Consider the following 60,948-nt stretch of genomic DNA (forward strand, 5'->3'; position numbering starts at 1 on the left):
CTTTTAAGAGCTCATCTCCTACAACCACTTAGGTCTTAGGTCTCTAGTGGGGATTTCATGTTTGTTTCTGCCAGCGTTTCTAGTTTCAGGCCATCTGTGTGTGTTGGGGTTGCTGTTATTTTTGTTAGTTTCTCAGGCGAGTTTTCCCCCTCCAGTCTGGACTCATGAGGCCGTTTGACTTTTCCGGGGTGACTCTCTTTCCTCTGTGGCTCAGGGTAGGCATCCTGCTTTTGCTCCACTTTCTAGGGTCAGTGGATAGAGTTTCCAGGCCCTTTTCATGGCCCAGTTGCCATTTCCCAGCTCTCAAGTTCTAGCTCCTTACCCCACACCACACGTCCTGTGCCCTCTATTCCCACTCCTGGTTTGCTGAGGCAGATGTGTGGGCTTCATCCTCTGCCCCCCACTCTGTCAGCTTGTTCCCTCTTCATTCCTGGCACCTGCAGTTTCCCCCTTTTCTGGCGTTTTAACTTGGCTGTGAATAATTTTCATTGTATTTTACCTGGCTTGCCTGTGTATTTGAGGGATGGTTTCTTGCTTCAGTTTGCCACGGTGAATGCAACTCTTGATAAATCCTTTAAGTTTGATTTTATTCTATGTGTTGATTGCCCATTTTCCTCCTCTGTAAAGCCCTTCTTCCAGTTTTAAGGTCTAAATATGAATTTGTTTATTTCCTTTTTTTTTGACCCTCAAAAGGTTTGAGCAACTAAGATGGATGAAGTCTATTTAACTCATTCCTAGCCACGATCGACAGCTCTTCACTTGTTCTCTTAAAGCCTTTCGAGGAATCACCTCCAAACTGAGTGCCTGTCCACTGGAAGCAGGAAGAAACAATTACCACTTCTTATATTTCTACATATGTATAGTGCATGCTAATATATATTTCTTAAATATATTTTTATTGATTCAGAGAGGGAAGGAGAGGGAGAGATAGAAACATCAATGATGAGAGAGACTCTTTGATTGGCTGCCTCCTGCATGCCCCCTACTGGGGATCGAGCTCGCAAACCGAGCATGTGCCCTTGACCGGAATCGAACCCAGGACCTTTTAGTTCGCAGGCCGACGCTCTATTCACTGAGCTAAGCCAGCTAGGGCCATGCTAATATTTTTTTTTACTAACGGAGAAAGTGATCAAAAAAGTTTGGAGATTTCGAGAACCTGGGCTACACTGGGCCACGCTGTTGATCCAGTCCAGTATGGTCCAATATTGGAGCAGTGGACTAGTTTAGTGGACTATAATTTTGTGGGTGGACACAAATGTACTATTTTCTAGAAAATTGTAGAAAAGGACTCTTTAGGCAGTTCTTTAAGAATAAGCATTCCATGCCAATTGTATTGTCAACCCCATGGCTAGGAGGCTGGAAGAGATCGTTAAGATCATCAACATAAAGTTCACAGATACCTACCCAGAGCGGAACAAATGTTTAAAATGCCTCTCGGTTCACTTTCTCACGCTTCAGATTTACCAGGAGATGGACAGCATTGCTGGAGACTTTCCTGACTTGGCGAGCAGGGTGAAGATTGGGCATTCGTTTGAAAACCGGCCACTGTATGTGCTGAAGGTAAGGCCCATGTTCTTTGAAGGGCCGAGCTAGACACGAGCTCCTGGTTCCTTGTGCCCAGGACCCAGCGATCAGGCCTCTGCCAGGGGCAGCTTCTTAGGACCTCCTTGACTTTAGGGAGGAGGGTGAGGTTAGAAGACATCTATCAGGGTTCAAATTTGGTCAGACAGGCAGTCTCCTACTTGCGCATTCTCATTCCAGGTTTTGGCTAAAAGGCAAGATTAAGGGGATGTCTTGGGGCGGGCGGAGGTTGTGGTGTGGGCGTGGGGCTGGAGGAGGTTAGTATTCTAGAAAGCTCTCACTACACACAGTCTTCTTCCTTCAGTCCCACCTTCTGTAAATAGCAAGACAAATTGGGATAGTTCTACAAATTCCATCCTGCTTCTAGGAGTACTTATTTGAAAAGCAATCTAGGAAGCTAATTTTAGGGCTGATGTAATTTTAAGCCCAGCCTCTGATCCTTGGCTGCACAAAGCCGAATTTCTAGGTATTTCCAACAGATTCAGGTCTATTTTGGCAGAGGAGGTAGATAATTTATGGCAGTAACATAAATTACACAAATAATCCAGCCAAATGAATAAAAAAGAATTTGGAGATGTGAACGACTGAGGATGCTAAGAATTTGTCAACCTCTAGCTACATATCAGCCCCGAAGAACCCAGCTTATAGCAATGGGTAAATTACCAGCAGGAGGAGACCTGCGCCGAGCTGTTTGCTAAAATAACCTTCACAAATTTAGAGTATTTGCCCATCTGATGGAGACCCTGGCTTCATTAGCACTGAGCTCTGTCAGGTAGGGAAGGGGGCATGAAAAGGCAAGACCCAGAATTCATTTAGTGCCATTTACAGAGAGCTAGAGTGAACCCCCTCTTCCTCTTTTTTAAAACTGAATTCATTTATTGCATCAACCAGAACGGGCTGGTTCAGGCACTCTTGTCTCTCTCTGTTGGGATACCATTTGAGGTTTTTCAGGAGACACAATATTATCTCTAATCATACCGGCATTAGTTCACAATAGCAATTGTTTCCCTTCCCCATTTGCTTCCAACCCTGGAGCTGCGGCTGGGCCCGCCAGCCAGCCAGCCAATTAAGTTCCCTAGTCACTGATCAACTGATAAATAAATGGTGACCTCAGGAACATTTGGTCTCTGAATTGTCTTAAATTGATTCAGTGACTGGGAGCGAGCTGGAGAGAGGCGAGGTGGGCTGAGAACGGGGTCAGGAGGGTCATTTTCTGGTCTCTTTTTCCTTCCACAGTTCAGCACTGGAAAAGGCAGTCAGCGGCCGGCCATTTGGCTGAACGCAGGCATTCATTCCCGGGAGTGGATCTCACAGGCCACGGCCATGTGGACTGCGAGGAAGGTCATGTCCCCTGGTATTAGGCGAGAATTCTGGTGGGCCCGGGGTGCCCCTGCAGCCTCCCATGAAGCTGTGCCCAGGGGATAAGGTGGGAAGGCACAGTAGGCCGGGGGGCCATTTCATTTCAGAGAAGCAAAAGGGCAGAGCCCCTTGGTCAAGACTCTGTGGCTAAAGAGTGCATTCGTGGCAGAGGGCAAGCTAATGAGCTGCAGAGGTGGCCCTGAGACACTGACCCATAGTCAGCCCCGCAGAAAGGGAGCAGGGCCTTGCCAGCAGCAGCACTCAGATGAGCTTTGCCTTTAGCCCTTTGCCAGCCCCCCAGGCCCTCAGGGACCTCACGCTGTCTCCATGCCCCACTGGGAAGCCCTCTTTGAGCCAGCACTGAGAGGAGGGGCGGGTGGGTGGGGAGGACCCATCTGCCCTACCCCTAGCATGGGGGCTCAGATTCCTAATAACTGTCATGATGTGTGGCTCTCTGCTCCCCTGTCCCACCCCCTGGAAAGAGGATAAACCAGGCAGCCCAGGACCCTGCAGGTGATGGCATCATGCAGCCAGGCTCCCCCGGGCTTTCAAGTGCTCTGAGAGCCATGTCTTCGATGGTGACAGGGAGGCTGCGGAGGGTGGATGGGTGTCTAGGGAAGATACAGCGGCTCAGACCTAACAATCCAGCCTTCGAGGGCCTCGCTGACACATTTATTATCTCTGCTTAGATTGTCTCTGATTACGGGAAGGATCCAGCCATCACCTCCATCTTGGAGAAAATGGATATTTTCTTGTTGCCTGTGGCCAATCCTGATGGATATGTACACACGCACACTGAAGTGAGTAATACCACGTGGGGTGCTTGGAGTTAAGACTTGTTTGCTGAATTCCTTGCTTTGCCACTAAATAGTTGTATGACCTTGGAGAAAACTTCCACCATGTGCATGTTATACGCTCCCTTGGGGTCTCATTTTCTAGTCATTCTCTGAGCTGAGACTCACCAGGGAATATTTTTTCTTAGAGAGAACAGTCTAATGAACTTCCTACATAGATCTTGAACAATTATCAACACCTTACCAATCTCTTTTTCATTTCTTTCCCTCCCACACATTTTTTTTCCTGCTGTATTTTAAAGCAAATCCTAGACATCAGGTTATTTCACCCAAAACTTCTTTAGTACACATCTCTAGCTAATGTGGTTAAAACAAAGAAAGCACACCTGCCACTATCACCTTTAAAAAAGTAATGGAGCCCTAGCCAGTTTGGCTCAGTGGATAGAGCGTCGGCCTGTGGACTGAAGGGTCTTGGGTTCGATTCCGGCCAAGGGCATGTACCTTGGTTGCGGGCATATCCCCAGTCGGGGGTGTGCAAGAGGCAGCTGATTGATGTTTCTCTCTCATCGATGTTTCTAGCTCTCTATCCCTCTCCCTTCCTCTCTGTAAAAAATCAATTAAAAAAATATATTAAAAAAAATAAAAATAAAAAAAAAGTAATGGAGCCCTAGCTGGTTTGGCTCAGTGGATAGAGCATCGGCCTGCGGACCCAAAGGTCCCGGGTTCGATTCCGGTCAAGAGCTCATACCTCGGTTGCAGACTCCTCCGCGGTTCAGGCTCTTGTCATGGCTCATGCAGGAGGCAACCAATCAATGTGTTTCTTTCACCTCGACATTTCTCTCTGTCTTTCCCTCTCGTCTGCTTTCCCTAAAAATCAATGGAAAAATATCCTTGGGTGAGGATTAACAACAACAACAAAAAAGTAATGGAAATTAAGCCAATTTGTTGCAATTAGGATATAAATGAGATTTGATCCTGCATTTAAAAAAATATATTTTTTATTGATTTCAAAGAGGAAGGGAGAGGAAAGAGAGATAGAAACATTAATGATGAGAGAGGATCATTGATTGGCTGCCTCCTACATGCTCCCTACTGGGGCTTGAGCCCACAAACCAGGCATGTGCCCTTGACCGGGAACCGAACCCGGGACCCTTCAGTGTGTAGGCTGATGCTCTATCCACTGAGCCAAACCAGCTAGGGCTGATCTTGTATTATAAAAAAAATTTTTTAAATTGAATTTTAGAGAGAGGGAGAGAGAGAGAGAGAGAGAGAGAGATACATCAAAGTGAGAACAACATCGATCTGCTGCTTCCTGCTCCTCACCTTCCTGCCCCCTGCTGGGGATGGAGCCTGCAGCCCTGCAGGAATCGGGAATTGAACTGGCAACCTTTTGGTGCATGGGATGATGCCCAACCAACTGAGCCACACTGGCCAAGGGCCTATACCTGCACTTGGTTGTTATGGCTCTGCAGACTTCTTAATTCCATAACAGGTAGCACTACTCCCCACCTTCCCACCCTGGCAACACACACATACTTATCTTTTAAAAAATATCATTAATTTTTAGAGAAACCAAGTAAATTGTCCGGTAGAATGTTTCACATTCTGAATCTGCCTGATGGCTTCTTGTGTGCCATTTAATTTGTTCTCTTATTTCCGCATTCCCTGTTTTCTGGTAGTCAGAGCTAGAGGCTTGGTTGGATGCAGATTAAGTTTTTTGGCAAGAATGCAATAGTTGTGCACTTCCTGTCATACTAGTGATCATTCAGGTGCATAATGTTCATTTGTCCCAGTTTTACCGCAGCCAAAAGTTATTCAGTGGGTTCAGGTGCTGTCAGCCTGGTTCTTGCATTATAAAATTCTCACGAGGGCATTTTGGGGGAGTCTTTCTCTCAGAACCAGAAGGGCTCAGCCTCCTCTTTTTGGGGTGAGAGGACGGGAGCCCTGATGATTCTCCAGAGAGAACTGTAAGCAGCTCGCCCCATCCATGGCGCCCATTTCCATCTTTGGTCCCCAAAGAAAACCTTCACCTTGCTTGTGCTCTGGCTTATCTCTGGATGTTTGTTCCTTCCTTGGTGGATTTTTCAGAACCGACTTTGGAGGAAGACACGATCCCTACATCCTGGAAGCCCCTGCATTGGTGTTGATCCAAATAGAAATTGGAACGCCAGCTTTGCCGGTAGGTTGGGGAGCTGGTGTTCAAATCCTGCTACCCCTGGGTAGCCTGGTCCACAGGGCTCCAAGCTGGCAGAGCGGGAGCCGGGTTCCAGGCTGGCTCCATTGCTGATTCACTGAGAGACGGGCCAATCCCTTCCGCCCTCCCCTCTGTGTCTCATTTTTCGGTTGTGTTTAAAAAGGAATTTTGTGTGTGTGTGATTTTGAAAGGCAACAACTTAGCAATTCCTGTCCTCCTGAGAGAACACTAATATCTAAAAACCATCACAGTCTGAGACATACACATCCATGCCTCTTCCTCATGCCCTGGCTGCCGCAGCTTGTCCTGGGCGAGTTCCTGGGTGGGTGGAGGGGTCTTGGAGGCGACTCAAAAGAGAGCAGTTAGCACTTTTATTTTGGGTTTTGCTTTGTTTTTTAATCCTCACCCGAGGATATGTTGTTTTTTAAAAATCAGTGTTACTGATTTTAGAGAGACAGAGAAACATGGATCGGTTGCCTCCCATATGGGTCTGACCAGGGATTGAACCAGAAACCTGGGATGTGCCCTGACCTGAGTCGAACCCGCCACCTTTCAGTGTGCGGGATGACCTCCAACCAGCTGAGCCACACTGACCAGGGCAAGCATGTTTCTGTAACAGACAAGATCTCTTTTTTTTTTTTTAAATATATTTTATTGATTTTTTACAGAGAGGAAGGGAGAGGGATAGAGAGTTAGAAACATCGATGAGAGAGAAGCATCGATCAGCTGCCTCCTGCACACCCCCCACTGGGGATGTGCCCACAACCCAGGTACATGCCCTTGGCCGGAATCGAACCCAGGACCCTCCAGTGCCCAGGCCGACGCTCTATCCAGTGAGCCAAACCAGCCAGGGCACAGACAAGATCTTGTGGTCTATCCTTAGATATATACATATGGGATGGAAAGAGAATAAGAATTAGGACACTTGGGTTGTAAGTTCCTACTGTTTAAAACCACTCTCACAATCTTGCAACTGTGTGTCACGTACTTTCCCCAAGATTATTTTATTTATAATTCTTCCGACCTAGTGAGTGAATTTTATTATCCGAAATGAGGTAGTGGACAATCTTAAGAGTTTATGGTTGAGTTAGGATCTAAACTCACCTTACAATTCCAAATCCAAATAGTTCTCTTTCACTCTTCCACAGATGTTTTGTTCTTAATATAGTTCTTTTACTTGCCTAGAAATACCACACCAACCAGTGGGGGGGGGGGGGGGGAGGGAAATAATGTGACTGGGAAAGGAGCCGATAAAAAGTTAGGTCAGATATTCCGCAGCTGGAGTGGTTTTACACACCGGATACCTCAGGGAACTATATTGTGAAGTAATGTTGAAGACAGTGTTTCTAACACCTGACAAATAATCAAGAGATTTTAGCCACAACAATAGATTATTTTGGCAGTGCGTTGCCATTAAGATCTGAACCAAGAGAACAAGTTGACACCAGAATAAATGGAGTCATTTTCATTATTAATTGGTATTCATATTAATTATCTAGAATACTTATTAATTACATCTCATTGTCAAGTGTGATATTAATTATTCATGACAATTGTTAATGATACAACACAAGGTCAACTACCCTTTTAAAGGAGCCCTGCCAGTTTTCATTCTCAGCTGTGGCAGACCTAACACCCCGACGGTCCACTCCTGCACCTCAGTATACACACACCATGGGCTAGGGGCATCTAACAGTGACCTGTCCATTGCCAATACCTTCCGTCCATCCTTTGGATTGTGGATCCTTCATCTCTGTCTTTTGGGCCTATGGGTTAATGTTTCTGCTTGGGCTGCCCCCAACAGGAAAGGGAGCCAGTGGCAATCCTTGCTCCGAAGTGTACCATGGACCCCACGCCAACTCAGAAGTAGAGGTGAAATCGGTGGTAGATTTCATTCAACAGCACGGGGATTTCAAATGCTTCATCGACCTGCACAGCTACTCGCAGCTGCTGATGTATCCGTATGCGTACACAGCCAAGGAGGCCCCGGACGCCGGTGAGCTGGTGAGTAAGGGGCTGCCTTCCGCCCAGCCCCAGGCCTGCTTTGCCTTCAGCTGCTGCCAGGGTGGTTGCGCTACCGCTTTATAGGGCAAGTCTGGGAGCCTGGGCTTAGTTCTTTAAGGGCCCAGGCTTCTTTCCCTGCCCACCACACCTACTGGGGATAGGAAGCAGATGGCGCCCTTATTTCTGTTTGCTGTGACTTCCAAGAACCACACCTGATCCTTGTCTTTCCTTCTCACTTGTTGTTCTGACCAAAACTTATGGCAGACCCACTGCTTGCCAAGAGCTGGGGTGGCATTGTGTTGGGCGAAGGGGAGGTGCTCCTCACTCCAGTTAAGGTGGAATTTAAGTAGGGTGTAGGCCACAGCGTAGGGGTGCTCTGTGTCTCATACAGTGACTCACCCTAGGATGTGAACAGGCACGGAGGGTGGACTGATGGAGCTGGGCTGGCATCTGCAGAGTGACTGCAGGCCTCTTCCCCTGTGCTGGTCGGCTTTCACATGCCCCTCTGCCCAGGCCATAGCTGGCCCATAAACCTCCCAGCAGACACAGGGCCCTGGCTTGGTGTGGGCAGATTCTGGTCTCAAGTAGGCACTCCGCATAGAACACATCGACACTGAGTGGCCAGATTATTATGACCACCCCATCAGTACAATGAAGTGAATTAGTTATGCAAATAATAATAATAATAATAATAATAATAAAACCTTGAGAGTATTTGCTTAGGAAGTTTTCAATATTCAGTATTTTTGGAAGTGTCAATGAAGTACTGATGGGGTGGTCATAATAATCTGGCCACTCAGTGTATATATGGCAGCCCCACCTCTACCTTCAATCTGGAATACCCAACTCTTAGAAGGTTTTCTCTTGAACATACTTGGCCTCACCTCATGTTCATGAACTTGACATTCCCTTCCCTTAGGATAGGTGAAGATGGTGGTGCCTGTAACTAGATTCCCAATGGGCTGGTGAGCAGCCCTCCAGGTCTTTGGAGAGCTGGAGGGTATAATACACATGCCTTCAGAATGCATATGCGTCTTTTTTCACCTCCTTCTTTACCCCCGCCCCCAAACTAGTAGTAAAGAACTGGGGTGTGATGGGAGATGGAATTCCCCTCATTTTGTAATCAGCCTTATCTTGAGTTGATTGGGAAAGAAGAGGAGACCAGAAGGGAAAATTGGGGGAGCAACTGAGAATCTTCCAAACCATTACAGTGCAGAATAGCTGAGGAATGTCAGACTGCGGGATCCACTCTTTCTCACTCCGCTGACTCCCCTTCCTAGGACGAGGTGGCGAGGCGTGCGGCTGAAGCTCTGGCTTCCCTGTCTGGCACTCAGTACCGCGTGGGTTCTAGCGCTACCACTGTCTGTAAGTATTTATTCTTTATTTAGAAAAGGCTTTGAGAGGAAACTTGAGATGGAGCAGGAGAAGAGCAGCAAGTTAGACTTCCTCCACTGTAATCTGATTGTCTTTGTTGTTAGTAATAGATTAAAGTTATGTCAAACCTGTGTGGTAATAGCTGTTGCAGGCGGTCATCTTCCTCAACATCATCCCTACTATCTCATGCCATTTATCATGTGCCCATGATGACTTGCCTGCCGGGGTGGTGTGGTCTACATTCCTTATCTTCCATTACAGATCCTGACATGGTTTATCAAAAATTCATCAAGCCCATCATTCCATTTTCTTTTTGTCCTCCCTATCATTCTATTTTCAATGGAAACCCACATTTGAATGGGCAGACTCCGGTGGTAGTAGTCGGTGGATGAGACTCCTTCACCTTGCTATCAGAAATGAACACGTGTTGGAGCATGGCAGGGTGGGAACTGGGTTAGGCTGTCCTCCCAACAGTGGTTAGCATCAAGCCAGAAAAAGAGGGGGGAAAAAACACACCAAGACCCCAAATCTGAAGATGGTCTTGAGGCTCAACACCTACAACCTCAACCTCATTTTGAGGAAATACCTTTGTTGTGGTTTCTCACTGGAGTGTTTCATCTGAACAATTCACTCTATTCCTCTCTTGCTTCCAGTCCCTATGTTTTGTGAGTCTGATTTCTAAATTAAAACATTGAAGAAAACGATCATTCTCCAAGACACCAGCTATAAATGGGAAATAAACTTACAAATGTGGGGAGCTCAGCTCTGACCCCTTTTAAGTTAGTGTCCTTCTTTCTCCCACTAATGCCTCCTCTGTAGTTTCCAACAGTTGATCCACCCTCAGGGCCCCTGAAGACTTGTTGATACTGGATTTGTTTCTTCTTCCATACTGTAACCCACTCTCCCATTCTACCTGCTTTATTTTCCACTAGCTGTTCCCTTCAGTCTTCCTCTTCCAGGAAGATTCTTATTGATTGATTGATTGATTTGAGAGAGGAAGGAAGAGGGAGAGAGATAGAAACATCAATGATGAGAGAGAATTATTAATTGGCTGCCTCCTGCAAGCCTCTTACTGGGACTGAGCCCGCAACCCAGGCATGTGCCCTTGACTGAATCAAAGCCGGGACCCTTCAGTCTGCAGGCTGACGCTCTATCCACTGAGCCAAACCAGCTAGAGTTATGGGAAGATTCTTCATCTCACCTCCAAGGTCCTCTGATCTCAGCCCTTGTCTGTGTTTCATAAGTCACAGTGCTGCATAAGGCAGGTAGCATGATGTTGGTGTTTGTGTTGCTAATTGCAGCAACAATTCATTAATTATTCATGCTTTATTATTATTAGTGTTGTTAAATGGGAACTCCTCGGAGAATAAACACATCAGGGAGTTTCTCCATCCTCTGCTTAATTAGTCAGAATCGAGTCCTGGACCGAAGAGAGCTAAACAAACTGGGTAGGAACTCTCTGAGGAGGACCTCTCAAAAGATGTTTGTGGGTCATCAGGATCCTGACTTCTGGGTCAAATACCAGGTTAAAGAGTGGCCTTGTCCTCTCACATCAAACGCATTCTCCTCCCCAGCTTAGCTGGGCCCAAATCACGAGATACTCATCAGATGCCTCCAACAGAAGAGGAAGAAGGCTCCTTTGAGTGTTGCCCAGGAGACATATTATTTCCTACCTCTTTTCAAGAGCCCATCTTCTGTATTCATTACGGGCTTTGGCTGCCCTCCTTGCTTCCCAAAAATGTAATCAATTTTTGTTTAATAACACTTGAACTCCGAGGGTTATGGAATATGCTAGTACCAGTAGTTGACGTTTGCCCTTTGAGAGCTGGACTTTTTCTTGGGTTTACCATTTTAGATGAAAATCATTCTAAAATCGATGAAAATCATTCTAAAACAGAATTCACATTTTCTTGCCTTTTAAAACAGATCATGTAGAAGAGATTTAAGCTCCTTTCTTTTTCTTCTTCTTCTTCTTTTTTTTTTTTTTAAATTGATCTCAGAGAGAGGAAGGGAGGGAGAGAAAGATAGAGTAACATGGATTGACTGCTTCCCACATGCACCCCAACCGGAAATTGAAGCCACAACCTGGGTATGCGCTCTAACCCAGAATCAAACCTTTTGGTGTCTAGGACGACGCTAAAACCAGCAGAGCCACACCAGCCAGGGCTAAGTTCCTTTCTTTATGACTCAGTGGCCTCCTGAATATCAATTGTTATATCCTGAAGGCCTACTGTGCCCTTTTGGACTAGTTAATCCCTGTGTTAAACGGCCCGGCCTGTTTTGCCTCTTTAATTCTGTGTCTGCTTTTTAGAGTTTTCATGTCTCCTTCCTCTGGTCAGACTGTACTGCTTTCAGGCCAACTGCCTCCAGGAACCCTTTCCTTTCCTCTTACTGATTTTGATCTACTAAGGGCTTGGAAACAAGTTCTCTGGGCTGGTTTGGCTCATTAGATTGTGGGTATTAAGGATGGCCATTACAGCATTGTTTATCATCACAGAAGACTGGTAACCCACAAAAGACTGCTAAGCATCTACCTGTCCATCAGTCGAGTGCTGGGAAAAAAGCACATTTGGTGCATTCATCAGTGAAACAGTCCTGGAGTGAATGAGGTGGGCCTATATGTGCTAATAGGGAAGAACCTTCAAATGTTAGTTAAGAAATACAGTGTACGGGACAGTGTAAATAGTATGATCCCATTTGTGTTTAAAGAAAAGAAAAAAAGAGTAGATAGACTTTGAACAGGGACCCAAATAAAGCGAAGTTCATGAACTCGATCGCTTTGCTCAGCAGAGGCCTTCTTGCCTCCTTCCTGAGTTTTGAATGCTCTGAAATAGTTGAGCTTGCTGTGTAAGTAACCTCTAGACACCTCTGGGGCCACGGCCTGTCTTTTTATTCAGCATTTTCTCAGGATGGAGAAAGGCTATGGAAACCGCACAAGGATTTCAGAGGGTATAGGAGAGCATGTCCCATCCTCTCAGGGAGCAGGTACTCAGTGGAACCAGCATCTCTAGAACAATCACAAATGGCATCATGAAAACAACCTTCAGGAACAATGGAAAAACGAAAGGACCCATGTATTTATTTACCTGACATGTAACATACCACATGGACTAGAAGTAGGTTAAAGAAAGCATAGGCTCGATCACTGGATGGACTTGGGTTTAAATTCTTCCCTTGCCATTTTCCGTCTGTATTTCCCTGGATACGTTACCCATTCTAAGCCTGGGTTTCCACATCTGAAAAACAAGGACAATAATACCGACTCTCACTGGGGTTTTAAAGGTTGAATGAGATCATAAACATACACTTTCCAGTATAATGACTGGCTGCTGGTGGATGTGCAAAAAGTGATAGCTGCTATTGGCATACTTAGTTTATTCAATGCCGTCTACACTTTTGCACTCTTACCCAATTTTTGCTCTGGTGGAGTTTGAGAAGCAGCAGGAAAACGGGCCTCTTGCTTTTGGCAGAGGGATGTTCCAAGGGCCGTGCTTTCTCCCTGGGTATCAGTTATCTCTTGCTATGTAAAAAGTTATCCCAAAACTTAGCAGCTTAGAGCAAGACACATTTATTTTTTTAAACTGTTTCTCTGGGTCAAGAACTCAAGAGTGGAGTAACTAGGTGGGTCTGGCTCGAGGTCTCTCATGAGGTTGTGGTCAAGATGTCTTCCAAGGCTACAGTCATCTAAAGGCTGGACTGGGCTGGAGGTTGCTTCCTCCGTGGCTCCCTCAGGTGCCTGATTATTGGGAGGCCTCAGTTCTTCACCACATGAACCTTTTTTTAGGGCAGCTTGTGTGTCCTTACAGCATGACAGCTGGCTTTCCTCAGAGCAAGTGGTCCAAGAGAGAGCGAGGTGAAAGCCACAGTAGCTTTTATGGCCTAGCCTCGATGGCCCCACACCTTCATTTCTGTAGTCTTTTGTTAGTTACACAGGTCAGGTAAGCCCTAATCAGTGTAGGGGGCACTATATAAGGCAGTGATGGCGAACCTTTTGAGCTTGGCGTGTCAGCATTTTGAAAAACCCTACCTTAACTCTGGTGCTGTGTCACATATAGAAATTTTCTGATATTTGCAACCATAGTAAAACAAAGACTTATATTTTTGATATTTATTTTATATATTTAAATGCCATTTAACAAAGAAAAATCAACCAAAAAAATGAGTTCGCGTGTCACCTCTGACATGTGTGTGATAGGTTCGCCATCACTGATATAAGGATGTGACTATTGGGGGGCAAGGATCATTGGGGCTGTCTTGGAGGTTGTCTACTATACTCGGTCTCGGTAGAGATTGGTTTTGCGTGACCTGCAGGAGTCTATGGAATTAGTGACAAGTGGGGGACTGAGGATTTAAAATCTCTTCATTTGAGACTAGTGAAGACCCTCATGGTGTAGACTGCCTGAGACATATGGATCAGGCCAATGTCTGTGTCATAGGCCTAATGGTTTGCAGAAAGAACTCTGGGTCCCTAAAGAACCACAGGCAGGCAGAACTCCTGGCCCCTTCTCACTTAACCCTGAAAGAAACTGTGCTTCAAAGGTGTTTTCTCTTCTGATCTGCAGATCAAGCTAGTGGGAGCAGCGTTGACTGGGCGTATGATAATGGCATCAAGTATGCATTCACTTTTGAGTTAAGAGATACTGGGCACTATGGCTTCCTCCTGCCCGCCGACCAGATCATTCCCACTGCAGAGGAGACCTGGCTGGGGCTGAAGACCATCATGGAGCATGTGCGAGACCACCTCTACTAGATGAGGAGCCCGCTCTGTCTGCACTTATATATCCCCCATGTAGGTGCGCATGCTGAAGCCATATTAAAGGGAGATTGTTCCTTCACATGTGCCAGAGCCCTCTGGCTTTGGAGAGGACAGAGGCCAGCCCCTCTCCAGTGCCCCTCCCGGAAGGTCCTACATTACGGTGGCACACCTGAGAGAAGGGCTTCTGTCACTTGCCAGATTTTTGTCCTGTTGTTTCTCTGAACGCTTTGTATACCTTTCCTTGGGTCACTCTTAGGATCACCCCTTACTGGTGGCATGTCTCCACCTCATTTTTAGAACAAAAGTGTGTCTGAGATGGCTCTCTAACCTCATTCAATCTAGCCAAGCTTGTGACCTTGCTCTGGTGGGGGCCCCGAGGCAGGTGCTGTGGGAAATAATGCGATTGATCTCAAAGATGATACAGAACGAACTTCCTTTAATTTATCTCACTTCTTGAACGTATTTTTCTTTGAAAAACAAATCCTGCATGGTCATCAGTATAGGTCATCTTTACCACCCCCCCCCCCCACACACATTTTGTTTTTAAGTTTTTGGTCTGAATATAAAGTAGGTTGTCACTACTCATCACTGGGCCCCAAATTCCCAGATACTACAGTTCTGATGAAATCCTTTTTATTATTCAGTGTCACTGGGATCCCAGAAGGGCATCTGTGTCACTATAGGTACTGCTCACCCAGACACTCTGAATAAAGTGATGATCTAATAGCACGATTGCTAAATTATCCCCATCTGTGTCCTATGGGCTCACCTCCACTTCGCCTTTGAACTTACTTCAAAGATCTTGCCCTCACCCTACAAGCCCTAAATCACTCCCCTGGCCTGGAAAATCTCACTGCCTTGGCACATTCCTGCTTGTGCTCTGGTACCTCGTGTTTCTTTCTCTTTTTTTTGTCTTCTATTTTGCACCCTGGCCCATGAGCACCACGGTGGAGCCAGGCTTCATCAGTCAGGCTCCACTTGCTCCATTCTGCCTCAGCGTGTTCCATCTGCACCTCCCCCACTTTTTTTTCTTTTTTCAAACATGTCTGTAAATCTTATTCTTCTGCCTAGGATTTGTGCAGCATCTGGTGTGTGCTCATAAGCCAATAAATATTCAATATGAGTCTTACGGTTGTCTCCTTTTCTTCACCTTTACCTGAATAGAAGCAAGCCACGGTTTTGAATATGCAGCTCTTTATAACGTCAAAAGTTCATTTTAATCTCTGCTCTTATCACATGCCGTGGAGGAAGACCTTCTCCATCAGGTCGGGGGGCCCCCAGGGCAGCGTTGCCTTGGTGATTTCGTTCTGGTGGTGAGTCTAGCTCTTCGTTTTTCAGCTCAGAAGCTTGATATTCTGTGTCCGTGTTGATTAGACTCAGGGATGCTGACTCACGCCTACAGAGCTCAGATGAGGCATGTGATAAAACCAGCATACGAATTTATTAATTTACATTACGGCATATAACTATTTAGTGAATTGGATCCTCACGTCAGCCTGAACAGTACATTCTCTCCCTGTAGGCAACATACATGGGAAGCCAAATTATAATCAGAAGGTTGTTTAGTGAGCGGGCCATCAGAGCGAGGAAAGTTAATTACAGTCTATGATTAGAATTTTTAATGGTATCCAGCTCTAATACACAATATATCCAATTCTATAACCAGAACACACCTGCCAGCCAGCTAGCTGGTGCTTGTGCTGGCTGGTCAGGGCTGCCTGCGACCGGACAGTGCACCTTAGGCACGACAGTACCTGCCTCTGTGACTCACCTGTAACCCGGCTGCATTTGTGCCCACCCACCCCCAACCCAAGATGGAGATTGTCCTTTAGATTCCTTAAACAAAGTGTAAAAATCCAAAAAAGAATACCTGCAACTATAGTAATATTGAGAACATCTGTTTATTAAAAGACACCATACAGAAAGTTACAAAGTAGGAGAAGATATTCACAATATTCAAAATACACACAACAGATAAAGGCCAGATAAAGGGTTCCTACAGATTAATAACATTATAAATAATCCGATAGAAGAATGGCCAAAATATAGGAGCAAGCATGTTACATTAGAGGAAACAGGTATATCTGATAAACATACGAAGAGATGATTATTGATAGAGGACATATAAATCAAGACCATGATGAGATTGCCATTTTATGCTCCTTTAATTTACAAAAGTAAAAAATGTGGGAGAGGGTGTGGATGATAGCGCTCATATACGCATTGTTGGTGAGCATGCGAATTAGTAGAAGCACTATGGAAAACAGTTTGGCATTACCTTCCAGAGTCCATACCTTATGATCCAGTTATTCTATCCCAGGCACCCCCCCCCATTCTTGCACATATATGACAGGAACACAAATGGGAATGTTCATAGCAACACTGTTCCTAATAGCAACAACCCCAAAATGACTCAAAAGTCCACCAGTAGGAGAATGGGTGAATAAAGTATGGTATTTTCACATACTGAAATATTACACAACAGTCAAAATTTAGTGTGATTTTCTTTCTAGAAAGTTCCAAATAACTGAAAAATGTGTGTCTATACATACTTTTAAGGAAGGTATACAAAATTTGAGAAAACAGCATAAAGAGGGAAGCAAGGTGTAGGAAAAGTGCCTAGAGCCCCTTTTCCCGGTCAAGTGCACTGATCCCTAGTTGCTATGAGTGTTGGCTGCCAATAGCTCAAAGCTCTTCCCTCCTCTGGAGAATTGCCCTTAGCCCACTGGGGCTGCCTCACCCAGGAGGCTGTGCACCTGCTTTCCCTATATCACCTCCCCACAGGTCAGTCAATGACTGACGGACTTGGAGCTACAAAGAGCTAGTCTTTTGCCTCAAGGTGGGTCAATGCTATAGGGCAACGTGTGCTCTCACGCTCTGAATCCAGTCTCCAGCTGTTTCTACACACTTGCCTGGCTTTTTCCCTGCACCACCCTGCTTCCCGAACTCCCCTTCTTCTGAGCACTCCTTCAATAAGTCACCTAAGTAAGAATCCCATCATCCCAGGCTCTGCTTCTAGGGAAATGTTTCTTAAGACAATAAGAAACAAAGAACATGGGATTCTGAATATGATGACCTCAGATGAGGATAGGCAGGGGGATGAGATGGAGATCAGGGCCCTATGGTTAGATGAAGGACCCTAGATTTTGTTTCAGGTTCTGTTTTTTAAAACCCCTAGTTAAGTAGCAAAATAAGTAACCAAAGAGGGCTATACAGGGATCACCGATGAGCGTGCCATGAACCAAGGATTATGATTAATCTATTTCTATGGACCTGAAATCCAATTTTAAGGAAGTTTATAAAAATGCAGATTTACCACAAAAGGGTGTTATTATTCAACATGCCCTTATTGAGTGTCTAGTGTGTGCCAAGAACAATTTTAGATGCTGGCAATGCAATGGTAAAAAGAAAAAAAAAAGACAAAATTTCTTCTTGCATGGAATTTTATTGAAGTTGGAGAGACAGGAAATACTCAAGTAGACAAATTAAAAAATTTAATTTGGGTAATGAGAGCTGCTTTAAATAAAAAGAAAAGTGGCAGCTGAAAGGAGAGTGCTGGGTGGTGGTCGGGCCTCTAGGTTGGGAAAGTTAGAGAAGTTGGCGTTTGGACTTACATTATAATATTGTTCTGAACTTTCTTCTTCATATTCTTCTTATACTCCCCCAAACCACACGATAAAGGTGGGCTAGATGTTATTACCCACACTATATTGGTGGAACATTTAAAGAGCAATACATTTCTTGCCCAAGACAAAAAATATGTTCTATTTTCTAAGCGAAAGCCCCACTGAAAAAGAGAAAACCTGAGCCATAAACTTTCATGAGCATGACTTAAATTTCTGAAATACATTTAAGTTCAAGAGGCTTTGTATGAAATCAGCCTCTATGGAATTTCCCACTATTAAGAGCACAGTGAGCACTGATGATTGAAAAGAGCATTTTGAGTTCTTTTTTGTAGTCCCGGGGAGGGGGGTTGCTGAGCCGTCTCCAGCCCTTACACTCAAAAGAAGACCTTTGTGAAGTAGCAGACAGAGTGAAGGATACGGTCCGTGGCTATGGATGGGATTGGGTGTTATCCATGTGCTGCCACTTAAAAAGGGAGCCATTCATTGAACTGTCAGCCTCCTGGAAGGCAGACCACATCCACTTCTGTCTTCTGGGTTACAGATGGTGAGGAGAGGGAAGCAGCCCAACTCCTTTACTTAGCCATGTGACCTTGGACTATAATGTAACCTTTGGGAGCCCCAGGTTCCATATATATATATATAATATATTTTGTTAATGCTTACCCGTGGATATTTTTTTCCCATTGATTTTTAGAGAGAGTGAAGGTGAGTGAGGAGGGGGAGAGAGAGAAACATTGATGTGAGAGAGACACATCAATTGATTGTCTCCCACACGTGTGCGACCCGGGGGCCAGGGATAGAGCCTGCAATTGAGGTACATGCCCTTAACCGGGAATTGAACCTGAGACCCTTTGGTCCTTGGGCTGACACTCTAACCACTGAGAAAAACTGGCTTCGGCTGGTTCCTCATGTTTAAAATGAGAATAATGACGTTATTTACAATGGCTTATCAGGAGACTGTAGTAAGCTACTCTGCTCAGCACCATACCTGGCAGTAAAAGCACTGTGTTTGCCGGAGTTCTTATTCTCACCAAATGGTGGAAATTCATTTACAGATTAGGTCATTGGCATTTCCCCTAATTGGAAGACTTTTTTTTTTTGAACTTTTCATGAGACCTAATGTCAAAGATCTCAATAGTTCACAGAAAATCAGGAGTTGGATTTTAAATCATTTTTACTATTTGGGAAAGAATATGGGGGTTCTTTCTCTGGAAGCTTTCCCATGTTAAGTAGAAATGGATGCCTGAAACCCTCATAGGTCCAACTTCCAAGCACAACAGTGTCAGGCATGTGGGGTCATCTTTGATTTTTACAGGTGGTGGGAAGGCCCTGCTGTAAGTCTGTTTTGGGTGAACGTGAAGGTATGTTCCAGCTCTGGAATGTCCTATGTAGATAACATTCCTTTTGTATCCCTGTATTAAGACCAACTATGAAGAATCACTTTTATCATCCTCCTCCTTATCTTTCTGTTTGATGAATTCTGGAATTTCGCCAAACCAGACAGCTTGTAAAAGAAATTCTTTCTACCATTTGTACTGAGCCTTAAATCATGAACGCCAGCTGTTTCTGATATTTGAAGTAAAGCTCCAGGTGTACTGGGGGCATCCAGAGAGCACAGGCAGAGTTTTTCTCCCCTAGAATACACCCAGTTTTGTGGTGCAGCTGGGCAATTTGTTCCTTTAATGCAGAAAGTGAATCTCATCATTTGCTGTATTTCCTACAAGGCCAGGCTCAGCAGCTAGTAAATATTTGTTGATTCGATTTGCTGCAGGGCAGCAAATTAACAGTTGCATAAGCCATACACTCAACAAGTTAGGGCAGCAGGAAAAGAGTACTTTTTTCCAACAAATATTATCAGGGGATTTCTGGAAAACAGATGGGCCCGTATGTCCCTCAATTCTAAGAGAGACAGAGCATAAATTAAACCTCCAGAGATAAGGAAGACTTGATATTTGTTAAATTGCTTGCATTTTTGTAATGATTTATAGTCTGAAAATGCTTTTATAGATAATGGATAATTAAATTATCACAACCGCCCGGTGATATATGCGCGGCTGGTATTCGTATCCCTATTGAGCTGACGAGGAACCGAAGTCGTAAAGAGAAGGAACACGCCAGCCCACGCGCACATGGGTGGGAACGGTGAAGCGGGGCCTCAAGGCCGCTCTACAGAGTGTTGGTGGAAAAGCAAAGAGGCCACCACGTGGGACGTGGATGCCTTTGAAACGCGCCAGTTCCTCTGGGTTCGCAGCCCGGCATTGTTTGCCTGGCTTCTGAAGCCTCCGAGCTTCCAGTTTTCATTGAGGAGAGGGAGGTTAGGCAGGAAACAGCAGCCAGGTCACCCTCTGGCTGCCAGCGCTGGCTGACGTCCACTGCCAACGGAGAGAGAGGCGTTGTGTGATTCTGATGGGCCCAACCCCTCCTGGTCTGTGCTGGAGATGGTCACCCAGGGATAATTTGGGAGAGTGTTTTAATTATTTCGAAACATTCAAAATGGACCAAAGGCACTGTTTCTATCCTCTGGGGACCGTGTGCCCTTTCATGGGGATTAGATAGCCCACAGAACCACAAACGCCCACCGTTAACTATTAGCCTCTGGGAACCTTGGATGACAAAATGTCCACTTCTCTCAACAAACAAATAGATATATTCTGTTTGCGTATTTAAACAGCTTGGCCTAACCTTAGAAAACCATTAACCCAGGGTTTGAGTTTGTAATTCCCTCAAGGGCAAAGCCAAGGCTTTGTTTATTTTGGATCCCAGCACTGAAGCACATTGTGATGCATCAGGATGGTGCAGCAGGCAGGCCCTGACTGAATCGCTGCAGGGGCGCCCCTTCATACCTGATCCCCAAGGAGCCCGGTGTCTTCTTTCCACTTAGCTAACTGGCCGAGGCAGGCTCCCTCCTCGGCTCCCAGTACCTTGCCCGGGCATTGTTCTTTCCTAATGGACAAATGGACGTGAGAAGCACGGAGGTCAGGGAAAGCAATGACCTTCTGCTCCAGTGTCAGCAAATCTGGATGAGAAAGTTCAAGATGCAAGGCCCTTTGATGACCTATCTCATCAGTGAGAGGTATTTCTAAAATGCTTCCAGATGCAGCTGGTGGCGGACAGGTATTCACTTGTTTAGGAGGCATGTCAAAGAAGGCATCGGATCTTCCTCCCCCATCTCCCCCCCTAAGGACATCAAGAGGATTAATATTTAACAGGCACATTTCTCAATGTCCTCCAGGCTCCCTGGTGCCTGGCGGGAGGTCTGGGAGCCTTCCCAATGACTCTGGAAAACAAATACAGGACTTGTGGAGCCAGAAAGATATTCATGCAAACTGGAAAGTGGACAAATCGCTGCCGGGGAAGATCTGGCAGGGAACGGCACTGGCCCTGGAAGAGGGTGCTCCTCTCCCACTTGTGCCAGGGCTGCAGGATGGTGGAGGCTATAGGTGCCAACTCTGCAGTCTCACAGGCCAACGTATCATGACCTTTGGGAATTATGCCAGGTCCAGAGATGACTTCCCTTAGTTCTAATAGAAGGAGAGAGAAATCATAACAAGTTGAAGGATGTTTTCCTGAGTTGCTCAAATTCGATAGAGCTTTTGTTCCAGCAATACAGTATCAGGATTTTACTTTTTAAAAAAATACATACATACATATATATATATATATATATATATATATATATATATATATATATAAATTTATTTCAGAGAGGAAAGGAGAGGAGAGAGAGATAGAAACATCAACGATGAGAGAATCATTGATTGGCTGCCCCCTGCATGCCCCCTCCTGGGGATCGAGCCTGCAACCTGCGCATGTGCCCTTGACCAGAATCAAACCTGGGACTCTTCAGTCTGCAGGCTGACACTCTAGCAGCCACTGAGCCAAAATGGCTAGGGCAGGATTTTACTTCCCTGACTCTTGGATCCAAATTTGTGGACACTCCTCCAACTGCTACTATCATCAATATTTGAGCCGGAGTACAGTTGTTGCTTAGGACTTAATGGCCCTGAGTTCCAAGACTCTGTTCTTTAACACCATGCAGTGCCTCTCGCATTGCTCATGATCTCAAAACCCAGGGTCCCAGGAAAGGATGGGCTACACTCTTATCCCAAGAGCCGTCTTCCAGAGTCAGGCTGCCTTCTCCTTTCATACATGATACATGCCTGAACATGTATGTGTATAAAGCCTGAAGGGCAAAGTCTAGCAGTGGACACAGATTATAAAGAGAAGTATATTCCCAGTGAGCAAATCCGCTCTACTTAAAGTTGAATGAAAACATCAGGTTATACCAGGGAACTTGTCAGAAGCAGAATCTCTGGCCTCGCTCTAGCCAGCGGTCGCCAACCTTTCAGACCTCACAGACCATCGGTAGGCGACCGCTATTTTAAACCCACGGAATCAGAGTCTGTGTTGAACACGAGTCCCAGGTAATTCACGTGCTCATCAAAGTTTGTGAAGCAATGAGCTAAACTATATATATATTACTAATTACACTCTACCTCATTATCTTTAAGACAGGTTCTCTACCCTGGCTATACATTGGAATCACCTGGGGACTTTTGCAAACTACTGATGCTTCATTTCCATCCCAGATCAATTAAAACAGAATCTCTGGACATTGGTTTTGTAAAGATCTGCTCAGGTGATACTAATGGAGAGCAAAGGCTGAGGACCATTGTTTTAAACCTAATTTCTAGTGCTTTCTCTCTCCTCCCGCCCCCCCCCCCCCATGTTTTATACATCAGCTGGAGACAAGGCTCCATAGACCTCTTACTTACATTTCTGCACAACCAGATTACTCTAGATTATCTTTTCAAGAATGTTAGAACAACAAACAGCCTGAGCAGACAGAGATAATGTTTCTCTCTTGCGTGAAGGGCAGATTTGCTTACTGCCCAGTATAATAAATATAATCGTTACATTCAAACTGCAGAAAAGTAAAGACAGAGAAAATCTTGAAAGAAGCCGGAGGTGGGGAAAGACCACCTTACCTATGGAAAAAATAAGAATAAGAATTATAGAGGACTTCTTGTTGAAACCATGCAAGCAGGAAGAGAGTGGAGTGAAAGTTTAAAGAACTGGAAGGAAAAAACCACCAACCTGGAATTCTTATCCAGTGAGATTATTCTTCAAGAGTAAAGGAGAAAAACTTTCTCAGACGAACAAAAACTGAGGGTATTCATCACCAGCAGTAAAAAAAAGTTCTTTAGAGAGTAGGAAAATGATATAGGTCAGAAATGTGTTTCTACATATAGAAAGGGAAGAAGAAGAAATAAATGAAAGTAAAGGAAAATATTTTTCTTATTATTAATTGCTCTAAAAGATAACTTTAAAGTAACAATGTATTATATTATTATAGCTTATAAATAAATGAAGTATATTTCAAGCAATGTCAGAAGGGATAGGCAGAAAGAATTGGAAATACTCTGGTATAAAATGACATGTGAAGTAGTATAGTGTTATTTGAAGGTGGACATAGTTAAAAGTGTTCATGGCAAACTCTCGGGCAATTACTAAAATAATTTTTTAAAAGTTATACTTGATATTCCAGTAGAGAAGATAAAATATAATTGTAGGAAATGTTCAAATAAAACCAGAGAAGTCAGGAAAAGAGGAGCAACCAAAGAAATAATGAACAAGTATAATAAATACAAAACAGTTACAAACATAGTAGATATTACTCCAAGAATATCAGTGATACATTTAAATGTGAGTGCTCTAAATCAGTGGTTCTCAACCTTCTGGCCCTTTAGATACAGTTCCTCATGTTGTGAACCCCAACCATAACATTATTTCATTGCTACTTTATAATTGTAATTTTGCTACTGTTATGAATCGTAATGTAAATATCTGATATACAGGATGGTCTTAGGTGACCTCTGTGAAAGGGTCATTCGACCACCAAAGGGGTCGAGACCCACAGGTTGAGAACCGCTGCTCTAAATACACAAGAATAAGACAGAGATTGTCAGACCAGATAAAGAAACAAGAGCCAACTATTAAGTTGTTTACAAGAAACCCAGTTTAAATATAAAGATTCAGATATGTTAAAAGAGAAGGGATAGAGAAAGCTATTCCATGCTAACACTAATCAAAAATAAAATTGTAGTAGCTATCTTAATTTTAGACAAAACAGAAGAAAAATGATTAGGGAGAAAGAGGACCATTATATAATAATGAAGGATTTTATTCTCCAAGAAGACGTAACAATTCTTAACATGTACACTCTTAACAACACAGTGTCACAATACACAAGGAAAAAAATGACAGAAATGCAAGGAGAAATAGATAAATCTACTACCTGGCTGGAGACTTTAACACCTTTCTTCCAGTAACTTATAGGTCAAGCAGTCAGAAAATCAGTAAGAATATAGTTGACCTGAACAGCGCCATCAATCAACTTGATCTAATTGACATTTATGGAACACTCCATCCAATGACAGTAGGAATACATGTTTTTCTCAAGCTCTCATGGACCTTTCACTAAGAAAGACCACATTCTGGGCCGTAAAAACAAACAAACACAAAAAACAAATTTAAAAGGATGGAAATCATAAAAGGTCTCAGGTTCCCTGCACTCAGCATTCCTCTCCTATAAGTTAACCTACGGCCTGTGCAGGTGCTCACGTCTGGCCTTCTCTGTGGACAATGGGGCTCAAAGAACTGGCACCAAAGCCATGAGGAATGAAGTCCTTCGTCTGTGACCCGGGAGTTTTGTGTCTTCTGCTGGCATCCATGACACTGTAGCAAGCTGATTTGTTAGCTGGAAGTCAGGGTAACATCTCCGACCTTTCGGAGTTCTTCACAACATCTTGTATAGTTTCACTCTTCTCCAGACCAGATCAATACCTAGTTACCTGGATTAGTCCAATGAATGTCCAAGTGAGGCTATTTGCTTCCTGAATGTTTACTGCCAGCTCTACCTCAGTTGCATCAACTTTATCTCACTTGTTTAATCATGGGCACTAGTAATTTCAGTTTTCCAGTTCTACAAAGTGTGAGGGAAATGCACAAACATCGCTGCTTAGGTGAAATCAAGTAAGGTCAAAAGCTTTCACTTTTGCACAAAGTCTGCTGTTGTACGGAGGCTGAGTTCAGCACGTACAGGCGTGTGACTGTGTGATTGATGCACGCCAAAGAGGACCTGGGGTAAACATGGGTCCAGCAACGCATAGTCTCAAAGTTCTTACCCCGAAGGCCTGCCCTGGGGGAGGATGGTTCTGAGTCTATGTGACAAAAGGAGCAGCAAAGTTTTCAAATCCCAAGGAGACATCAGCGTCCTCAGGCAGAACCTTGCTCATAGCAGCACTCAAGTAGCTTTTTTTTATGTTTCTCATAATACATTGTTTTCAAGGTTGGTAACATTCTCCAATAGCTGTCAACATTGGTTTAAAAAGATTTTAATTTAAGAAGTCAGATGTTGTTACCCAACACTGTTTAAGAGAAGAGGCACCAGTATAGACAAAGGCACGATGGCATACAGCTTTCCAAAACCAATCAGTGGCAGATCATGAGGCCAGCATTCTTCACATTTTTTTCACACTGCACCCCTACACTGAGAAAATTTAGCATGTCACACCTGACACATGTGATTATATATTTATAAATTCTGTATAAATATCATTGTGCTCATATTGGCTATTTTATAAAACACAAACAAAAATGGAAATATAAAAGGATGCGATAAAAATAGATAGCAGCAGTCTTAAGAATTTCTTCCTTTATCCCTAATAGGAGTGAACGCCTCCTTCCCTGCACTGAGCATTCTGAAGATCTCGGGGTTTGATTGAAGCATGCTTCTAACCGGTCTCTGCCTTACCTTGAGCTCTCTAGTAGATTCTAATAGTTTCATTCACCTGCCTCTTCAACTAGACAGGGGTAGGCAAACTACAGCCTACAGGCCAAATCTAGTCTCCACCTATTTTTGTACAGCCTGAAAGCTAAGAATGATTTCCCTATTTCTCCCTGTAAGAAAGACTATTCGGTGAGAATGCTTGCTCTATCTTACCTTATGGGCCCCCCAAAGCCTAAACTAGTTACTGTTTGGCCCTTTCCAGAAAGAATTTGCTGGCCCCTGGGTCACCTTTGTGCCTGGGTCACCTTTGCCTCTCCTCCAATAGGGGTTCACAGGAGCCTCCCAGAGCCGGGCAGGTGGCTCTCCCATCCACGGGGCTGGCCCTGGCTGCAGCTACATCATTTAGCCTATAGCAGGGGTGGGCAACCCCTGGCACGTGTGCCAAACATGGCACGCCAGTAACTTTTGCTGGCTCGCCAAACCCTCTCTTATAACCTTCCATTTACAATCGTGAATCTTTGTTCTCAGTGATGAATTTTGTTAAGTCTCATAATAAGTACCCTGACGGATGAAAGTAGTAGCTCGTGCATATCTCTGAAGGTCACGAAATATAAACCTGATGTAAAATCTCTGTCATCAGTGATGCAGCAGCAAAAGTCCCACTGATAATATCAAACGGAGTCATAAAGTTTTCTGTCGGACTATCAGTGTGCCTGTATACATTAAAAAATAAATGTATTTTTCATCATCATATGCTGTGTTTTTGTCGCTCGAATGAATTTTGTTATTTCTTCAAGGTTCTTCACATACGTACACCTTAAGAGATATCAAGTAGGCATAACAAGTTCTCAAAAAATTAGGGTTGGCACGCAGAAGAATTTTGAGTCAGAGATTTTGCTGGTTTTGGCACGCACTCACAAAAAGGTTGCCCACCCTTGTCCTATAGGCACCCTCCCTTCAAAGAGTAGGAAGTGGCCTCTTTGGTGGTGGCTACCAACCCTTTGCCTCTTGGACTGTGGTGGGGACACTTCACCGAGTGGTGGTCCTCGGTAGCCAGACCCTTCGCCACAGGGTAGTGAGAGCTATAGGCTGAGGGCCAGGGCATGTCACCGGGCAGACCCTCTTCTCCTCAGGGCCTGGGTGGAGGTGGGCCGGAGCGGGGCTCCCTTAGGGGGTGGCTAGACCAGTGGGTCAGGGGGTGGTGTATTGCAATTGGAAGGAGGCCGGTTGGGTGCCCAGGTGGAGGTAGCCATGTGGCAGAGGCTGGCCTAACAGCCTGTCATCAATTGCTGGGACTAGGCTTGGGATTGGACACCTGTCCGTGGGAAGGGGAGGCAAGACCCTGGTGTTGGAGGACTGCACTTAAAGACGACACTACGTGAGAGCTCTGGCTGTGGGTGGTGAGAATGAGGTCCCATAACTAAAAATGAGGAGAGGACAGAGCAAAGGTTCAGGAGCTCTGAGCTGACGGATGCAGAGCTGGTGAAGCAGACGAGGGTGAAGGCCTAGGAAGCAAGGATTTGGTCCCTAAGCTTTAGGCAGTCATTCAAATGAGTGGGTCAATCGCTAAGTAGGTCCGGGCAGTGCCCTGGGCTGTATGCAGGGTTTATGGGGCCACACGGGTGAATATAACATAGTCCCAGGCCCTGAGGAGTTTATTTCATGTCAGACTGATGCTTGTGCAGACTTTAAATCTATATAATGTGTGTTGCTACGTAGAGGGAGGCACCAAATGTGATTAGTTGAGATGTGCCTAGTAGAGCTTCTTGCGGGGGTGGGGGTCGAGGGGAGGCTTTTGAATGATGATTTTAAATGATGAAGAACATCTAAAACTCTAGTCCAGAGCATCATTAGCCCACCTTCGGTTTTCATTACTTTATTTCCTTTGCAAGAACCTGTTTGGCATATTTCTGGAAGGTGGGGTAGCCTGTATCTTTGTTAATTAAATCACATTTTGAATGGACCGTGGGCACTGGCTATGTTAAGAGACCGGTAAGTCTCTGTTAATCAAAGAATCCTTTAGCACTGTGAGTGATGACACTCCTGTTTCTCTCAGTGTGTGCTTTATTTAAGATTACACTTGATATATTTATTTCCATGAGCACCCAAAGGGGCCTTTTGGAAATTAAACGTAATTTAGTTTGGGAGTTTTATTTGCAAATATTGGAGCGCCTCATGCAATCTCTGGAGACCCTCGGGGTGGCTCCCCAGCAGCGGTGGGAATGAATCCCTTTAATAAAGAAGGCCGGCGGGAACAAAATCAGGTTTCCTGCCACCTCCTCACCCCGCGCCAGCTAATTCACTGCTTCCTACTTCACCTCACTCAGCTCAGATGCCACTCTCTTTTCTCGAGCTTTAATTTTTTTTTGTATATATAACATCAACTTGACCACTTCGATCATTTTAAGGGTACCATTTAGTGATGCTAATCACATTCACATTATTGTACAGCCACCAGCACCGTTCATTTCCAGAACCTTTTCGTTTTCCCCGACTGAAACGCTGGCCCCGTTGAACACTCATCCTCTTCTGTGAAATGGCCTTTCATGGTTTCCCCACCACCCCCCAGGCCCTGGCCACCACCCAGGTATCAAATGCCGCTTTTTAAACTTCGCTTTTATTTTAACCAGCCAGACAGCTAAATGGTTTAAAGGGCCATCTATTTCTGCAAGGCGTTGTAGAAATCAGCAGCCCTGCTCCCCTTCCTTCTTCCCGCGTCTCGCTCTCCAGCAATAATCATATTGCGTTCTTTTAGCCTTGACATTCACATCCATAAACCTAGATAAGGTGTCTCCATTGCTACTTCTTGATTTTTTCCGGTTTCAAATCTATTGATTTTTCACTATGAAAAAGCAAGAATTTAGCTTTCTCCTATTTCCTTTAACATGTTTTATTGTGACATGCATCAAATACACAAGAGCCAGTATAAGACTTCTATCCCTGTTAAAAATAAAATGAACACTCTTTATCCACCGTTCAGCTTATGAACAAGAACACAACACAACCTTAGACGCCTGGCCCTCAATTGCACCTCCTTCCCTTCCCCAGATAAAACCACTGATGTGTGCTAATAATTTCCTTCCTTGTCCTCATATTTATCATGTGTGTACATATTCCTAAACAATATATTGTTTCATTTTACCTGTCTCTGCACACATATCAATGGAAACATACAATGTGTGTCCTGATTTTGTTTCCTTCACTCAACATCATGGTCTTGAGGTTCATCTACTGGATGCATGTAGCTGTGGTGGATTCATTTTCTCTACTCTGCTGTATTCGGTATGAATACAACCCCAGCTCCATTAATCCAGACTTGTTCATGTATCTTAGTGCACATGCGCAAGAGTCCCAGTCCAGAACACACAGCTGGGAGTGGGATTGTCGGGAGTGGAATTGTCAGGGTATAGGCTGTGTGGTCCATTTTTATCCTGACTAGGTCACAACTGTTTTCCAAAGTGGTTTCATCAATTTATCAAGCTCCACCGGGGGGGGGGGGGGTGAGAAATTCTATTGCCCCCTGTTTTTGCCAGCACTGGGTGTAGACTGACTTTTTAACTTTTGCCAATTTGGTGGTGTGATGTGGTAATTTCATTATGGTTTTCATTTGTTTCCCCCCCCCTTGATTATTAATTACTAATTTGCATATGTTTATAGATCATTTGTGAGTCCTCTTCTGTGAAATGGCCTTTCATGTTTGTTGCCCATTAAAAAAAATGAATCCACAGATGTTCTTTGTATGTCATGCAAATTAATTGTTGACCGGTTTTATGTGTTGTAAATATGTCCTCTCAGCTTGAGGTTTGCTTTCTTCTCCCTGTCAAGGGTCTTAAGAACAGAAGTTCTTAATTTTAGTGTATTTGATTTCATCCATTTTTCCCTTTATGGGACACTTCATGTTTTTTTCTTTTGTGTCTTATTTAGAAAAAATGATTCCCTATCCCAATGTCATAGAACTATTCTTTATTGTCTTCTAAGTGTGTTATAAATCTTTGCATTTTATATTTAAATATTTTAATCTACCTAGAATAAAATTTGGTATGTGGTGTGATAGCGATCTAATTCCATTTTTCCCATGTAGATCTACAACTGTCCCAGCAACATTTATTGAATGAACTGCTCCATAACGATCTGCTGTGTCAAGTCTGCACAAAACAAAATTTCCAGTGTGCTTGCGTTTGTTTCTGTGCTATGTTCTATTTATCTGTGCCAGTCCTCTGCTGTCTAAATTACTATTACTGCTCTGGCCAGTGGTGCTAAGTGGTTAGAGAATTGGCGTGGGCATTGAAAGTCTTGAGTTCTATTTCCAACATGAGCATCTACCTGGTTGGGGTGTGTGCAGGAGGCAACCAATAGATGTGTGTCTCTCACATGAGTGTTTTTCTCTCTCTCTCTTCCCCTTCCTCCCTCACTTCCTTCCACTCTCTCTAAAAATCAATGGAAAAAACATCCTTAGGTAAGGATTAACAAAAAACAAGACAAAATAAAAATGTCTTGCCCTAGTTAGTGTGGTTCAGTAGGTAGATTGACAGCCTGCGGACTGGGTCCCAGGTTCGATTCTGGTCAAGGGCACATCGCCAGTAGGGAGCATGCAGGAGGCAGCCAATCAATGATTCTCTGTCATCATTGGTGCTTTTATCTCTCTTTTTCTCCCTTCCTCTCTGAGATCAATAAAAATATATTAAAAAATATTACTGTCTGGTATAGGAAGCTCTCCCACTTAATTATTCTTCAGGATTGCCTTGACTCTTCTTAGGATCTTTATGTTTGCAGATATGTTTTTATCAACTTGTGAAGTTTTGTGGGATTGTTGGGCTTTTGAACTGTAATCACATTGAATCTCTAGATCTATTTGGGGAGAATGTATAATTTTATGATATTGAGTTTTCTTATCCAAAAATATAGTATATCTTTGGATTTGTTTAGAACCTTAGCATTTCTCAATAAAGCTTTATAATTGTCTTCTGGAAGGATTGCACATTATCTGTCAGAATTATTCTCGAACATTTTTCTATGTTAACTATTCCTGGGAAGTTGAAAGCAGTATCATTATGTAGTGACTCCCTTATTTTTTCTGATAATGCCTTTGCCTTAAAGTTCATTTTATATTAAAAAACCGACACCTGCTTTCTTTTGGTTAGCATTTACCTAGAATATCCATTTTCCATCTTTGACTTTAAGTTTCTCTTTGTTCTTATTCTTTAGGCATATCTCTTGTGAATACATATAGGTAGGTTTTATAAAACAAAATCTATTCTGATATTTTTTTGTCTTTCACCGGAGAGCTAAGCTCTTTTACATTTAGTACGATTGAAAATAGATTTAGGTGAGTTTCTTTTTAAAAAAAATGTCCTTTCTACTTGTCTACTCTTAAAAATTCCTTCTTAAACCTTTCTTTTTCATTTTCGTTTCCTTTATCCCCCCACCCGCTTTTCTCATTTCATCTTTATCCTTTCTACCTGTTTGTAGTCTTTTAGTTCTTATTCTAGCAAATTTGAACATAGCAAACTAATCAAAGTCTAGAAAATTATCAGTATCTGCCTTTTCTCCTAACAACTCCAGGACCTTAAAACACTAACTCTGATTACCCACTTGCAAATAATATGCTACCATTGTCCAGGATTTAAAATCTTGGTGTTAGGTGAGCGGGAAGAAAATAGCCCCCGAGACTTCACAATAACAAGTAGCCCGCCCCCACCCCATGAGCTTGTGATCTAAATTTGCGCTAACTATTTAGTAAAAAAAAACCCCCAAACTCGAGCAAATAATTTAATTTAGGCTGGTCTCAGGTTGGCAGTGCCTCCCAGGCAACTCACAAAAGTAAATGCAAATCCTTCCTGAAGAATTCCACTTCGATCCAGGCCTCAAGGCTTCCTATAGATAAAGGTCCAAAGAAAATGACTGGCTCACAGATGAATGGCGCAAGGAGACAATGCAGCACGAGTAAGAGCCAGCAGAAACAATATACCACAGAAATAGACTTGCAACGTCTTCAGATTTTGCAATTATCTGGCATAGAATATAAAATAATTATCTTTTAAAAATTTAAGGCAACAAACAAGGAGCTCTAAAATAGGTAAGAAATTTAAGTCGTTTGGACTTGAAAAAAATCAAATAGAACTTGTGAAAATGAATACTGTATTGTGTTGACTATAAAACACAATTGACTGTAAGATGCACCAGAATGTTATGTGCCATCAGAAACACTGCCAATTATTATTGCAAGATGCCACTTATTATAAGATACACCCTGATTTCAGAGGTATTACAATGTGTGTGTGGGGGGGAATTGTTTCAGAATTGATGAACTGAAGAAATTGGAGTTTAAAATTCAGCAGATTGATTCAATTATAGATTAAACTCAGCTGATGGGAGAATCAGTTAACTGGAATAAGGAAACAGATATTTGAATAATAATAATAATAATAATAATAATGAAACAGATATTTGATACAAAGAAATTGTCCAGGAAGTAGCCTAGAGACACAATCAGGTGGAAATATAGCGAGTGATTAAGAGATTTGGATAGGATGAGAAGACCTAACATAGCTAATAAAACGTTCCAGAAGGTGATAGAATGAAAAAGAGGCAAAGTTTAAAATTACGACTGAGGAATTTGTGAAAATAGTGGAAAGAGAGCCATCCCCAGATACAGGAGTCCAGATGAATCTCAAGCAGAATAAACTCAAGAAATCTATACCTGGACACACTGTGGTGTAGCTGAAGAATACACAAAGATAAAACTGCGGAACATCAATGACGAAGAGATCATCAAAACAACCAGGGATAAGAAAAGGTCACCTACTAAAGAGCAGTAAATGGACCAATGGTGACCTTTTGACAGCAAAACATGGGAGCCAGAAGACAGTGGGATGTTTTCAACATGCCGAGAGAAAAATAATAATCAACCTAGAATTGAAACCCAGCGAAATAAAGGATTTTCAGACAAATAAAAAGGGAGAACTTCACTCAAGGAACGTTTTAAAAGGTATCCTTCAAGCAGAAGGCAAATGATCCTAAATCCGAGGTATATTCTTCTAGGAGGAAAGGATTCAGGGAACTCTTTTTTGTATTTTCTCCTGCAGGTGGGTGGATTTTCTTGTTATATTTATTTTAAATTGATTTTCTACTTACCCCATTAGAAATCTAAGGGCCAGGTCTATACGACTATTTTATTCCCAGATTTTAGCAAGTGCCTGGCACAGAGTAGGTAGACATTTATTGAATAAATGATTAGATGAGTAATTAATTTTGAGGGAGACACCAATATTAGGTATTAGATCAAACACAGCTGTGTGTTTCTGCTTCAAATCCAGCCATTGGAGGCAGTGTTTTAGGGCTGTGAATACGGCAGCCATTGCCACTTGTGGGTATTAAAATGAATTAAAATGAAAAATTCAGTTCTTCAGCTGCTAGTGGCTAGTGGCTATCCTATTGGACAGCGAAGACAGAGAACATTTCCATTATCACAGAAAGTTCTATTGGAAGTGCTGTCACAGAATTCTGGCGAATTCTTAACGGCTCCTGTCTCTCTCTCTCTCTCTCTCTTGCTCTTGATCTCTCTCTCTCCAGCCCCAAACCAAGCACAGAGATATAGATGTCTTGTTTTTAGTGTCTTAAAGGGATGCGTTTGAACAAGAAGATGCTGGGTACTTTTGGTGACTAGCACCATCCCCACTTTTTCTTTTAAATCCCCGAGCTGCTGTTTACGAAGACATCCTTTTATTCCGGTTTTTACTAACGCCGAGTGTGACTTGGGTGGAAAGCGTAATTGCTTTCTTTTTTAGGCCCTTAAACCTTTTGCTAATGTTTCTGTCTGAGAGTTCCCAAAGCCAGAGGGTTCTAGGAGAGCTTGGCATGTCTGAGCAGATGACCCACGAAATAATGGCGTAGGTCCAGCGGGGTGTGGGAGCGGGGCATTCTGTCAGGAAAAGAGCTCCCCTCTCTGCACACATGGCCAGTTAATTGGCCGTTCGGGGAAGGTACAGATGGGGAGGGGGGCTGCTGAGAACGGCTGGTGACAGTTAAGTGGCCTTTTGCTGACATCCTCCGCTGAACAACTTTGTTGGATTCCGTCCGTCTCTGCCTCTCCTCTGCCTCCTGTGGCTTTCTGTTAGATTCATTGTTTACCATTCAGGCATCATCTTTCAGGCTCTGCTTCCAATATGACTGCTGTGTGTGCTGGCCTCTGCTTTCTTCCTGCTATTGCCGGACCATAAAGGGGGCTGTGCGGGGCTTCAGCAGGACCGAGAAATTGACTCTGCTGTCTGTTGAGAACTATAATACTGACTGCAGGGACCTTCCTGTCCAGCAGAAAACTCACTGCCTACCCCAGCATAGTGGGGACCACCTGAAGGCAGATTAAAGGGACTCTTCGCTGAATTCCTTCTCACGCAATACGTTTCCTTGGTTCCCCTCTCCATTCTCTTCTCTTCCCCTTCTCCGTTGCAATGGGAGCACTGACCTAAGTTGCAGTTGTGACTCAGAGTTAACGTCTTTGAAATAATAATACATTCCATTTTGAGGACTTTGCCCAGCCAAGTCACCCAAGTTGTCTCTGCTAATACGCCCCTCCCCCCCTGCCAACCCACCCCCAGAACCCCTGTGAGGGAGGGAAGGGAGGTGTTATTAACCCCATTTGACTGATGACTAAACTGAGATTTAGAGAGATGAAGTCCATTGCCCCAGCTCTTTTAGACAGGAAGTGAGCACCGGTCTTTGCCTCTAAACCCAGAGTTCTCTCAATGGCGCCCACACCCTTATGTGTAAGGAGGACATGGCCCAGGGAGAGTGTGAGTGGATGGGGAGGGAGGAGAGCAAACAGGAAAGAATTAAGTGAGGAGGGAGGAAAGGAGTGATTTCCTTGGGTCTCTAGTTACTCTTATCTTTCTTTCAAGATGGTGGATTTGACGTTCACAACATGCTGGCCCAGTAACCTCCAGGGAAGAAAGAAAGCCAAGGGCCTTGTCTCCCTCTTTCCCTCTTTCCTCCCCCCTTTCCAGGAGAGGATTTGCTCAGACGTGGGGAGGGGCGGCCTTAGCTCTCCCAACGCCAGTGTGTGGCTGGGCCTCCCCAGGGAGAGCCTCACGCCCATTCTCAGGCCGGGGCTGAGGCCTGGGCCATGCCCGCGAGCCAGGCCAGCCCCTGACGCTTGCCTGGAGGAGGAAGCATGCAGGGCGCCCGGGCAGGAGGCTGGGGCCCTGGGCTGCCCGCGGTGGACAGACGGACGCTCCTGGTCTGCAGCTTTATCCTGGCGGCAGCTTTGGGCCAAATGAATTTCACAGGGTGAGTGGCTGCTCCGTAGCAGAAGGGAGGACTGCCAGGTGCCCGGGGGCTGGGTGATCCAGTGGGGCGGTGGCCGTCCGCTGGGACCTGGTCAAGGCACCCAGAGTCAGGACTTCGGTTCTCGCCCTGAACCCACTTCCAACTCCGCAGTCTCCCACTGCTGTGCTCAAGGGTAGGACACACGGCTGTATTATTGTCCTGCCCCAAACCCAGAATTCTCAATCTGGGGCTCTTGGGTTAAGCTTTTAGGGCTCTAAGAACCCATGAAATCATACATAATTTTGGGGGTATGTATTTTTTTTCTGGGGGGGGGTGCATAGCTTTCCTCATATTCTTAAAGAAGTTAGTAACCCCCAAAAGACTATACCCCCTACCACAGATGGATGTAGGATTATACTCCTTTAAATAACACAAGCACCAGTGTTCTACACCAGGCCAGTAAGGACACGATTTCCCAACCTCCCAAAGACCCTGCACTAGGGAGGAAGATACAAGCTTAGAGAGCAGGTCCATTGTCCACGGTCTCAGAGCCAGTCAGGGACGGAGCCAACACCATCCCAGGCCTCAGACCCTAGAGGTCACGCTGCAGGCTGCTCAGTTCCACCGCCTCCCACTCCCCCCAGGAAGACAGGAGGGAGCTCAGTTTCCCCAGAAGGCAGAGTGAGGCTGACCTCCCCTTCCATGTTCCCAAGCTCTTGGGAGAAAGAAGTTTGGGCACCAGGTGTAGACAGACCATGGCCATTGGGACAGCTGTATGCAGAGCACTTGGGCCATCGTTTGTCCCTGTAACCCCAGTATCCTATAACCCCACTCCTTTCTCCCTCAGTCCTCTTGTTCTTGCACCTTCCTCCACCCCCCTCATTCCTTCCCCATCTTTCTTTCCCTGTCTGGTCCTTGGGTTCATTAGTAGCACAGACGGGTTTATTTGGTCCACTGGGTGGTCTGTTCTTGGCAGAGATTGCTGGCCCCAGGATGAAGGACTTGCAGGCTTCCCAGAGCTACAAGCCCTTCTGCTCAGTCCTTCAGCCTTCACGTGGCCAAGTGCCCCCCAGCCTGCCTACCAGGGCCCCTCAGCCCGGTGTCTTCTCCACGCTGCCTCCTGTAAGCAGCACAGCCTTCCAGGAACCCCTCTCAGCAGCTCCCTCTGCCCCTCCCGTGTCTTTCCAGGGACCAGGTTCTTCGAATCCTGGCTCAAAATGAGATGCAGCTTTCCCTTCTCAGGGACCTGGAGGGCCTGAAGCCCCAGAAGGTGAGGACTGCTCAGGGCTCGGGGACATGCTCTCCCTTCTCTCACAGTGGCTTGCACCTTTGGCTCCCTGGTTCCCCTTCCCAGCGCCACCCCCCCTCCGCCCCCTGCCCCAAACCTGCTTTCTGATGGCTCTGCCAAACATCACAGAACTATGGAAAAATCAACGGTGGCTCCTCTTCAGGAAAGGCTGGGAGCACTTGCCCAGAAGGCTGGGCAGCTCTTGTTGGCTTTCCCCTCTGTCCTGGATGGGCCGCTGCGGGGACCCTGTGGGGGCCGCGCTGGATCCAGCTAAAATGTCCTGAAGCCACACGGGGTGGGGGGCACATCTGGCTCTGGGGGGGATGCCATGCAGCACGCAGACTGGGCACATCTGTTTGCCAATTGAAAGAACTGGAAGGGCTTCGCTTGGCAAACCTGTGTTTTATTTGGGCTCGTCCCTGTCAGATGAGCATTGGTTTCCAAGAACATTTGTCCTCTGCGAGTATTCCACAATGGAAAACATTTCCGTCAACGACTGTAATAGAAGGACTCTGTTTGAGGGCTGTTGAAACAACCAGCTATTTCTGGATGTGGCCCAGAGCCCTCGTTCCGATTTGTATGAGTGCCCTTACCAGCCCCCTCTCGTGACGCCTTATAGTAATTCTGTCCATTTTATAAACTGAAAAATGGACGCAGCATTCGGATGACCTGGGACTCCGGGTGAGGCCTCTCCTACTTTTTTAGGTTTGGGGGCAGCGAGGTCTCTGTCTTCTGACCACGTTCTTGTCCATGTTTCATGTTCCAGAGGAGGAGCTGTCTCTCTTGTAGCAACTGCTTTGGGCTCTGGGACCGGGGCAACGTTGCCGTGTGAGCCTGGGTGATGAAAGGCACAGAAACTCAGTGACCTGGGGATCTTTTATTGTTGCACATCTTCCTGCTTGGCCTTAGGGTTTTCATCAGGGAACGGGGCCCTTTCCTCTCTGTAGGAGATCACCTGGTTTTCCAGGGCGCCTACAGGGTCATGTGTAAGGACAGGGGACACAGGCCGCCGTTTTTCTTTCGTTTGTGAACAAGGTGGACTTCTGGCGTGGCCCGGCCAGGCCCAGCCTCCCTGTGGACATGAGAGTTCCTTTCTCTGAACTGAAAGACGTCAAAGATTATCTGGAGTCTCACGGCCTCGCTTACAGCGTCATGATCAAGGACATCCAGGTGAGGGCCCGCCCAGCGCTGCCTTTCTGGTTCGGGCTCAACGTGGAGAAAAAAGACCAGGGCTCAGGTGGAGAAGGGAGTAGCTCAGGCTTTTGTGCGGCAGCTCTGGAGGCCCCCCTTGCTTCCTGACTGCCCCTCCAGGTCCCCGTGGTGTCCCAGCCATCCCCAGGGAGTCCCTTCATTCCAGAGGAGCCCAGTGTGAGCCCTGCTGTGGCTTCCCTGCCCCCCTCACCGCAGGGCTCTCCGTCCGAGGCCCCTCTTCCGGGCAGGATTCTCCCAGGGCCATGGTCAACAAACGGCGGCTCGAGAGCCACATGCGGCTCTTCGGCCCCTTGAGTGTGGCTCTTCCACAAAAAACCACGTACGGGCGCACACATACAGTGCAATTGAAACTTCGTGGCCCATGTGCAGAAGTCGGTTTTCGGCCTGGGCGAGTCTATTTTGAAGAAGTGGCATTAGAAGAAGTGGGGGGTGTCGGTCCCAGGATGGGAGACACGGTGCAGGCAGGCCGGGATATGCAGCGCGGGGGAGGGGGGTGGGGGGTGGGGAGGGGAGGCGTGTGCAATTGATTCATGCATGAGTTGAGTGAGCCAGTCAGTCAGCAGTCTCGTTGTGCAGTGGTTAGTGCTAGTCGCGTCCGCAAATTGTGCGCGGGTGACAAAAGTAAAGTTTATTAAGTTAATTTTAGGGAACGTTGTGGAGTGAGAGAAGATGTAGTGTTAAGGATTGAGAAAGGTATGTTGAGATGGTTTGGACATAGAGAGAGGATGAACGAAAGGAGACAGACGAAACAAGTATTCAAGACGAGTGTGGATGGGAGAGTTGGAAGGGGTTGAGCTCAGCGAACGTACCTCAATCAGATTGAGGACGTTTTTAGCAAAGGCCAGCTTAGGAGTACCCTAATTAAGGTAATAACAATGTACCTACCTATATAGTTTAAGTTTAGAAAATTTGGCTCTCAAAAGAAATTTCAATCGTCGTCCTGTTGATATTTGGCTCTGTTGACTAATGAGTGTGCCAACCACTGCCCCGGGGGAACAGCTTTGGGAGAAGTGGCTGCAGACGGGCCCTTGGGTAGGGCAAAGAGAGACTTCATCTTGGGCACCCCTTCTCCCCAGGCCCCCCTGGTGGCTGCCCCTTCCAGCGTCTTTTCTGAACACTATGGAATTCTATTTCAATTGTTTTGTCTTTGAGGATATTCCCAGGGGCCCCCCTCCTCCAGCGACGTGTTGGGCACCCTCCGCAGAGGCTGTGGGGTACCTGTAGCATTGTGTCCCCGGAGGTTCGTTCCCAAACACGCGGTGCGGCAGCTAATCTCCTCTCCCCCGAGTGTGGGAACACAGAGTCTCCTGGGGCGCACACACTTGACACCACATGCCAGGGGATAAACGCATTAGGCGGCATTCCTTTCCCAGGCGAGCACAGGGCCGGGGCACTTAGGTCCATTCAAAGACTTTTATCCTCATCAGGCACATCTGTTTCCCGCTCCACATTTGGGGGGTGGGCTATTTCTCTAATTAAATCCCCACAAACAAAAATGGGGAAACTCCCACAGACAAGAGAGGCCACCACATCAAAAGAAATCGCGCTCCGTTCTCACTGTAGCCCATGCCTGCGTTTTGAAGTTTGCATTTCCCTGCTCCCTCTCCATCCTGGAAACCCCGCAGCATTTGGCAAACAGATATGAAAAGGTCTCTAAAAAGTTCCTGTTGGTTTCTGCACATCAGGAATAGCTCCAGAGGCACCTCTGAGCCCTGCCTCCCTCCCCCTTCCCCCTTTCCCCTCCCCCAGCTCCTTTGAAGCTGGTCCATCCTCTCTCTGTCAGCCTGTAACCTCCTCCTGCCGACCCCCTCCCCTCACTGTGGTCCCCAGCTCTGGAGTCCCTGGAGGTGGGCGGTTGGGGGGAATTTTTACTCATTTTCAGTAAAATGCCCTGGACTCTCAGCCCTAACCCCCCCAGGCAGGATTTTCACCAGCTCGCTCTGTCTGCAACACATCAAGCTCTGATTGTCAGATGTGAGATCCAGTTTTGGCTTAGAGGGCGCTGGGGCCGGGGGAGGCTGCCGTGCCGAGTTGATTTGTGGCGATGAAGGGAAGAGGTGTCCAGGAGGAGGAAAGCTCAGAGGCGCTAACAGGAGGGGAAGGGCTTTGCACCACTCAGGTTTCTGGCCTCCGGTCTGCTGTTCCAGCGATGAACGCAGAGGCCTGATTTCTTCTGTCTTCTGGATCTTCTCAGCCCTGGTTTTTGGCGCAGTGTTTCCTGCGTGGTGGGCCCTCAACAACTGTCTGCTGAATTGCTCTATTGGTAGGTTCTGGAAGAGCATGCCTAGAGGGACACACACCTCTTCCCCTGAGCCCCACAAGGCCCAGGACCATGCTCCGTATCCATCTTTATGCACAAGAACCTACGCTAGGACCTGCCGCCTAGCTGGGGCTTAATAAATGCTGGCTGAATGAGTTGATGGGAGAAGAAAAGGAAAGAGGGTGAGCTTGCTTGATAGAACTAGGCCTTCGCTTTGTCCAGAGGCACTGGAGAGATTTGAAGAGGGACATGTCCCCCCACCCCACATCCCCATGGTCAGAGGGATGCTTGAGATAGAAGAGTTGGGTTCATTCATTCGGGTTCATTCATTCAACACACAGATACAGCGGTGTGTACTCTGTGCTGGGTATCGGGCAAGGTGCTGGAAATACAAAGATGAGAACTGGTCTGTATCCAGGGAGCTGAGTGAGGTGGGGGCGGGGAGCGGAGGGAGTGAAGCAGTGATTACAATGGAGTGGATGAGTGCACGGAGGGAGTGGAGCAGGTTGCTATGGGAGCGACTACAAGAGGCCCCGCAAGTTGCTCTGAAAAGGCGGTAATTACGGTGTGGCTGAAGAGCAGAGACGGGGGACTGGGAGGGGAAGGGGGCCCCAGATTGGCGATGAGGCCGGTCCAGATCACAAAGGGCATCCTCTGCGGGGTGAAGAGGTCAAGATTTTATCCCCCAAACGGCGAGGGAGCCCGTGGAGGTCTCTGACATGGTCAGATTTGCATTGAAGAAAAATCCCTCTGACAGTGACAATGTTGAGTTGGGGACAGGAGCAGGGAGGGGGGAAGGGTGGTAAGGAAATTGCAGTGGGCCAGGCAAGAAATTATCTGATGCTGAGTGAGCTCTATTTGCATTTAATTTTTCTTCACCTCCTCGTTCTTGTCAGCCCTTTGGTTGTTGTTGTTTCCTGTAGATGAGTCACCGTGGAAAAGCTTCACTTGAGCAATCAGCTCTGTGGATTTTAATGGCTTTTTTTCTGATTACAAAATTAATAAATATTCATGTTAGGTAATTTGGAAAATAGGGAAAAGCATAAAGGAGACAACAAAAATCACCCATGCTCTGAGCATCTAGAGCAAAACACAATTTAGTGTCAATATTGCTTCACCAGTTCTCCCTCTCAACTGAATCGCTCCCATCAGCTTACAAATACAGAGTTATTTATCCCACCTTAAAAAATATCCTCCTTTGATCCGTTTCCCCCACCTCCAGCTATCACCCAGTCTCTCTGCGTCCTTAGGGCAAGACTGGAAGACTGCACCCGCCTGGGTCCGGTCACCCATCTTACCGGCTGTTCCTTTGTAGGGTGGTTTCCTGTTTCCAGCTTTGTCCTTTGACCTCTTCTCTGTCCCCTCGAGGCCAAGGATCATGGCATTGAATACCATCAGCCTCCTGAATACTCCCATATTCACAGCTCCAGCCAGACTCATATACCTCCCCTGAACTCCAGACTCATATTCCTCCCCTGAACTCCACACTCCTATTCCTCCCCTGAACTCCACACTCCTATTCCTCCCCTGAACTCCACACTCATATTCCTCCCCTGAACTCCACACTCATATTCCTCCCCTGAACTCCACACTCATATTCCTCCCCTGAACTCCACACTCATACTCCTCCCCTGAACTCCACACTCATATTCCTCCCCTGAACTCCACACTCATATTCCTCCCCTGAACTCCACACTCATATTCCTCCCCTGAACTCCACACTCATACTCCTCCCCTGAACTCCACACTCCTATTCCTCCCCTGAACTCCACACTCCTATTCCTCCCCTGAACTCCACACTCCTATTCCTCCCCTGAACTCCACACTCATATTCCTCCCCTGAACTCCACACTCATATTCCTCCCCTGAACTCCACACTCATATTCCTCCCCTGAACTCCACACTCATATTCCTCCCCTGAACTCCACACTCATATTCCTCCCCTGAACTCCACACTCATATTCCTCCCCTGAACTCCACACTCCTATTCCTCCCCTGAACTCCACACTCCTATTCCTCCCCTGAACTCCACACTCATATTCCTCCCCTGAACTCCACACTCATATTCCTCCCCTGAACTCCACACTCATACTCCTCCCCTGAACTCCACACTCATACTCCTCCCCTGAACTCCACACTCATATTCCTCCCCTGAACTCCACACTCATATTCCTCCCCTGAACTCCACACTCATATTCCTCCCCTGAACTCCACACTCATATTCCTCCCCTGAACTCCACACTCATATTCCTCCCCTGAACTCCACACTCATATTCCTCCCCTGAACTCCACACTCCTATTCCTCCCCTGAACTCCACACTCCTATTCCTCCCCTGAACTCCACACTCATATTCCTCCCCTGAACTCCACACTCATACTCCTCCCCTGAACTCCACACTCCTATTCCTCCCCTGAACTCCAGACTCGTATACCTTGCTGGCATCTCAAACTTCACTGGTCCCAACCGAGCTCCCAAGGCCCCCCAGAGAGCGCTCTGCGGCCTTTCTCATCTCAGTAAATTCTATTTCAATTGTTGGAGTCACGCTTGACTCCTTTCTCACATCCCATAGCCAATCCATCAGCAAATCCCTCTGTTATCACCTGGGCCAACACTCCTTCAGCTGTCTCCTGGATAGTTTTCTAACTGGCCTCCCTGTCCCCTCCCTTTATCTCCTTATTGCCTAGTCTTTGTTTGTTTGTTTGTTTTTGTTAATTTTCACCTGAGAATATTTTCTTCATTGATCTTTTTAGAGAGAGTGGAAGGGAGAGATAGAAAGAGAGAAATATCAATGCCAGAGAGACACATCGATTGGTTGCCTCTCCCGCTAGTCTGGACCAGGGCCGGCGATGGAGCCTGCAACTGAGGTATGTGCCCTTGTCTGGAATTGAACCCTTGACCCTTCAATCTGAGGGCTGACGCGCTAACCATTGAGCAAACTGGCTAGGGCTTTATTGCCTGGTCTTAAAACAGCAACCACACGGGTCCTTTAAAAATATTCAAGTCTGATTATATCACTCCTCTGTTTAAAACCCTCAATGCCATCCCAACTCACAGTAAAGGCCAAAGTTCTTAAAATGGCTGTAAGGCTCTATCAGGGGTGGGGAACCTTTTTTGTGCCAAGGGCCATTGGATATTTATAACATCATTCGAGAGCCAAACGAAATTATCAACTTAAAATTAGCCGGCTTGCCTGGCCAGCATGGCTCAATGGTTGAGCATCGGCCTATGAACCAGGAGGTCATGGTTCGATTCCTGGTCAGAGCACATGCCCTGGTTGTGGGCTTGATTCCCAGTGTGGGGCCTGCAGGAGGCAGCCAATCAGTGATTCTCTCTCATCATTGATGTTTCTGTCTCTCTCTCCCTCTCCCTTCCTCTCTGAAATCAATAAAAATATATTTTTTTAAAATTAGCCTGCTAGATTTGGTCAAACATTTAATTAACTCGCCCCTAATGCCTTGGTAGGACCAGACCACATGATTTCTCTGCCTTACATGGCTCACGGGCCAGGTGTTCCCCCCCACCCTCCTGTTCTTCATGATCTGAGTCCCACACTCTTCACTATTTCCCCCTTGCTCACTCTGCTTCAGACACCCGGACCTCCTTGCTGTACCTCAAACTTGCCTGACCCTTTCCTGACTAGATTCACACCTCAGGGCCTTTGCACATGCTGGTCCTTATAATTGGAATGCTGTTTCTGCAGTTATCTGCCTGGCTTATTCCCTCACTGCTTTCAAAATCTTATTCACATGCCACCCTTTCACCTTATTTTAAAATGCACCCTTCTTCTCCATACTCCCCCAATTCCCTCCCTCCCTCCTTCCTCTGCATCACTTCTCTCCTTGGCAGTTACCGCCTTTTATTATCCTGTGTAATTGACTTATTTATCTTGTTTATTGTCTGTATCCCCTACTAGACTACCGTATCTTTAGTGTTCAGTGTGCTCAATAAACACTTGTTTGGAAGAGATTCAAAAGTAGAAATGCTGTTGACTGGGGCGGGGGCGGGGTGGGGGGCAGCTCTAAAGAGGAGAGGAGGGCCCTAGCTGGTTTGGCTCAGTGGATAGAGCATCGGCCTGTGGACTGAAGGGTCCCAAGTTCGATTCCGGTCAAGGGCATGTACCTTGGTTGCAGGCTCCTCCCCTGGTTTGGGGTGCCTGCAGGAGGCAACCAAGCGAAGTGTTTCTCTCACATTGATGTTTCTCTCTGTCTTTCCCCTCTCTGTTTCCCTCTCTTTAAAAATCAATGGAAAAATATCCTCAGGTGAGGCTTTAAAAAATTGATTAAAAAATGATAAATAAATAAAAAGAAGAGGAGGACAGGTCGGGATGAGTGCAGGAGAAGGCAAGGGAAGGAGGAGGCCATCAGGGAAAAGGCCCTGAGGGAGAGGCCGAGGGGGGGACATGGACAGAAGGACTAATCCTCGGCGGGAGCAGGTGCTCACTGACTCACACAAGCGACCATTCATGAGAGTGCTCTGCCTTCCCAAGTCCTACACACACCACTCCCCGCGGGAGGAATCCAGATTTCCTGGTCATGCCTCGCAATGATTGCTCTATCACAGAGTCCTGGAGTCACCCCAAGAGCTACTCTTGTTGTCCTGTCATTGTCACGGTCATTAGCACAGCTAGTATTTTCTACACGTTAGGCGATGTGCTAAGCATTTTAGGCGTATTAACCCTTCTGATGTTCATGAGAACATCTGCTAAAGCATGTGATAACATGACCCCCATTTAATGGAGACACAGAGAAATTAGTCACTTGCCCAAGTCAGTGAGACCGTCGGGATTTCATCCCAGACAGCTGCTCCAGGCCCGGCACCCTTCGCCCTTGTGCCATCTGCCTCCTCAGAGGTTGTCGTTGTTGTTTGTGTGGTGTTTTAAGCTGCCTTTTGGGCAGTGATGCCATAGTTTAGCCTTGATCTGTCAGGGGGTCCATTCTAACACCCCCACTCTATTACCTTCCCCCCAGCCCCCCATAGGCATGGACTGTAGTTACCACCCACCGTGTAGCTGCTATTGCAAACGTTAGGCCTGGAAGAGCAGGGCAGGGACCTTGAGGAGAGGGACTGCTGTGGTCACAGAGCGGGGTCAGCGCCCCTCTCCCCTCGCCCCCCCCCCCTACTGATTCTATGAGCTGTGTCCATTTCCTGTCTGTGGTCCGAGCCCCGCTGCCCTGTGAGTTCCCTCTGCTGTCAACTTCACTTTTGGGGGCCCTCCGTCTCCTCCCCCTCCCTCTTCCTGGAGGTGCTGTTCTCTGCTTAATGCGCCCCCCCCCCCCCACGTCCTTCCTCACTCCTGTCATAAATTAATTCACACGGAGGTATTACTTTCCCTGTCAGGTCTTGGCTACCAGGGAGGCAAATGGCTGCCTTCTGAGGTTTTTCTCTCTCTCCCTTTCCTCTCAGAGCAGCCCGACAGGGCTGTAATTAGGCATTCCTGAGCCTGTGGCAAGGCTGCATTCTTAGCCCTCCCATCCCCTTCCCTGGGCCCTGTGAGGGGAGCAAACATCTGTGTCTCTTTCGGGCCAGGGTAGATTAATGTTCCTGGAATTGGGGCCGGCTGAGCATTCCCAGTGTGTGAGCGTGTCAGATCCATTCACAGGGCTGCGAGGGTATTTGGAAAGATATTTGCAGTTCGGTGCCGACTTCCCATTTGCCTCCAAGCTGTTGTGCGGAACAAAGCAGGCCTGTGGGAGCTGCCTTCCGGTGGGTGTCCCTGGGCCGTGTGGGCAGAGGGGCCCCTGGTCTTTTCTTTCCAATTTCTCCTTCCTGTCCCACTCCTTCCCCCACCGCCGGCCTCCACCAGTCCCCAGAAAGTTAGACTTATGGATTCTTTTTTTTTGTTTGTTTGACTTATGCATTCTTTAACTTTATTCTGCTGGGGCCCGAGCAGGGGCGGATGGGCCCTGAGTCCGGTGACCTGGACAGGCCTGCTCTCTCCCCTGCAGCTGCTCCCACAGCTGGCAGTGCCCGGCTCAGTGCCCGGCACACATGGGTCATGGGGGGCTGCTGAGATGTCCGTTGATTTCCTGGGAAGAAGACAAATACCTTTTGTTAGGGCTTTCCAGGGTGGTGCTGGTGCCAGCAAGGGTCAGGACCCCTCCCACCACCTCTCACTCAACTGGCAGCCTGGCCTGGCCCAGCTGGCACCATCCTCGGCCCAGCCTGTCCGGCCAGGAAGCACGGCAAGTACAATGGCCTCAAATGTAGTCGGTGCTCAACAAGCAATAAAATGAGCCCCAAACATGGGTTTCCAGTCCTAGCCTAACCTGTGAACCTGAGCGAGGTCGTGAGCGAGCCACTGGGGCCACAGTGCCCGGCGCGCAGCAGGTCCGGGGGAGGGTTCTCTCCAGCCCTGGGCCTGAGGGCTCCGTGGCTGCCACGGTATTTTCATCGCTAGGCTTTTTGTTTTTGTTTTAGTATTATTTATTCACGTAGAAGATCTTACTTATTGGAGTGGTCTAAGGATGTTGCCCAAATGCAAAAGCAGAGAAAAGAAAAAAATTGTGTCGAATCCTAATTCTTCTATCCTAACAGCCATTGTAAGCATTTTCATATACTTTTTGGCATTTCAGTGTCTTGCTGTTCTTGGCTCATGATGTTGTTCTCTCATTAATTTAAAACGCTTTTTAATTGCAAGAATAATAGGATGGACTTTTCACCTGTTGTTTACATTTTACATATTTGTTTGCTCTCTCTGTGTATACACACACACAGACACAAAGATATATCTATATACATACATGTATATCTACGTGTGCAGATCTGTATCTCTGTATCTATCTCTATATCATCTATCATCTATCTATCATCTATCTATCTATCTATCTATCTATCTATCTATCTATCTATATTTTTTTAATCCTCACCCGAGGATATTTTTCGATTGATTTTTAGGGGGAGTAGAAGAGAGAGGGAAAGACAGAAACATCGATGTGAGAGAAACACATCCATTGGTTGCCTCCTGCATGAACCCTGACTAGGGCCGGGATGCGGGAGGAGCCTGCAACCAAGGTACGAGCCGTTTACCAAATCGAACCCGGGACCCTTTGGTCCTCAGGCTGATGCGCTATCCACTGAGCCAAACTGGCTAGGGCTATACCTATATTTATATCTATATCTAGATATAATTAAGGGGCAGTGAATATGGTGAGTGAAAGTCTGTTGGCACTTTAATCATAATGCTTTGGACTGGCTTTCTAAATGGCTTGGACGCCAATTGTCTAGGCCACTTCCTGGGGGTAGAGTGGATGTTGGGGAGCGCTCTGCTCCCCAGTGGTCAGTGTTCATGGCTCAGTGCAGGCCTTAACTCAACCGAATGTTCACAGAGGGCAAAGGTGATGCTGGCAGTAGAACATGGGCATCTTTTCCAAAACACGTCCATATCCATGATTACATTTTATCCCATGAGATGGGCAAGGCAGGTGTTGCTGTCCCAATGATCACGCCGAGGAAGCGAAGGCTAAGGTCCCACAGCAAGTGAGTAGCAGTGGCAGACTTAGAACACGGCTCTCTGCTCCGTGCCCTGTGCTTGTCTGGGAAATGGCATCGTGAACGCCACCTTGTCAAGCAGAAGGCTCTCCTAGAAACCCAGCGTCTCCTCTTATCTCGCAGCTCATGCTCATGGTGGCTCATTCTCCTGTGTTGATGCTGTCTTTGTGCGCAGCCACCTGAGGCCGGGCTCGGAAGGGGCATGCCTGTCCCAGCCCACCCCTTCCCTCCCGACATGTGTCCCCATCACCTAGGTGCTGCTGGACCAGGAGAGAGAGGCCATGGCGAAATCCCGCCGGCTGGAGCGCAGCACCAGCAGCTTCAGTTACTCCTCTTACCACACCCTGGAGGAGGTAGGTCTGCTAGGTCAAGCTCCGGCCTCTGTCTTCCCTTGGGGTCCTCAGGGTCTCCAGCTTCTGGCAGAGGCTAGTGAAGGACTCTGGTGAACTGGCAGTTGGAGAGTGTGGAGCAGACTCTGGGTGAAGGTCCGTTAGGTAGGCAGCTTCTGAGATCCAGAAGCCAGGATTTAGATCGAGGGGACCGCGGCTCAACAGTCAGCCCATGGCGGGTCCTGGACCAGAGTGATGGTCTCCTAGGTGGGACACTAAGGCAGGACCCGCCACTGGCCAGAATGGAGCAGGTAGAGGCACTTCCCTATCTGGCTCTGGCTAGGAGTCCAGGGGCCCTGACCTCACCACGACCACTCCTGGTGTTAAGTGGCCCCAGCAGTGGGAACTAGAGTGTAGAAAGGACGGGAGGCCAGGCATGTTGGAGAGCCATTTTGTAGAACAGAGCTGCCTTCATAATCGCAGTCACAGCCCGTTAGGGCAGGTATGACTGATTGTGCCTTGTCTATGAAGGAGAATCTGCAAGGAGAGTTCAGAAGACACTAACTCAGGGCACAGCTCCCATTTCCATAGGAAGGGTGTGACATTATTGGCCCACTTTATTACCCTCTTCTTCACTCTTCCCATTTCACAAGGCCTGTAACGGAGGATCCATGTTCTTTCATATATTTGTTAATTCAATGACATGTATTGAAAGACTAAGAGAACAAAGTAACATAGCCCATCAGTGTTTACTGATATCAGAGATTAATCACCCTGCTTTCAAGTGGCTTAGAGTCCAAAAGGAGCAAGGAGGCCCAAAACGACATTGCCAGGTCTATGCGATCTGTCAAATGTGGTGAATGGAAGCAAGAGAAACTTCCATCCTGAGAGAGCCTTGCAGGCCGGCCCTGGGGCACTGAGTAGGGTCAGCACATGCTGTTCTTCCAGGCAAAGTCTTCGCTCTGCCTGGTGGTGAGCAGCGAGAACCCAGGCCCACCACAGCCTTTTGCCTTCAGCCTGGAGGTTGTCTTCTTTTAGCTTTTGATGTGGGTTTGTTCAGATCCTCACGCGAGGTGGGAACGTAGTGAGGAGCGTGGGGTGGGAGAAGGAGGCTATTCAGAGAGGTCCTGGGGTTCACCCTCATCTTGCTTAGCTGCCCATCTGATAAACTCCATTCCTTTCAGATATATAGCTGGATCGACAGCTTCGTCACTGAGCATGAGGATCTTGTCTCAAAAATTCAGATTGGCCACAGCTTTGAAAATCGATCCATAATTGTCCTGAAGGTAAAAGCTAGCAGTGTTGACCACTAGACTCTACAGTGAGAGCCTCTGGCATAAGATTGAGCTCATGTGGGGTTGTGACTGGATAGGAGGTTGTTATTTATTTATTTTTTAAAATCCTCACCCAAGGATGGATGTGTTCATTGACTTCAAAGAGAGTGGGAAAGAGAGGGGGGGGGGGGGGAGAGAGAGAGAGAGAGAGAGAGAGAGAGAGAGAGAGAGAGAGAAACATCAGTGTGAGAGACAAACATCCATCAGTTGCCTCCCGCATGAGGCCTGATTGGGAATCGAACATGAAACTCTTCGGTGCACAGGACGACACTCCAATGCGCGGAACCACACTGGCCAGGGCTGGGTGGAAGTTTTAGGGAAAGAGAAGATGTGTATACCCCTGTCTTGTCTTGAAGTGACCCATAAACTTTGGGTTTGCGGTAATCAGGGACCCGCCCTTGTAGGCATGGACAGGTGACAGTGTGGTGGCCTGGCATGTCCTGGGTCAGGCAGTAGGTGGGAGGGTTGCCACGAAGGTGGACTGGCAGAGTGGCAGGCCCCACCCTGGATTTGGGGGATGAGTGTGGGTGAGTCAGCCTTCTTCCTGTTTCCTCAGTTACTTCATCTGCTAAATGGGAAGAGAGGTACGTACAGCGAGGCCTCATTTACAAATGACTGAGGTTGTCTGGCTCAGGCAGCCCCCCAGGTAGACCTGAGTCTATGGGGGGACCTCCCAGCCCTTCACAGGGACCCTTGGCAACAGAGCTTGAGCAAACTTAGCGGCGGCAGTGTCCTTGGTCAGGAGGGAGGCAGGATAGAGTAGGGTGTGGAACCTGCCAGAAAGCATTTCTTAGCACGTGCCCCAAAGGGCCCTCAGGAGCATGGACCGTGCAGGGCATTTGACATCCAGCCTCAGAGAAGACAGGCGCTGCTGCTCTCTGCAGTGCCCGGGGGGCTCTTCTGAGGCCAAGTGATCTCACCAAACTTCAGACCGGCCTTGTCTGTCCCTGCGGTGACTCACCCCAGGGCCTTCCGTGTTCTTCCTTGAGTTGTCAGAAACCTTGCCACTCAAAGTGTGGTCCTCACACCCGCACCCGTCGCCGCAGCACCCGCAGGAGCTCCTTAGACATGCCCCACTTCGGACCCCTCCCCCAGACACACTGCATTAGAATCTGCATTTTTGTAAGATGCCGGGGAGGTCTCGTACCTTTAACGTTGGAGAAGCACCAGACGTGTCTACGCTACTTACAGGCGGGGGCAATTCTGTGCTTCTGGCCGGATCACTACTCCCCGGAGCAGTGCTGTGCTGCCAGGATTCAAGCACGTGTGCACTTCATGGGCTCACGCACAGGAACCTGCACACACAGCCCCCCATCTCGGGCTTCTAGGATCACCCCAGACAGTGAGGATACATCCGGGGGCTCCTTCCCGGCAGCCCAGGGACAGCCGTGTAGCTGCCTCAGTTCAAACTTGTATGGGTCCCGGTGCTTTCCTCCAGTTTAGCACCGGAGGTTCTGAGCGCCAGGCCATCTGGATCGACACTGGAATTCACTCCCGGGAGTGGATCACCCATGCCACCGGCATCTGGACTGCCAAGCAGGTCAGCACGGAGGATGGGGGCTGGGGCGGGGGCGGGGGCTGCCTGACTATTTAAGGGCACCTCCAGATGAAATATCATACTTGGTTTTTTAAAACTCAGGGTGCTCTCTGCCCTTTGGAGCAGCTGCCAGCTGGTCTTTTGCAGCACAGATCTCCCATCTAGCCTCTGCCTTTTATTTGCTTAAAACCCAAGCCTTTGCTTCTGTACGAAGGATGTGGCTCCTGGCCTGGTGTCCTCGCTGCCTGCAGCACTGGCTGTGCAAATGTCCTGCCCCACCTCGGAGGAGAGCCCGGCGGGGCCTTCCGCCCCTCACCCCGTCCCACTCTGTTTTTTTCTTGCAGATTGTCAGTGACTACGGCAGAGATTACGTCCTGACCAGCCTATTGAACACCATGGACATCTTCCTGGAGATCGTCTCCAACCCTGACGGCTTTGCTTTTACCCACAGCATGGTGAGGGCACCTGGGAGGGAGGGGGTCAGGGGCTCCGGGGGGTGGAGGAAAGGTCAATTCTGCTTTGGGAAGCTGAGCTGAGGTTCCTTTGGGGCCTGCCTGCCCCTCGGGTTCCTTGCGGAGTCTCACCGAGGAAGGTGGGCCGCTCAGGGCTGAAGCCGCAGCCCTTGTCCTCCGACCTCCCGCTTGCACCCTGGCTTTAACCGCAAAGAGTCTGACCTGCAGCCTTGGTCCAGCCCCATGTCCCCTGCTCCTGCCCCAGCGATTCCTTCACTTTGTCCTCCCTGTCCCACCAGACCCTCCTTCCTAGGCCAGGATGCCAGGGGCTCCCACCCAGGGAATGGGCTCAGTAATGAGGTCATCGTCCTGGGCTTTCTCAGAACCGCTTGTGGCGGAAGAACAAGTCCAACCAACCCGGAATCGCCTGCATTGGCGTGGATCTGAACAGGAACTGGAGGTCAGGCTTTGGAGGTAGGCTATCTGCCGGACCTGCGGGCGGGCCCGGAGAAGGACTTGGTCCTTGACGCGTCTCCCACACAGTCAGATTATGGTGACCCTGGACTTGGGAGGCAATGTAGTTAGCTCATGCAAGTGAGTCATGGCCAGGGACAGGCGAGCGCGTGCCTAGGGCTGGCTGTGAGATACGGGGACGGGTTGCACACGTGTGGGAAATGTACGCATGTGCTAAGCCCTCATGAGAAACATGGAAACAGGGTAACTGCAAAGGCCAAATCCGAAATACGCAGAGAAGGGCTTAAGGAGGTACCAGGTAATCTTGCTGGTTGTTTAAAATTCAGAGTTTATGATGCCCCTGAAATGCCTCAAGCCTTTCCTGAAGAGAGCAGGCCACAAGAAAATGCCTCCAAACTCATTTCCTGAGAGCTGCGCCCTGAAATTTGCCCTCTGGGGAGACCGGAACAATACTTCAAATATAGAATAAGCCAATTCCTTATCATCAATACTACTTGAGCCTGTTTTTATTTCTTTATTTTTGACCCAAAGACTTTGTAACCCTGAGCTGCTGGCGGGGTTTATCTGCCGGACTGTATGAGTCCAGGGAGGGGTGGGCAGCTTTCTCCCGGTTCCCTGGTATTCTTCCTGATTCTTCCCTTACCATGACAGTGGCATGGGGACTGGATGAGGAAACTGAGGCCTCCAGAAAGCCCAGAGACGAGTATGTGGACCTGGGAACCCAGCACTTTAATGGGTGGGAGGCTGGGTCTAGCTAGGACAGTGTCCAGGAGAGTGGTTGCATGGCCACAGCCCTTGGCCCCCAGATGTGGCACCCGCACCGTGCTGGGGGGTTGGTTGGGGTTTGGCTCCACAGGAGACAGTGCCATTGCTGTTAAAAAGCAGATCCAGCCCTAACCGGTTTGGCTCAGTGGATAGAGCGTTGGCCTTCGGACTGAAAGGTCCCAGGTTCGATTCCAGTCAAGGGCATGTACCTTGGTTGTGGGCACATCCCCAGTAGGAGGAGTGCAGGAGGCAGCTGATTGATGTTTCTCTCTCATCGATGTTTCTAACTCTCTATCCCCCTCCCTTCCTCTCTGTAAAAAAATCAATAAAATATATTTTTTAAAAAAAGCGCAGATCCACAGTTGGGTGGCTAAAGCAAAGAGATAGAACATTCTCGATCCGGTTGCCGGCCACTTTGAAAACCTGGCTTCTTTGAGTCGGCTCTCATTGAAAAGTAAGGGCAGCTCTGAAGCATCCAGGGAGAAGCCCCCCAGTCCACACTGTGGGGGTTTCCTGACATCTGAGGCTGTGTGTGTAACCGCCTGTGCAAGGGAACACAACTGTGTAAAATTGGGCATTTCCACCTCCAAATGGCCGGACACCTGCCCCAAGCAGTCATCCATGCTGTCTCTTGGAACCGGCTGAAGTGTGTACCCACAGACCCTGAGACGGACTGGCTAGAAAGACAAATTACTTCTTAAAAAAAATTATGTTTGTTGTTTCACCACAGGAAAAAAAAAATCAATATACACACAATGTAATATATATATATATATATATATATATATATATATATGGAAATGCCCCGAGGGGACAAAAAGCTCCCATAATCCCACTACTCAAAGATTGCTGCTTTTAATAATTTACCATGTCTTTCCAGAGATTTCCCCTTGCTACAAATTACATTTTTAGAGAAGGAAAAATAAATAGCTAATGAATCCATTAGCAGGTACTTGTGAAACAGGCGGGCGCAGAGGGCTTTGTGAGCGGCAGAGAGAGGCAGGCAGCTAATTCCCATTTGGTCAGGGGAAGATTAGTTTATTCTGCTCAGCTCAAACCAGAACTAATGGCCTGAAGTGTTCCTCCATATTTGGGCAAAGCCACCTGGTCGTTGGCAGGGGAACGGCTTTCCATGCGTGGGCTGCAAATGCAGACAAAGCTCTCAGCCTCCCCCGCTCTGCTCATCTGTTGCTATTTGTCATTCATCAAGTGTAGCAGGTGCAGAAGCTCCTGGGAGACACAACAATCGGGGCCCCTGTTAGCTGGCGGACTCCAGCCTGGGCCTGCTCCTCACACCCTGGCTCCCTGCAAGCACATCCCTTCCAGCTCGGGTCCCCACCCCAGGTGAGGACCTGAAGACCAAGAGGGGATGCGCTTCCGGTGACAGAATTGCCTCTGGCCAGGAATAACAGTGTGTCTGGGTTGGTGACTCAGGCAGGAAGATTTTGTTTATGGTTTTATTATTACCTTAATTTAACTGCCGCGTAATGAGTAATCTGTAGATCATCCCTCCCACACACACCGCCCTCACCTGCACTCTTGGGGAGGAGCGATTTGCTGCAGTCTCAGAGCAGCATCTGAACTGGTCCATGGGCCTGCCCCCAGCTCTCCAGCCAGCCCTTGGCCCTGGGGGTCAAAAGAGGTGCTCTGGCACCCTCAGGAGCCTCCAGATATTGGAGCGACCCTTGGCCTCTGGACCAGGCTTATGTGTAGTCATTTCAGGGGGGACGAACGAGAGGAGAAACTGGGATGGTTCTTTCCAAATGTGTTTGTAACCCACAAATCTTGACCAGTCCAGCCCAGACCTCCACAACATAGCCCTTTGGGAGGGAGGAAAACAAAATAGGAGGGAAAGAGGTGGGGGGCAAAGAATCTAGGAGGAGATGGGGACAAATTGAATTTGTGAACAAAATAGAGGCACAGCTCCTCTGTGCCCTCTCCCCGAATTTAGGACCCCACGAAGAAATTTCAAAGACTTGTTGTATCTGTGGTTCCCAGATTAGCCTCGGGTAACTATGGAGATCTATTCTCTCTTTTCCTGGCCCCCGGTCCATGTGGCTCCTGGGGCTGTAGCTGTGGCACAGCTTGAGCAGACACTGAGTTCGAGCTTTCCACTGACCCAAGCCTTCCCCATGGCAATGGAAGGATGGCAATGAAGGGGTCATTGCTCGTAGGGGAAGCTGGGGTTGGAGACCTAGAGTTTCCTCTGGAGGTGACAGCTGAGGCAGGCCCACCTCTTTAATGGAACCACAGTCAGGACTTACCCAAAAGACAAACCCACGGAACTCCTTACAGGAATTGCTGAGTCACAGTGTGGTATTAGATTAGGGTGTGCAGCAGTAACAAATACCCCTCCAAATCCCAGTGGCTCAACACAACAAAAGTTTGTTTTTCATGCACACAAAGTCCAATGTGGGCAGTGGCTCTCCTTGGCAGGTCTCTTCCGATGGTGACGGAGGGATCCAGGACACTTCCTCCATCTAGGGTAGTGGTTCTCAACCTTCCTAATGCCGCGACCCTTTAATACAGTTCCTCATGTTGTGGTGACCCCCAATTTCATTGTTACAAATTGAACATAATTAAAGCATAGTAATTAATCACAAAAACAATATGTAATTATATATGTGTTTTCCGATGGTCTTAGGTGACCCCTGTGAAAGGGTCGTTTGACCCCCAAAGGGGTCAAAACCCACAGGTTGAGAACTGCTGATCTAGAGTTTTTTGCTTCCAACCACACACCATCAGAAGCAAGTATGAAAAAGTCATGCCTACTCTTAACAGCCTCGAACTAGAAGTGACACATCATTACTGCACACATTGTCATGGTCAGGAGTAGTCACATGGTCTCAACCAAACTGCAAAGGAGGCTGGGAAATGTAGAGAATAGATGGGTATTTTGTGAACAATCAGTGTCTTTCTGAAACCGGGGAGTCTGAACCCTTTGGTTGGTTTTGTTTGACTTCCAGGAAATGGTTCTAAGGACAACCCATGCTCAGAGACGTATCATGGGCCCTACCCGCACTCGGAGCCAGAAGTGTCTGCCGTTGCGAACTTCATCACCGCCCACGGGAACATCAAGGCTCTGATTTCCATCCACAGCTACTCTCAGATGCTCATGTACCCTTATGGCCACTCACTGGAGCCTATTTCAAACCAGGAAGAGTTGGTGAGATTGGCCACTTAGGGCTTGGGGGAGGCATCTGGCAGACTCCCAGAGGGCTCAGGCCCCCACTCTGAAACAAGGGTCTGGACAAGAGACCTCATGGTAGGGAGGAGGGGGGAGCTCAGTCTCATGTGTGATCACGTCCAAAGTTGGAGGGTCTGTGTTCCCTTCTCACAAGAGCCATCTACACATGCAACTTCCAGGACTCCCAACTCCCTGCCTCTCAGCAGCTGGTCAGGGTGTGGGGTGTGGGGAGCCCCAGCCTCACCCGCTGGATGTCATCCTGCAGTACAATCTTGCCAAGAGAGCAGTGCAGGCCCTGTACGAGGTCCACGGGATCAAGTACCTTTACGGCAGCATCAGCACCACCCTCTGTGAGTGAGCCTTCCCCTGGCCGCTTCTTCAGGCACCACATCCCCCCGGGGCGGGCAGGTGTAGGCTCTTGGCTGTCTGGCGGGCCTGGCTGGTCACGGCGGTGCCATAGGTCTAGCTGGGCCAGAGCTGATTTCCTAACCACGGAGCTGTTTCTTTACTGCATTCACTAGCGCACAGCCCCCAATGCCTGGCTTTCTGTAGCATTCCTGGAGGGCGAAGATCCCATACCTAATAGCCTTAAGGTTTGCCGGGCAGAGAACGGGCTGGGTGAGCAGGGTGTGGCCCAAGTTAAGGCCTGGGTTGGGAGGGTTGGTGGGTCTGAGGTGGGTTGGGGTTTGGCCTCCAGGCTCACTTTCCTTGTCGCCACCCCCTGTTCTTCCATTCGGGGGCATTTCCTTGCCCTTTTGTGTCTAGATGTGGCCAGTGGGATCACCGTCGACTGGGCCTATGACAGTGGCATCAAGTACTCCTTCAGCTTTGAGCTCCGGGACACTGGGCGCTATGGTTTCCTGTTACCGGCCACACAGATCATCCCCACGGCCCAGGAGACGTGGATGGCAATTCGGACCATCTTGAAGCACATCCTGAGACACCCCTACTAGCAGCATGATCGAGGGCAGAGCAGGAGAGGTCACCCTCCTCCCCAAGGCCTGGGGCTCCTCCTGAACCCCAAATTATACACCCCTTCCTGCAAACCCTGCCACGACCCCTTAGAAAATAAACCAAGTTTAACAGGCTTGGTGGCCTCTTGCACTGGCCACCACCCCGTTGGGACTCAGCATTGAGGAGGGGGCAGTGACAGCTCGAAAAGCCTCTTCTCTCCCCAGGTATTCAGGAGGATGAGGTCTTGCCTTTTCTTCTCTGGCAATGTTCTCAGGGCCCAGAACAGATAACTCACCCCCTAGGCCAGTGATGGCGAACCTATGACACGCGTGTCAGAGGTGACACGCGAATTCATTTTTTGGGGTTGATTTTTCTTTGTTAAATGGCATTTAAATATATGAAATAAATATCAAAAATATAAGTCTTTGTTTTACTATGGTTGCAAATATCAAAAAATTTCTATATGTGACACGGCACCAGAGTTAGGTTAGGGCTTTTCAAAATGCTGACACGCCGAGCTGAAAAGGTTCGCCATCACTGCCCTAGGAGCTGCTAACAGACACATTGTCCTCTTAGTGGTATGTACATCTCAAGATGACCCCGGAGGGGACAATGTTTGATCTAAGAGTGGATCTCCAGTGCTGGCATTTCCAGCATCTTGGGGGAGAGGTGGGCACAGAGAGGCAGCCTGCTTCACTGCCCATGCTGGTTAGGGGCAGGGGCACATTCCGGAGGCCCCACTCAGAAGATCCCACTCACCCCGTAAGGTCCCACTCACCTGGTAAATGAAACTGAGCGAGTCACTGGTGTGACCTGCTCCTCCTGGGCGCCCTCATAGGCTTCCCTAGTCTTGGAAACACAGAGTGAGAGCCTGTCAGAGCCAGCACAGCAAAGCACTGCACATTCAGGGAGAAGTCCCTTCTCCTCCTCTTCCCCGTTTCATCATGGTGGTCATGCACTTAGCAGTTAGTTCAGGCCAGGCCATGTGCTAAGTAAACACTTTACTAAGGGAGAGAAAGGGGTCTAGACAAAATATCACCCCTTTCTCTCCCCCATCCTCAGGCTTCCTTATACCTTTTGATTTCCCCGCCGCCACCACTGGGAGCAGAGTAATAGGTCTATGTGCCCTGCCTTCAGGTAAGGGCAGGTACCCCCAAGAAGCAAGAGGCCAGCTGGAGAGCTGAATGGATTTGGGTAAATCTGAAGCAGAAAGCAAGACTTTTTATTCATAAGGGCCAGACTTTTGTTGTTGTTGTAAAAGAAAAGGATTGTGGGTATCCCTGGGTTGGCCCCTGCAGGATGCAGAACACAGGGTTTTACTATAAATCACCGACAAGGAAGAAAGCGGGGTGAAATCAGGACAAGTCCCCCTTTTCATCCAACCTGTCAAAGAACAGAGGTTGGACCAGTTAATGGAAGGAGGAGATCAGTGATGATTAAAACTATAGGTCAGGCCCATTCCAACGCGGCACGTGAGCGGTAGATAAATAATCGTTGAGCAAGGGGTCTGGGCAAATGATTAGAGCCAGGGATTCGGTTGGGGACACCTCAGTGGCGCAGCTGTGGAGAGCTCTGAGCAAATAGACGAGAAGGGTCCAGGTAAGGAGGCCCAGGTAGAGGCAGGAAGGCCAAGCCCCGGGGAGAGGCCGGAGCCCAGGTCCAGAGGTGCCAGGTGGGAGGCCTGAGAAAGTCAGGGTAACGGACCCCTGAAGGACACGGAGCATCTCCAGGGGATGAGCCAGCAACAAGAGGAGGAGAGAATCCCCATTCGGGCTGCAGTTTCCCGAAAGAGACGGAGGATTTTTCAAGCTGGAAGTTGTGTGAGCGATCTAGAATTTCAAAGCTGCAGTTTTCTGCTCTTCGTGGAAATAAGAGGTCATGGGCTAAGTGAATATAAACTGCAGATAAATAAAGCGAGTTATACCTGTGCACACTGGAGTCTGTGACTTTAACGTTTATGTCCTCTGCATAAATATTTGTATTTCATCCTCACGGGGAGGATATTATTGGTATTAATAAGCTCATTTTTCAGTTAAGGAAAGCACCATTTGGAGAGGTTTAAAAAACCATTCAAGGCCACACGGCTGGAAAGTTGTTGAAGGACATTTGAACTTGGGTTTTTCTAAAAACAAAATCCCCGTCACAAAAACACTCTTTGGCCACACCTGCAGCAGAGTTCGTGGGGAGTCATTTAACATGAATATTTTTGTGTTCCACCCCCAGGCTGAAACGGAATCTTTGGGGCGGACTCCTCAGTTCAGCATTTTTTTTCATCTGCCCAGGCGGTCAGAGGTCCCTTAAAAGCTGATCCCTGCTCGCCTGCCTCCCAGAGGGAACATGCTGGCATCTTCCAGGGGAGGTGGGGCTTCGGTCTCCCACCCCCCGCATGGCCATTAGGGCTGAAGGTGGCTGCAACAGCGCGAGGCTGGTCATCCTCCTCCCAAATATTCCCAAAGGGCTGCATGGCCCTGGACTAAAGCAGTGTGATCTGCAGACCACAGGCCGCAGCACCTGGAAGTTTGTGGGAAATGCATATTCTTGGGCCACCCCAGACCTGCGGAGCCAGACTCTGTGGGGAGGGGACCCAGGTGACGCGGAGTTGGAGACGCACTGCCCTAGAGGCAGGAGTATCTGGACCCTGGTGGATTCCCAGGGACAGTGAGAACAATAAACCCGTTTCTAGCACTTACTATGTGCCAGGCATGGTTCCAAATGCACGACAGGATTCAACACATGGCCTCCTCTCAGCTCTAAGAGGCAGGGCTATTACCGTCTTTGTTTTCAGCGGAGGAAGCTCAGAGAGGATAGTGGCAAAAGGGCACTCAGCCCCTGAGTGCCAAGCCTGGGACTGGCCTTCAGTTGAGCCTGAGTCATATGCCCAAAGCCCCTTTGGACGATGGGCTGGGAGCCTTTCCCACAGCCATGTTGGCATGATCTGTGCAGCCAATAGCCCACAAAAGTTGGGGCTGAAACTGCTTTTCGGGTGGATACCTCCTTAGAATGCAACTTTCTCCTTAAAATCCTCCAATGACTTAAAATACATCCTGCCCCAGGTGCGGCATGGCCGGCCCTGCCTACCTCTCCCGTCTTCTTTCACTACCTCACTCACCAGCTCCAAGTTCACGGCTCCCTCTCAGTTCCTTCCACTCCTTCCCAGCCAGAGGCCTTCGCATGGGTGGGTCCTTCCTGTCTGGAATAGTCTTCTCATTCTTTCTTCAAACAGCCACTTCTTAAGTTTTCCCCTTCAATATCCTTTCCTCACTCGTCCTTCTAGGCCAGCCGTGGGCAAACTACGGCCCGCAGGCTGGATCCGGCCTGTTTGAAATGAATAAAACCAAACAAAAAAAAGACCGTACCCTTTTATGTAATGACGTTTACTTTGAATTTATATTAGTTCACACAAACACTCCATCCATGCTTTTGTTCCGGCCCTCCGGTCCAGTTTAAGAACCCATTGTGGCCCTCGAGTCAAAACGTTTGCCCACCCCTGGTCTAGGCCCACCCACTGGAAGCAGATCTATTATTCTATTTTCCAAGGCCTTATTTGTTTTCTCTATAGCAATGATAATAATTAATGGATGCCTTTGTCTATGTGTTATTGTTTGTCTCCACCACTGATTTGAGACTCTAGGAGAGCAGGGGCCATGTCTGGGCTCTTCATCCTCACTCAGTGCCTCACTCAGGCACATAGTAGGTACTAAATATTTGCTGAAGGATTGTTGCTCCTCCTCATCCTCGTACAAATCAGGACTAGAGTTAGCGTTATGTGACAGAAAGCCGCTTCACGGTGGGTTAGCCAGACCAGGGGCTTCTTTCTATCACAGAACAAGAAGTCATCCGAAGTGGGCCGTTCCCTCTAGTTCAGCGACGCCTTCAAGCACTGGCGACCCGGACGCCTGTGGCCTGATCTGTGTTGCCACTCTGCTGTCGTTCTGACTCCTAGACTACCTCCATCATATAACTGAAGTCCAGGCAGGAGAGGCGAGGGGCAAAAAGTGTGAGCCAGCTATGGATTTAAACTCACATCTTATTGGCTGGGACTGTGTCGGGTGGCCACGCCCAGGTGTAAGGGCATCTTGCTCCCCAAATGAAACTTGGGGTTCTGCTGGTCAGGAGGAAGGGGAGAATGGATATGGGGAGGGCAGCCGGCAGAGTCTGCCGCAGATGCTCTGAAGGGGCCTCCAAATCAGTCTCTTTCTCGTTATCAAGTGACTGACTTAATTATAAGCTGTGGAACTCTCCAGATCACCGGTTCTCACCTGTGGGTCGCGACCCCTTTGGCGGTCAAACGACCCTTTCACAGGGGTCGCCTAAGACCATCCTGCATATCAGATATTTACATTACGATTCATGACAGTAGCAGCATTACAGTTATGAAGTAGCAACGAAAATAATGTTATGGTTGGGTCACAACATGAGGAACTGTATTAAAGGGCCAGAAGGTTGAGAACCACTGCTCCAGATGAAAGGCTCCTTTAAATGCTGCTAGTCCAGCGCCCTTGTTTTGTAATTATAAAAACAGGGAGCCTCTGGATCATCCAACTTACTCAAGGTCCCACATGCACCCCGGCAGGGTCTCCCGCCCAGGACGGGCCCCCCTCAAACCCAGGGAGGCGAGGGCTGGCGGTTAAGTTGATCAAATGAAAGCTCAAGACTTAGACATGTAAGTTTTCGAGATATTACAGAATAATCTCTTTTTCATAAAACCTTAACTTTCAAAAAAATTTATTTCCTAGGTATAGAATGCTAAACAAGGCTCAGTTCTCTACATCCAGCTTCGTGTTTTTTTTCCCCTCCCAACAAACTGCTCCTTTTAGGTATGTTTTTTCATCCTTTTCACCAGTAAAATTTATGAGCATTTATTTAAAGGAAAAAAACACTGGAAAAACTGAAGAGAGAAAGAGCGATTATACATATGGAAAG

At 47.5% G+C, this 60,948-nt stretch overlaps 2 protein-coding genes across 2 annotated transcripts in view; both read left to right on the forward strand.

Moving 5' to 3' along the window:
* CPA4 (carboxypeptidase A4) overlaps window positions 1-15,185 on the forward strand; it is a 24,125-nt gene extending 8,940 nt beyond the window's left edge. The window contains exons 5-11 of the mRNA XM_059711793.1: window positions 1,459-1,560; window positions 2,818-2,922; window positions 3,630-3,740; window positions 5,823-5,913; window positions 7,733-7,932; window positions 9,213-9,297; window positions 13,869-15,185. Coding sequence (XP_059567776.1) covers window positions 1,459-1,560; window positions 2,818-2,922; window positions 3,630-3,740; window positions 5,823-5,913; window positions 7,733-7,932; window positions 9,213-9,297; window positions 13,869-14,056 — 882 coding nt within the window. The 3' untranslated portion in view covers window positions 14,057-15,185. The remainder of the gene's footprint in view (window positions 1-1,458; window positions 1,561-2,817; window positions 2,923-3,629; window positions 3,741-5,822; window positions 5,914-7,732; window positions 7,933-9,212; window positions 9,298-13,868) is intronic.
* Window positions 15,186-34,649: 19,464 nt separating this feature from the next.
* CPA5 (carboxypeptidase A5) lies at window positions 34,650-56,229 on the forward strand. The gene is made up of 11 exons (XM_059711796.1): window positions 34,650-34,765; window positions 35,933-36,014; window positions 37,068-37,202; window positions 47,248-47,346; window positions 48,507-48,608; window positions 50,095-50,196; window positions 50,538-50,648; window positions 51,029-51,119; window positions 54,851-55,050; window positions 55,337-55,421; window positions 55,837-56,229. The coding sequence occupies exons 1-11, from the start codon at window positions 34,650-34,652 to the stop codon at window positions 56,022-56,024; spliced, it is 1,311 nt and encodes a 436-aa protein (XP_059567779.1). The 3' UTR covers window positions 56,025-56,229.
* Window positions 56,230-60,948: the final 4,719 nt, after the last annotated feature.

This window comes from Myotis daubentonii, chromosome 10 (genome assembly GCF_963259705.1).
Source record: "Myotis daubentonii chromosome 10, mMyoDau2.1, whole genome shotgun sequence".
NCBI classification, from domain to species: Eukaryota; Metazoa; Chordata; class Mammalia; order Chiroptera; family Vespertilionidae; genus Myotis; species Myotis daubentonii.

Coding starts and splice junctions, on each gene's coding strand:
- CPA5 (XM_059711796.1), top strand. CDS start 34,650: ATGCAGGGCGCCCGGGCAGGAGGCTGGGGCCCTGGGCTGCCCGCGGTG. Junction 50,649..51,028: donor TTGCTTTTACCCACAGCATG/GTGAGGGCACCT, acceptor GGGCTTTCTCAG/AACCGCTTGTGGCGGAAGAA. Junction 55,051..55,336: donor TTTCAAACCAGGAAGAGTTG/GTGAGATTGGCC, acceptor GTCATCCTGCAG/TACAATCTTGCCAAGAGAGC.